Below are 72,089 nucleotides of genomic sequence, written 5' to 3'. Positions count from 1 at the left end.
TCATCCACTTACAGACCATCGACACATTGGCGGCCCAGTAGTAGTCGCTCAAACTCGGCAGTGCCAATCCCCCTCTGTCCCTACTGCGCTGCAGGAACCCCCTCTTTACCCTTGGGGTCTTTCCCACCCACACAAAGCTCATGATGCTCCTATCTATTTTTTTTGAAGAAGGCCTTTGTAATCAGGATGGGGAGGCACTGAAACACGAAAAGAAACCTCGGGAGGACCACCATTTTAACCGCCTGTACTCAGCCCGCCAATGACAGGGGCACCATATCCCACCTCTTAAACTCCTCCACCGTCTGCTCTACCAATCGCGTCAGGTTAAGTTTATGTAGGGTTCCCCAGTTCCTGGCCACCTGAATCCCCAGGTATCGAAAATTCCTTGCTACCCTCCTCAGCGGCAGAGCATCTATCCCCCTGCCCTGTTCCCCGGGGTGCATCACAAAAAGTTCGCTCTTTCCCATGTTTAATTTGTATCCCGAGAACTCTCCAAACTCCCTGAGTATCTGCATTACCTCTGGCATCCCCTCTACCGGGTCCGCCACATATAGCAGCAAATCGTCTGCATATAGTGACACTCGATGTTCCTCTCCACCTCTAAGCACCCCCCTCCACTTCTTAGAGTCCCTCAGCGCTATGGCCAATGGTTCAATTGCCAACGCGAACAGTAACGGGGACAGGGGGCACCCTTGTCTTGTACCCCTATGTAATCGAAAGTATCCCGATCTTTGCCTGTTTGTAACGACACTTGCCACCGGGGCCGCGTACAAGAGTCTAACCCATCTGATGAACCCCTCCCCGAACCCAAATCTCTTCAGCACCTCCCACAAATAGTCCCACTCCACCCTATCGAATGCCTTCTCTGCATCCATCGCCACCACTATCTCTGCCTCCCCCTCCGGTGGGGACATCATCATCACCCCCAGCAACCTTCGTACATTGGCATTCAGTTGTCTCCCCTTAACAAACCCTGTCTGGTCGTCATGTACCACCCCTGGGACACAGTCCTCTATCCTTGTCGCCATCACTTTGGCCAGGAGTTTGGCGTCTACGTTTAGGAGGGAGATGGGCTTAGAACATAGAACAATACAGCGCAGTACAGGCCCTTCGGCCCACGATGTTGCACCGAAACAAAAGCCATCTAACCTACACTATACCATTATCATCCATATGTTTATCCAATAAACTTTTAAATGCCCTCAATGTTGGCGAGTTCACTACTGTAGCAGGTAGGGCATTCCACGGCCTCACTACTCTTTGCGTAAAGAACCTACCCCTGACCTCTGTCCTATATCTATTACCCCTCAGTTTAAGGCTATGTCCCCTCGTGCTAGCCATTTCCATCCGCGGGAGAAGGCTCTCACTGTCCACCCTATCTATCCCTCTGATTCCACTGCAGCGGGTCTTTGTCTCGTTTCAGGATTAGCGATATCGTCGCCTCCGACATTGTCGGGGGTAATGTCCCCCTTTCCTTAGCCTCATTAAAGGTTCTCGCCAAAAACGGGGCCAACAGGTCCATATATTTCCTATAAAATTCCACCGGGAACTCATCTGGTCCCGGGGCCTTCCCTGCTTGCATGCTCCCAATTCCTTTGATCACCTCATCTACCTCAATCTGCGCCCCCAGACCTGCCACCTCCTGCCCCTCCACCCTCGGGAACTCTAGCTGGTCCAAAAAGTGTCTCATTCCCTCTTTCCCCTCCGGGGGTTGGGACTTGTACAGCCTCTCATAGAATGTCTTGAACACCTCGTTCACTTTCCCTGCTCTCTGCTCCATCTTTCCCGTTTCGTCCCTAACTCCTCCAATCTCTCTCGCCGCCGCCCTCTTCCAAAGTTGTTGGGCCAGCAGCCGGTTCGCCTTTTCCCCATATTCATATTGTATCCCCTGTGCCTTCCTCCACTGTGTCTCTGCCTTTCCCGTGGTCAGCAGGTCAAACTCTGTCTGTAATCTTCGTCTTTCCCTGTATAACCCTTCATCTGGGGCCTCCGCATACTTCCTAACCACCCTCAAAATTTCCCCTACTAACTCTCTCTTTCTTTATCCTCTTGTTTCCCCTTGTGGGCTCTGATGGAAATCAGCTCTCCTCTAACCACCGCCTTCAGTGCTTCCCATACTACTCCCACCTGGACCTCCCCATCGTCATTGACCTCCAGGTACCTTTCGATACATCCCCTCACCCTTCCGCATACCCCCTCGTCCGCCAGTAGTCCCATGTCTAATCGCCAGAGTGGGCGCTGGTCCCTTTCCTCTCCTAGTTCCAGCTCCACCCAATGCGGGGCGTGATCTGAAACGGCTATGGCCGAGTACTCCGTTCCTGCCACTTTCAGGATCAGTGCCCTTCCCAAAACAAAAAAGTCTATCCGGGAATATACCTTGTGGACGTGGGAGAAAAAGGAAAACTCTTTACCCATCGGTCTGGCGAATCTCCACGGATCTACTTCCCCCATTTGCTCCATGAATCCCTTAAGCACCTTGGCCGCTGCCGGCCTTTTCCCGGTCCTGGATCTGGACCGGTCCAGCCCTGGGTCAAGCACTGTGTTAAAGTCCCCCCCCCATTAACAAGTTTCCCACCTCCAGGTCCGGGAAACGTCCCAGCATTCGCCTCATGAATCCCGCATCATCCCAGTTCGGGGCATATACGTTCACCAGCACAACCGCCTCACCCTGCAATCTGCACTCACCATCACATACCTGCCCCCACTATCCGCCACTATGGTCTTAGCCTCGAACGATACACGTTTCCCCACCAGTATTGCCACCCCTCTGTTTTTCGCGTCCAACCCTGAGTGGAATACCTGTCCCACCCATCCTTTCCTTCGTCTAACCTGATCCGCCAACTTCAGGTGCGTCTCCTGGAGCATAACTACGTCCGCCTTCAGTCTCTAAGTGCGCAAACACCCTTGCCCTCTTAATCGGCCCATTTAAACCTCTCACATTCCACGTGATCAGCCGGGTTGGGGGGGTCACTTACCCCCCCCCCCCTTTTTTAAACCATCTCCTCACCCAGGTCTCACGCACCCGTCTGTCCCCCAGACGGCGCCCTCCCGTCCCGACCACCTCGTCTCGTATCAGCAGCTCTCAGCAGCAGCAACCCAGTTAATCCCCCCCCCCCCCCCTAGATCCCCCTCTAGCTTGATTACTCCCCCCATATTGCTTCCGGAAGTCAGCTAACTCTGGCTGACCTCGGCTTCCCCCGTTCATCCTTTGACCTCCCTGCGTGTGAGGCTCCCTTCCTTCCTGCGCCCTTTTTTCCCGCCATAGTTTCCATAGCGCGGGAAAATACCTGCACCTTCCTCTCGGCCCCGCCCCTAATGGCGCAGTTCCCTCATTCCCCTTCCCTGTCCCCTTTTCCACTGGCGCCCACATTTCTTCATGTCCCCCACATTGGGGGGAGAAAAATTCCCCGTCCAACATTATTATACATTAGCCCTCCCCTCTCCCCACTTTACATTTCTGTGCCACCACCTCGCTACCCCTCTCCGGGCAATTTCTCAAGTCTAGTCCAATTTCTCTTCCTGAATGAATGTCCATGCCTCCTCCGCCGTCTCGAAGTAGTGGTGTTTGCCCTGATGTGTGACGCACAATCTCGCCGGCTGCAGCATCCCAAATTTGACTTTCTTCCTATGGAGCACCACCTTGGCCCGGTTGAAACTCGCCCTCCTTCTCGCCAACTCCGCACTCCAGTCTTGATACACGCGTATCACCGCGTTCTCCCACTTGCTACTCCGTGTCTTCTTAGCCCAGTTCAGGACCATCTCCCTGTCCCTGTAGCGATGGAACTTCACCACTATTGCTCTTGGTGTTTCCCCTGCCTTTGGTCTTCTCACGAGGACCCGGTACGCTCCCTTCACTTCCAGGGGGCCCGTTGGGGCCTCAGCTCCCATTAGAGTATGGAGCATCGTACTCACATACGCCCCAGCATCAGCTCCCTCTGTTCCTTCGGGGAACAGAGCTGTTCTCCAGGGCTCCCAGCCTTTCTATGCACCTCTTGTGTAGTGCCTCGTGCATCTCCGTTTTTACCACCAGGCCCTGTATCTCGTCTTCGTTCTCGGCTGCCTTTGCCTTCACTCCACAGAGCTCCATCGCCTGGACCTTTTGTGTTTCCTTTAGTCCCTCGATTGCCAGTAACATCGGCGCCAGCACCTCTTTCTTGAGCTCCTCCACACATCGTCGGAGGAATTCCTGCTGTTCCGGGCCCCATACCATCTGGGCTCCCTCGGCCGCCATCTTGCTTCTCCCTTCTCTTCTCTGCCGCTGCTCCAAAGGATCCTCCGCAATCTGGCCACGACTGTTGCTCCTTTCTATCCACACCCGGGGGGACACCTTCCTTTGTCACCTCACACTGGGTTTGGCCGCAAAAAATTTCCGCTGGAGCTCCCGATAAGAGCCCAAATGTCCGTTGAAACGGGAGGTGCCGAAACGTGCGGCTTAGCTGGTCATCGCCGCAACCGGAAGTCGGCCCTTCCTAAAGTTAAGTATTGGCCAGTAGTGATAGGTTTCTATATAGATAGTAGGATTATTGTGTAAGTATTACTTGTTGTACATAATAAATGACCGTTGATTTCAATCTTACTAAGCGGTGTGCTGACTTATTAATCATAACTCGAGCTTGAACCACGTGGCGGTATCAGAAAGATACCTGGCGACTCGTGAGCAAAGGTGACATAATCAGAGCTAATAAACTAAGGCTAAAAAGAGCAACACTTGAACATTTGAACAGCTCATTCGGCCAGTCCATTGGAGGCCCGGTGGCACAGGGCAGGCGTGGAAATATCGTGGCTAGGCGTTCTCTTTCACATTTATAATAATAATAATCTTTTTTAGTGTCACAAGTAGGCTTACGTTAACACTGCAATGAAGTTACTGTGAAAATCCCCTAGTCACCACACCTGTTCAGGAACACGGAGGGAGAATTCAGAAAGTCTAAATAACCTAACAGCAAGTCTTTCGGGACTTGTGGGAGGAAACTGGAGCACCCGGAGGAAACCCATCCTGACAGGGAGAAAGTACAGACTCCGTACAGTGACCATGTTGGGATTCGAACCTGGGTCCCTGACGCTGTGAAGCAACAGTGCTAACCACTGTGCTACTGTACCGCCCTTTATCGTGGCCATCGCTCTTTTAAAGGTGTTGAGTCCTTCAGCGCAAACCAAAGGGAACTTGGTCAGCACTCCTTCTGGTCCACAGGGGTACATCTGGCACAGGGGTACATCTGCCACAAGCAATGCTAATCCAGATGCAGGTAACACAGCCAATCACGTCCCAATAGGCTGGGCCCAGTGTCACAGACTACCACCAATGGTAGGCATACGGACTGGCCTGTGTGCGCCACGGGAACATGGGTGGTGCCTTCGATTTCTAAGGGCTACCGGTATACGTGACTAGTCGGACCTCCATGTCACGAAGCTCCAGTGTCTGAAGATCCATCCGGATGGCCGGAAATGTGCAAAAACTAAACGGTATCCATTTAGCAGCAGCGTCACCCGGATAGGTGCCGCTCTGGTGCCAGTCACACAGTGCCACGGCAGGGGTAGCTCCTTGGCCCCCAAGTCCTCCAGGAAATGTGTGCGGCCTCTTGGGGGGGGGGGGAATGGCGATTGGTCCGTCACAGGGGGGACAAAGCCCTCAGGTGATCTCCCGGAGCCTAGTTCCTGGCCTTGGATCCGGGAACAACTACATGCAGCAACTTTTGAAGCTTGGGATTGTTCTCTGCAATCCGGGAACGCTGAGTCAGGAGAACCTCTACGGTCACTCCGGGGTGAGTCGCGGAGGTGGTTGTGGGGCCTGCAGCGGCTTCCACACTGGGACGGTCCCAGCACCTCACTTCCGGTGGGCATTGGTGTTGCTAACTTTTGGTTGGCTCTTAAATGTTGCTCGTTGTAACTTAATTTGCTCTCTTTCTACAACCTTTGCTCTAGAGTCGCCAGGTATCTTTATGATACCACCACGAGGTTCAAGTTCAAGTGCTGATCAATAACTCAATACACCAGTTAGTAAGATTCAAGTCAAAACACATTTATTATACACAGTCAATCACTACTCATGTATAAAACTCTACTTACTAGACTATCTCTAACACTAAAAGGCCTATACTTAGCTTTGGAACTGGCCCACCAGGTCAGGGGAACAAATGGCCTTTTGTTCAATTCTGAGTCTGCAGGCTTCAAAGCTGGTATAGACTGGTAGCTAGGAGCGCCTGTCTCGTAGCGTGCGTTGACTGGAGACTTACTTGGTTGGTGCAGCTACTAGGTGGGTCACGTTCAAGGGTTGTTTCGAGCTGCTGAGAGACCCTGCCAAGAAGGACAAATTGAACTTGGGGACTCTATTTTATAGTCCCCAGGGGCATCGTGCCATTGGGGCGGACCCCGTATCTGGTTCCAAGTGATTGGACTAAGTTCTGACTTGGATCGATTTCTCCAATACTGGAGCTGTTCCCTGATCACTGGGAGGTTCCTAAGTGTCCGTTGGCCTTCCTTTGACTTGGCTCCTGCTGGCGCCGAGGAGTCTCGCTTGGCCTTGTTTACTTCAACTGTTTCCAATTGTTTCTGGGGATCGCTCATTAATATGTAGATGGTTGTTAGTTTCAGTGCTGTCTAGGTTCCTGCAAGTTCTGATTACAGGAAACTTTGCACTTGCTTGTTTTTCCTGGCTTGACTGAATTTCCCTGCATTCTTAGCGGATCTCCATTTTAAAGTCGGGAAGTGGCCAACCCAGGTGGCTACACACCCTCCTTGTGATCCCTAACGCGAAGCGTGAAGGACCACATAACTGCGCCGTCTTCACTCCCTGACTCAGCGAGCACTCTTCCATGGCCTCTACACTGACCATAACTATGCAAGAAATGTTTAACTGACAATTCTAAGTGGCGCTATGTCACAACAGGGACATGCAGTACAACATGTATAAAAAAAACGGTACCTCTAACTATCTTCCATAAACGACACTCACTTAAACATCCAATCATACTAACGTCCTAACAATACAAAAATAGCAGCATTCACGTTTTCCTCTGGCTTGGTGGTCAAGCACAGAGTTGTACAATCTTTCAGTTGCAAATGAGACATAGTTCTTTATTCACAAATGACGCAAAACGAATGTCCTTTATTGTAAATCAATGGGTTCGGGGGCCTGGTGAAAACTGAAAATAGGGCATCTTATCCTGTATACCGGGGTGCGCGGTAGGCTCTCCTTCGCCATTTTCTCATGCGGATAGTCTGCACGATGCTGCAGAATATCGCCAATGCTAAAAGGAATTCAATTACATATGAAAGGGAGTACCACGTTAAAAACCTATCACACCATGATGGTGTGTTGTTACTTGTCACTGGGCGCTATGGGGGGGGGGGGGTTGGGGTCGGGGGGTTCGCGTTCGCGCGTAACCGAATACAAATTATAATGGTAACGAAAAACACGTATGATGTCTTCCTTGTTCTCTTCTTTCTTCTCTTCCTTTTCGTCTCTTCTCTCTTCCTGGAGCTTCTGGAATTCTGTGGATCAAGCATAGTTTCTGTTACTATCTTGTTTAATATCTTGTACGTTAGCATGTCTGTCTTTTAGTGCCAATTTCCCTTTATAATTGGTCACCATATGTAACTCCCTCATTTTTTTTAAAAAACTGAAAATTTGGACGAGACATCTAAGAAAATACTGCCGTACTGCGAGCCGTCTCGCAGCCTGTGTGATTTACCATCCCAGTGTTTGAGGATGTAAATAGCAGAGGGAAGCAACCTAAGGGTTGCCAAAACCAAACAAAAGAATTTTGAACGTAACGAGCCAAAATGGGGTGCGTATGGGCCGCGGTGGGTAAGATTTGGATGGAATCCCCGGGTAGGACGGTGATCAATGCCGTATGTGCTCTACCCGAGCGTAGCTGACCAGGGGGGGGGGGTCCTCAGGCAGGACGGGGACCAATGCCGTTTCTCCACTGCCTGAGCAACTGGCAAGAACAGGTAAGAATGTGGTCGTCGTGGGGGGCTGCCTCTCGAATTTCGGAGAGCAACTATGAGTCGGGTTCTGTCGACAGACTAGTTCCTCTGAACTATTGTCTGGGACAAATTTGTACCTTTAATAATTTTCTGTCGACAGACTAGTTCCTCTGAACTATTGTCTGGGACAAACTTGTTCCATTAACCATTTTCTGTCGACAGACTAGTTCCTCTGAACTATTGTCTGGGACAAACTTGTACCTTTAACCATTTTCTGCCGACAGACTAGTTCCTCTGAACTATTGTCTGGGACAACTTGTTCTATCAACAGCTATTGGGCGTCAAAGGAGTGGTGGCGTGGGGCCGTGAAACTTCCAAGTTTACAAACAACACTTAATGATAACATTAACAAACAAACATTCAACAAACATGGTGCAGGTTCCATCAGAAAGGACATCGTAAATCACATTTGGACTAGGGTGTAACTAGCATATGGAGGCAGTGTAGTGTGACCGAAGAAGAGAGGAAGGAGGAGCGAAACAAAAATGAAGTGGCCTTGCTGAGGTATCGCTGCCATGAGAAGTGGTGGGTCAGCGCTCACAGTTTGCATGGGACAGCTGGGACCTCGCAGCTGCTGTGGGTGGTGGTCTCTTTCATATCTGGGGGCTAGTCTAGCTGGTGGGGGTCTCCTGCAATCTCGAGTGAAGTGTCCTGACTGCCGACAGTTGTAACATGACCCCTGGGGCACGCAAGGTGGAGCAGGTTCTCTGGGGTATTGTTCCCTGGGTGGGGGGTTGGGGCCGTTGGTGTCGTTGCTGGTTCGGGGGGCATTTGTGGGGTGATTCCGTTGCTGTTTCAGGGGGGCTTGACATTCTCGTGCGTAATGTCCTAACTGTCCGCAATTATAACATTCTTGGGCTTTGGGCTGGGGTGGGCTGTTCCTGCCCTCATTTACTCATGCGGGGTTCTGGTGCGCTTTAACTGGGTTCATTTCTGCCTGCTCTTCATCGGGTGTTATAAATGCGGTTTTAACCTGCAATTGATTGCTCCCAAGCACGGGACAATCTCTTCAAAACCCATTTTTCATTGTGGGCCTCATCCGAGGGGTCATAATTTGCGCAAGCTTTTTGTCCTGCCTCTGTAGCATGGGAGATAAGGGTGCGGGTCCATTTGGCCATATTGTCAGGGGACAAATGGGCACGGTCTAAGTTTCCGAAAACGGCTGTAAAATGGATCCACAGGCATCCAGCAAACGCTGTGGGGTGTTCTGTTTTCTTCTGCCTGCACTTATTCAGGCCTTCTACTGGGTCACCTCTGTTATAACCGATCGCGTCTAGGATCGCCATGTGCATCTCTGCAAGGGTGCCTCCTCCTACATTCTGTGGGTCGGGAAGGGCTGCTAAAACAGAAGGGTCTAAGCTTAAAACTGTGAGCTTCACTTGCTCACGCTCATCCAGGCCGTACATGGTCGCCTGCTGCTTCACTCTAGCAAAGAAGTGGTGGGGGTCTGAGGTGGGGAGGAACGGTGTGATCTTGTCGCAGGCGTCCCGTAATTGGGTCATGGTTAAGGGGGTGGTGTAAAGGAATTCCGCGTCTCCGTCCGATGTGATTGTGCGGTGGGTAATTACTGGATTCATGGGTGCCTGATCTATCTGCTCTGTGGGGGGTTGGGGTGCTTTTCTTCTTTGGGGCTTTCCATGCGCACATGCTCCCTGTACATATCTATGCACGGTTTCGTTTAGTTCTTGCCAATCAGGGCCGTCTTCTTCATCTAATTGGGATCCAAAAGTGCTTTGAAACCCATTTTGCACTGAAAGCCAAGACTGCAGTTCCGCAATCTGCTTCCGGCATTTTGCATGATCCACTGAGCTTTGTCTGTGCTCCGTGGTGGCAGCATGGAGTGCTCTTAACGCTGCTTTTAGATCGCTGCACTGCCTTTGCAATGCCTCTCCCTGTTTCTCTGTCTCTTCTCTTACCAGGACTGCACGTTGCGTGTCATGATAGACCTTATCGTATTGGGTTTGGAAGCTGCTCAGATGCGCTAGACAAGACTGGTGTGCCCGCTTGGCATCATCCACCACTCCGTCCTTTGCTGCCAACTTCCTTCTCAAGTCTATATTCTCTCTCTCAATCTCACTAACATAGACCTTGCTCATTCAATGTCTCTCTTCTATCTCTTTGCGGAGCGTCCGAACGACCACCTCTGTGCCTCACAATTGTGCCAGACAGGACACGATTGCCATCGGCTTGCGAGCTTTCCTTAAGCTCTTCTTATGGATTTCGTTCAGGTTCTCCCACCAAGTATGTCCTATACTCCCGGGACTTGTTTCCTCATTTGAACAAAAGTCACTCCAAAGGGGCCATCCCTTCCCTTTGAGGTACCTTCTAATCTCAACTTCCCAAACGGAACACTGACCTACTCTGCTGCTGGTCGCTGCGACCACAAATTCTTGAGGGTTCATGAGGCGTTCCATTGCCTGCATTGCCATTTTCCCTATCTGAATGCTCTCTTTTAAAAATTTGGAACGAGGGGTATTACGGCGATCGCTATTTTCCGGAATACAAACTCCCGACAGTTTTTCGCAACAAAATCTATCAGTTTTACCTTATAGCCCTGTTAGTTACGCATGCATTAACACACTTCCAAATTATGAGGATTGATCAGAACTGCTTGAACACTTGTGAATGTTTCTGTTCCAAATTGGATTCTCATTCAAATTTTGGGTTCTCCCGGAGTGGTTAGGCCACTTCTAAGTCGGGTCCCATCAGAGTCGCCAGTAAATGTTGCTAACTTTTGGTTGGCTCTTAAATGTTGCTCGTTGTGTCTTTACTTAATTTGCTCTGTTTCTATAACCTTTGCTCTAGAGTCGCCAGGTATCTTTATGATACCACCACGAGGTTCAAGTTCAAGTGCTGATCAATAACTCAATACACCAGTTAGTACGTTTCAAATCAAAACACGTTTATTATTCAATCACTACTCATGTATAAAACTCTACTTACTAGACTGTCTCTAACACTAAAAGGCCTAGACTTAGCTTTGGAACTGGCCCACCAGGTCAGGGGAACAAATGGCCTTTCGTTCGATTCTGAGTCTGCAGGCTTCAAAGCTGGCATAGACTGGTAGCTAGGAGCGCCTATCTCGTAGCGTGCGTTGACTGGAGACTTACTTGGTTGGTGCAGCGACTAGGCAGGTCACGTTCAAGGGTTGTTTCGAGCTGCTGAGAGGCCCTGCCAAGAAGGACGAATTGAACTTGGGGACTCTATTTTATAGTCCCCAGGGGCTTTGCGCCATTGGGGGTGGACCCCGTACCTGGTTCCAAGTGATTGGACTAAGTTCTGATCACTTGGATCGATTTCTCCAATACTGGAGCTGTTCCCTGATCGCTGGGCGGTTCCTAAGTGTCCGTTGGCCTTCCTTTGTCTTGGCTCCTGCTGGCGCCGAGGAGTCTGGCTTGGCCTTGTTTACCTCAATTGTTTCCAATTGTTCCTGGGGATTGCTCATTAATATGTAGATGGTTGTTAGTTTCAGTGCTGTCTGGGTTCCTGCAAGTTCTGATTACAGGAAACTTTGCACCTGCTGTTTTTCCTGCGTTTGACTGAATTTCCCTGCATTCTTAGCGGATCTCCATTTTAAAGTCGGGAAGTGGCCAACCCAGGTGGCTACATTGGCCGGCGGTCTCAACAACGCCCAACGTTCTGGACCGCTAGGTCCTGGAGTTCTTGGAGTCCGCAGTCGGTGCTTGTTGACCACCCTGTCGAGGATCATGGGTGTCTCTATTAGCAGCTTCTGCTGCGTTTGCCGGTCCCAGACCCCGCAAACGAAACGGTCCCGCAGGGATTCAGACAGGGCAGCTCCGGAAGCAGTACCGTTGGAAGATAATCGGGGGCTGAGGATTAAGGTGACGGCCCACCAGGTCGATCAGCATGACGAATGGCAGTGTGTCTGGCCTGCCCGGGTAAGCCAAGTTCCTGATTGGTGCATAAGTTGGTCCACCAACAGCCGTTAATAAGGTCACAGTCTGTTGCTCATTATTGGTGATGGCGTTAGTGCGAAATCTCGGACCTGCATATACGTAAACATTTCCCCCTGCCCCAACCCATATTTTGCCCCCAGCTCCTTCAATCCTGCAAACCGCCCCCTTAGAAACAAATCCTTTAATGCCCTAACTCCCTTCTCCTCCCATCTCCGAAAACTCCCATCCCACTTCCCTGGCTCAAATCTGTGATTCCCCCAAATCGGCATTTCCCTTGACCCCGCCCCCAGCCTAAACTGGCGCAACTGCCTCCAGATTTTCAACGTCGCTACTACGACCAGACTCTCTGAGTATTTCCCCAGTGCCATCGGGAGTTGCGTTGTTGCCAACGCCCTCAGCCCCGACACAGCCTCTCCTCCATTCTAACCCACTTGGAATCCCCCCTCTAACCCAGCTCCTCACCTTCTCCGTGTTCGCCGCCCAGTAGTAAATTCGGAAGCCCCAACCCCCCCCGACTGCTGTACTCTCTGCAACAACACCTTCCTAATCCTAGCCACCTTCCCCCCCCCCCACCCCATATAAACAAGGTAATCATCTTTTTAACCTCCTTGAAAAATGCCTTTGGCAGGAAGTTCGGCAGGCACTGAAAAATAAACAAGAATTGCCTGTACCCAACCTGCCAGCGACAGAGGGAAATCTTCCCACCTTGTCAGATCTGCTTTCACCCTCCCCACCAGACTAGTAATGTTGTACCTATGGAGCCCCCGCCAATCCCATGCCACCTGCACCCCCAGATATCTAAAGTGAGTCCCTGCCTTACGGAATGGTAGCCCCCCCACCCATGGCCAAGACACCACAAAATATTTACTTTTATCTAAATTTAGTTTATATCCCGAAAAAGACCTAAGGACTCTAAGCAGCTCCAATATGCCCCCCCTCAACACACTCGGTTCCGATTCTTACAACAGCAAGTCGCCAGCATACAAAGGTACCCTATGCTCTATCCCCCCCCCCCCCCCCCCCGCACTATCCCTTTCCACACCTCCAAACTCCTCAATGCGATGGCCAACGGCTCAATCGCAAGCGCGAACAACAGGGGGGACATGGGACATCCCTCCCTGGTCCCATGGTGCAGAACAAAATAGCCCGAATTCATGTTATTCGTGCGGACACTCACCCTCGGCCCCCTGTACAGCAGCCTTAACCAATCTACAAATCGTGGTCCAATCCCAAACTGCTCCAGAACCGCCATCACACCCCCCCCATTCTACCCAGTCAAACGCTTTCTCGAAATGCTTAGAAAATCAGAAGTACAAAGGGACTTGGGAGTCCTTGTTCATGATTCACTTAAGGTTAATGTGCAGGTTCATGCGGCAGTTAGGAAGACAAATGCAATGTTAGCATTCATGTCAAGAGGGCTAGAATACAAGACCAGGGATGTACTTCTGAGGCTGTATAAGGCTCTGGTCAGACTGGAGTATTATGAGCAGTTTTGGGCCCCGTATCCAAGGAAAGATGTGCTTGGAAAGGGTCCAGAGGAGGTTCACAAGAATGATCCCAGGAATGAACAGCTTGTCGTATGAGGAACGGTTGAGGGCCCTGGGTCTGCACTTGTTGGAGTTTAGAAGGATGAGGGGGGATCTTATTGAAACTTACAGGATACTGTGAGGCCTGGATAGAGTGGACGTGGAGAGGATGTTTCCGCGTAGGAAAAACTAGAACCAGAGGACACCATCTCAGACTAAAGGGACGATTCTTTAAAACAGAGATCAGAAGGAATTCTTTCAACCAGAGGGTGATGAATCCGTGGAACTCTTTGCTGCAGAAGGCTGTGGAGGCCAAATCACTGAGTGTCTTTAAGACAGAGATAGATAGATTCTTGATTAATAAGGGGATCAGGGGTTATGGGGAGAAGGCAGGAGAATGGGGATGAAAAATATCAGCCATGATTGAATGGCGGAGCAGACTCGATCGGCCGAGTGGCCTAATTCTGCATCTACGTTTTATGGTCTTATGCCGTTGGCGCATCATCGGCAGGCCCTCCCGCGATGCTCCTCCCCTGATGGGCCAAGTTCCCGACCGCGTGGCACATGTGTATGGTTTCAGCGGTCAGGAACCCGGCGTGGCGGCTGCGGACTGTATCCAGTGCCACACTCAGCCGGGATCCTTGCCGGGGGAGGGGGGCGGGATGGGGGTGGTGGTGGCCTGTCGGGTCGCGAATGGCAGATCGGGGCCACGCACGGCCGGCGCCATATTGTACTGCGCGACCGCTGCAGGTTGTCACCGTGCACATGCGGGGCCCAGGTTCCGGCCATTCTCCGGCCGTTTTTGGCACGGGAGCCGGGGGTTTCACCCGGCACCGCTGTCAGCCCCTCACCGGTCCTGGAATTGGTGAGGGTTCGCCGCCGATTCTTTCATCGTAGAATTCCTGCGAATTCGCTGTTCCAGCCGGCACTTTGCCGCTGAAACGGAAAATCCAGTCCATTATTGCTCTATGGAGAGTGCAGAGGAAGTTTACAAGAATGTTGCCAGGGCTAGAAAAGTGGCTACCGAGGAGAGATTAGATAGGATGGAGTTATTTTCCTTGGAACAAAGAAGGCTGAGGGGTAACTTAATTGAGGTGCACATAATTATGTGGGGAAGAGAATAGGGTGGACAGGATCAAGTTGTTTCCTCTGGTGGGGAAATATAGAACCGCATAGATTCAACATAAGTGACAGAAGGTGTAGAGGGACATGAAGAAATACCTTTTTATGCAGAGGGTAGTGGCAGTTCGGAATTCGCTGCCCGAGATGGTGGTGGAGGCAGAGACCCTAAACTCTTATAAAAGGTACCTGGATCTGCACCTTTTCATAGAGTCATAGATGTTTACAGCATGGAAACAGGCCCTTCGGCCCAGCTTGTCCAGTTTCTATCCCTAAGCTAGTCCCACTTGCTTACATTTGGCCCGTTTCCCTCTATACCCACCCTGCCCATGTAACTGTCTCCTGTTTTTTAAAGAGAAAATTGTACCTGCCTCTACCACTGCCTCTTGGCAGCTCGTTCCAGATGCTCACCACCCTCTGTGTGAAGAAACTTCCCCTCTGGTTTCTTTTGTATCTCTCCCCTCTCACCTTAAACCTATGCTCTCTAGTTTTAGACTCCTCCGCCTTTGCGAAAAGATGTTGACTGTCTGCCTGATCTATGCCCCTCATTACTTTATAGACCTCTACAAGGTCACCCCTAAGCCTCCTATGCTCCAGGGAAAAAAGTCCCAGCCTATCCTTATAGCTCAGACCATCAAGTCCTGGTAGTATCCTCGTAAATCTCTTCTGCACTCTTTCTAGTTTAACAGTATCATTCCTGTTATATTACTATTTTGTAATATATATATATTACTCTTTTTGTCTCGCTGAGTTGTTGAAATATAGACGTAGTCTTCCAGTGATGACCAAATAATTTAATGAGTAATATTAAATAATTCTGTGAGTTCTTTTACTTCAATACTGAACTAGTAAACAAAGATATAATTATAGATTGAACTATTAAATAAGATAATGCTATATACTAAGATCTGTAACTTCTTCTCTCTCCAGCTGTTTTCCTTCTGTACTCTCCATACTCCTAACACACTCTCCTCTAGGAAAGAGCGGGGAAACCTTTTTATAGGTCTTGGTAGTGTGGCCATGTAGTGTTCATTTGCCTGTACTTGCTCAACATTACTCGATCATGTATTACTACATACAAAGATCACTACATCCCCCCCCTTTTAAAAACATTTTTCTTGTGCAGTGATTTATGCACAGTACAGCAAATACTTGAAACACTTTAAAGTTCATAGATTGAGTCTATTCGGTTGCGTCTACTTCTTGTGGATCTTCTTAATTTTACCATCTAATATCGTCAGTTCGGACTGTATACTCTGGTATTGTGGACAGTAACCTATTGGCCATCCATTCTGTGAGTGATGGATTACTCTGCTCAAAGTGTCATCTTTCTGTGTCTCATCATGTATCTGTTGAAGTTTGTGATCGGACGCAGGAAGTGATTCTCTAAACAGTTGTACATGAGCATCAATATCATTGATTGATTCTGGTCGTGTGATGTCTGTGTCAGTTGATCTTGACAGAGTGTCTGCTATGATTAACTCTTTACCGGGAGGGACTTCCGGTTGCGGTGATGCCGAGCTAGTCGCATGTTTCGGCGGCTCCAGCTCCGACGGACCTTCGGGCTCTTTTAAGAGCCCCAACGGGGAATTTGTTGTCGACCCAGCGGTGTGGGGTGTGGGAGAAGGGAGTCCCCCCCAAACGAAGGAGGAAAAAAACGGCGGCGGCGGCTGCAGCGCAAGGAATCGTCGACCAAAAGGTCAGAGGGAGAGAAGTTCAAAATGGCGGCGGAGAAAGTGCAGGCGACATGGGGGCCTGAGCAGGATGAAATCGTGAGACGGTGCGTGGAGCTGCTGAAGAGGGAGGTGCTGACCCCGATGCTACAGGCAATTGAGGGGCTCAAGGAGACATTAAAGACCCAGGAGACAGAGCGTCGCGTGGTGGGGCAGAAGGTGACAGATATTGAGGACGAGATTCTGGGCCTGGCGTTAAAGACTCAGACGCACGAGGCACTTCATAAAAAGTGCACTGAAAGGATCGAGGCCCTAGAAAACGGAGCGCGAAGGAAGAACCTTCGGATACTTGGTCTCCCTGAGGGTGTGGAAGGAGTGGACTGTGGAGCGTACGCAAGTACGATGCTGAGCTCACTGATGGGTGCTGAGGCCCCTACGGGCCCCATGGAGGTGGAGTGGGCCAATCGGATTCCGTCGAGAAGACCAAAAGCGGGAGAACCACCGAGGGCGATAATCGTGCGATTTTACCGCCTTAAGGACAGAGAAGAGGTCCTGAGATGGGCTAAAAAGGTGCGGAGTAGCAGATGGGAGAACGCTGTGGTACGGATATACCAGGATTGGAGTGCGGAGGTGGCGAGAAGGAGGGCGAGCTTCAACCGAGCCAAAGAGGTGTTGCATAAAAGGAAGGTGAAGTTTGGGATGCTGCAGCCGGCAAGACTATGGGTCACGTATCAGGAGAGACACCATTATTTCGAGACGGCGGAGGAAGCATGGTCCTTCATCAAAGAAGAGAAATTGGATCGGAACTGAGGGACTGATGCTGCAGGAAATGTTATTGTTATTGATTTTGTTAATGTTATGGGTGAAGTTAATTGAGAAGCAAACTGGGAAGGGGGGAGACATTGGGGAAATGTGGGCGCCGGTGATGGGGGAAAGACGGGACATAGTCGGAGAATGGGGAAGGGGAGGGGGAGGGGAAAGGGAGCTGCGCCATAAGAGGCGGGTCAGGTAAACGGATGTTCCCGCGCCAGAAAGAATAAGGCGGGAAGATAGGCGCAAGGGAGTTCCCCTACACGGGGGGGGGGGTCGAGGAGTGAGCAGGAGTAGCCGGGGTCAGTTGAAGTCAGCTGACTTACGGAAGTGACATGGGGGGAGCAATCATGCTAGATAGGGATCTAGCGGGGGGGGGGGGGGGGGGGGGGGGTGCACATAAAATGCACCTGTTTAGCATTTGAAGCAAAGAACATCGTAGCAGATAGCGGAGGTAGATATGTAATGGTGAGTGGCAGGCTGGAGGGAATGGAGGTCGTGTTGGTTAATGTGTATGCCCCAAACTGGGACGATGCGGGATTTATGAGACGGATGCTGGGGCGTGTGCCGGACCTGGAGGTAGGAAACCTGATTCTAGGAGGGGACTTTAATACGGTGCTGGACCCGGGGCTAGATAGATCCAGCTCAAGGACCGGAAGGAGGCCGGCAGCGGCCAAGGTACTTAAGGGGTTTATGGACCAAATGGGGGGAGTGGATCCATGGCGATTTCTTAGACCTAGGGCTAGGGAGTATTCCTTCTTCTCCCATGTCCATAAAGTGTACTCCCGGATAGATTTTTTTGTTTAAGGAAGGTCGTTGATCTCTAGGGTGGAAGAAGCTGAGTACTCAGCCATAGCGGTTTCGGATCATGCCCCACATTGGGTGGACCTGGAATTAGGAGAGGGCAGGGAGCAGAGAACACTCTGGCGATTAGATGTGGGACTGATGGCGGATGAGGGAGTGTGTGCAAGAGTGCGGGGGTGTATTGATAAATACCTGGAGGTCAATGACGACGGCGAGGTCCCTGTGGGAGTGGTTTGGGAAGCACTAAAAGCGGTGGTCAGAGGAGAGCTGATCTCTATTGGGGCCCACAGGGGGAAAACAGAGGCCAAGGAAAGGGAAAGATTACTGGGGGAGATTTTAAGGGTGGACAGGGAATTTGCAGAGGCCCCGGAGGAGGAATTGTACAGGGAGAGGAGACGACTCCAGACGGAGTTTGACCTTCTGACCACCAGAGAGGCGGAGGTGCTGTGGAGGAAGGCACAGGGGAGGAGGTATGAATATGGGGAAGGGGCTGGTCGCCTGTTGGCTCGTCAATTGCGAGGGAGGGCGGCGGCGAGGGAGATAGGAGGAATTAGAGACGAAAGGGGAGACACGGTGCGAAGGGCAGGAAAGATAAATGAGGTGTTCAAGACCTTTTATTTATTTTCAAAAAATATTTTATTGAAAATTTTTGGTCAACCATCACAGTACATTGTGTATCCTTTACACAATAATATAACAGTATAAATAACAATGACCTGTTTTATAAACAAAGAATAAATAATATATAACAAAAACGAAAACTAAAACTAAATGGCAACTGCCTTGTCTCAGATAAACACTCTCCAAAAATATGATTTAACAGTCCAATATACAATTATTTATAGCAACGACCTATACATATATATTAACAACCCTGAGAGTCCTTCTGGTTCCTCCCCCCCCACCCCCCCCCCCCCCCACCCCCCCCCCCCCCCCCCACCCCCTGGGCTGCTGCCTTCTTCTTTTCCATTCCCACTATCTTTCTGTGAGGTATTCGACGTACGGTTCCCACCGCCTGGTGAACCCTTGAGCCGATCCCCTTAGGACGAACTTAATCCGTTCCAGCTTTATAAACCCTGCCATGTCATTTATCCAGGTCTCCACCCCCGGGGGCTTGGCTTCCTTCCACATCAACAGTATCCTGCGCCGGGCTACTAGGGACGCAAAGGCCAAAACATCGGCCTCTCTCGCCTCCTGCACTCCCGGCTCTTGTGCAACCCCAAATATAGCCAACCCCCAGCTTGGTTCGACCTGGACCCCCACTACTTTCGAAAGCACCTTTGTCACCCCCACCCAGAACCCCTGTAGTGCCGGACATGACCAGAACATGTGGGTGTGATTCGCTGGGCTTCTCGAGCATCTCGCACACCTATCCTCTACCCCAAAAAATTTACTGAGCCGTGCTCCAGTCATATGCGCCCTGTGTAACACCTTAAATTGAATCAGGCTTAGCCTGGCACACGAGGACGATGAGTTTACCCTACTTAGGGCATCCGCCCACAGCCCCTCCTCAATCTCCTCCCCCAGCTCTTCTTCCCATTTCCCTTTCAGCTCATCTACCATAATCTCCCCCTCGTCCCTCATTTCCCTATATATATCTGACACCTTACCGTCCCCCACCCATGTCTTTGAGATTACTCTGTCCTGCACCTCCTGCGTCGGGAGCTGCGGGAATTCCCTCACCTGCTGCCTCGCAAAAGCCCTCAGTTGCATATACCGGAATGCATTCCCTTGGGGCAACCCATATTTCTCGGTCAGCGCTCCCAGACTTGCGAACTTCCCATCCACAAACAGATCTTTCAGTTGCGTTACTCCTGCTCTTTGCCATATTCCAAATCCCCCATCTATTCTCCCCGGGGAAACCTATGGTTATTTCTTATCGGGGACCCCACCAAGGCTCCAGTCTTTCCCCTATGCCGTCTCCACTGTCCCCAAATTTTCAAAGTCGCCACCACCACCAGGCTTGTGGTGTATTTATTCGGGGAAAACGGCAATGGGGCTGTCACCATAGCTTGTAGGCTAGTCCCCCTACAGGACGCCCTCTCCAATCTCTTCCACGCCGCTCCCTCCTCTTCTCCTATCCACTTACTCACCATTGAGATATTGGCGGCCCAGTAGTACTCACTTAGGCTCGGTAGTGCCAGCCCCCCCCTATCTCTACTACGCTGTAAGAATCCCTTCCTCATTCTCGGGGTCTTCCCGGCCCACACAAAACTCATGATACTCTTTTCGATCCTTTTGAAAAAAGCCTTCGTGATCACCACCGGGAGGCACTGAAACACAAAGAGGAATCTCGGGGGGACTACCATTTTAACCGCCTGCACCCTTCCTGCCAGTGACAGGGATACCATGTCCCATCTCTTGAAGTCCTCCTCCATTTGTTCCACCAATCGCGTTAAATTTAACCTATGCAATGTACCCCAATTCTTGGCTATCTGGATCCCCAAGTAACGAAAGTCCCTTGTTACCTTCCTCAGCGGAAAGTCCTCTATTTCTCTGCTCTGCTCCCCTGGATGCACCACAAACAACTCACTTTTCCCCATGTTCAGTTTATATCCTGAGAATTCTCCAAACTCCCGAAGTGTCCGCATTATCTCTGGCATCCCCTCCGCCGGGTCCGATACATATAACAACAAATCATCCGCATACAGAGATACCCGGTGTTCTTCTCCTCCTCTAAGTACTCCCCTCCACTTCTTGGAACCCCTCAATGCTATTGCCAGGGGCTCAATCGCCAGTGCAAACAATAATGGGGACAGAGGGCATCCCTGCCTTGTCCCTCTATGGAGCCGAAAGTATGCAGATCCCCGTCCATTCGTGACCACACTTGCCACTGGGGCCCTATACAACAGCTGCACCCATCCAACATACTCATCTCCAAAACCAAATCTCCTCAGCACCTCCCACAAATAATCCCACTCCACTCTATCAAATGCTTTCTAGGCATCCATCGCCACCACTATCTCCGCTTCCCCCTCTGGTGGGGGCATCATCATTACCCCTAGCAGCCTCCGTATATTCGTATTCAGCTGTCTCCCCTTCACAAACCCAGTTTGGTCTTCATGGACCACCCTCGGGACACAATCCTCTATCCTCATTGCCATTACCTTGGCCAGAATCTTCGCGTCTACATTTAGGAGGGAAATAGGTCTATAGGACCCGCATTGCAGCGGGTCCTTTTCCTTCTTTAGGAGAAGTGATATCGTTGCCTCAGACATAGTCGGGGGCAGTTGTCCCCTTTCCTTTGCCTCATTAAAGGTCCTCATCAGTAGCGGGGCGAGCAAGTCCACATATTTCCTGTAAAATTCAACTGGGAATCCATCCGGTCCCGGAGCCTTCCCCGCCTGCATGCTCCTAATTCCTTTCACTACTTCCTCTATTTCAATCTGTGCTCCCAGTCCCACCCTTTCCTGCTCCTCCACCTTGGGAAATTCCAGCCGGTCCAGAAAGCCCATCATTCTCTCCCTCCCATCCGGGGGTGCAGCTTCGTATAATTTTTAATAAAATGCCTTGAACACTCCATTCACTCTCTCCGCTCCCCGCTCCATCTCTCCTTCCTCATCCCTCACTCCCCCTATTTCCCTCGCTGCTCCCCTTTTCCTCAATTGGTGGGCCAGCAACCTGCTCGCCTTCTCCCCATATTCGTACTGTACACCCTGTGCCTTCCTCCACTGTGCCTCTGCAGTACCCGTTGTCAGCAAGTCAAATTCTACATGTAGCCTTTGCCTTTCCCTGTACAGTCCCTCCTCCGGTGCCTCCGCATATTGCCTGTCCACCCTCAGAAGTTCTTGCAGCAACCGCTCCCGTTCCCTACTCTCCTGCTTTCCTTTATGTGCCCTTATTGATATCAGCTCCCCTCTAACCATTGCCTTCAGCGCCTCCCAGACCACTCCCACCTGGACCTCCCCATTATCATTGAGCTCCAAGTACTTTTCAATGCACCCCCTCACCCTTAGACACACACCCTCATCTGCCATTAGTCCCATGTCCATTCTCCAGGGTGGGCGCCCTTCTGTTTACTCCCCTATCTCCAAGTCCACCCAATGTGGAGCGTGATCCGAAATGGCTATAGCCGTATACTCCGTTCCCCTCACCTTCGGGATCAACGCCCTTCCCAAAACAAAAAAGTCTATTCGCGAATAAACTTTGTGGACATAGGAGAAAAACGAAAACTCCTTACTCCTAGGTCTGCTAAATCTCCACGGGTCTACTCCTCCCATCTGCTCCATAAAATCTTTAAGCACCTTGGCTGCTGCCGGCCTCCTTCCAGTCCTGGACCTCGACCTGTCCAGCCCTGGTTCCAACACCGTATTGAAATCTCCCCCCATTACCAACTTTCCCACCTCTAGGTCCGGGATGCGTCCTAGCATGCGCCTCATAAAATTGGCATCATCCCAGTTCGGGGCATATACGCTTACCAAAACCACCGTCTCCCCCTGTAGTTTGCCACTCACCATCACGTATCTGCCCCCGCTATCCGCCACTATAGTCTTTGTCTCAAACATTACCCGCTTCCCCACTAATATAGCCACCCCCCTGTTTTTCGCATCTAGCCCCGAATGGAACACCTGCCCCACCCAACCTTTGTGTAGTCTCACCTGGTCTATCAGTTTCAAGTGCGTTTCCTGTAACATAACCACGTCTGCCTTAAGTTTCTTAAGGTGTGCGAGTACCCGTGCCCTCTTTATCGGCCCGTTCAGCCCTCTCACGTTCCACGAGATCAGCCGGGTTGGGGGGCTTTTTACCCCCCCCCCTTGTCGATTAGCCATCCCCTTTTTCCAGCTCCTCACCCGGTTCCCACGCAGCTGTGTCCCCCCCAGGCGGTGCCCCCCCGCCTATCCCACCCCATACCAGCTCCCCCCTCTCCCCAGCAGCAGCAGCCCAATAATTCCCCCCTCCCACCCCCCCGCTAGATCCCCCACTAGCATAGTTACACCCCCCATGTTGCTCCCAGAAGTCAGCAAACTCTGGCCGACCTTGGCTTCCCCCCGTGACCTCGGCTCGCACCGTGCGATGCACCCTCCTTCCTGCTTCCCTATTCCCGCCATGATTATCATAGCGCGGGAACCGAGCCCGCGCTTCCCCCTTGGCCCCGCCCCCAATGGCCAACGCCCCATCTCTTCCACCTCCTTTCCTCCCCACACCACCTCCTGTGGAAGAGAGAAAAGTTACCACATCGCAGGATTAATAACATAAAATTCCTCTTTCCCCCCTTTTTACCCCCCTCTTCGCACCCCATACTCGCCCCACCACTTTGTTTCAAACGTTCTTTTTTAATAACCCGCTCATTCCAATTTTTCTTCCACGATAAAAGTCCACGCCTCATCCGCCGTCTCAAAGTAGTGGTGCCTCCCTTGATATGTGACCCACAGTCTTGCCGGTTGCAGCATTCCGAATTTTATCTTCTTTTTGTGAAGCACCGCCTTGGCCCGATTAAAGCTCGCCCTCCTTCTCGCCACCTCCGCACTCCAGTCTTGGTATACGCGGATCACCGCGTTCTCCCACTTACTGCTCCGAGTTTTCTTTGCCCATCTAAGGACCACCTCTCTATCCTTAAAACGGAGGAATCTCACCACTATGGCTCTAGGAATTTCTCCTGCTCTCGGTCCTCGCGCAATCACTCGGTATTCTCCCTCCACCTCCAGCGGACCCGCCGGGGCCTCCGCTCCCATTAACGAGTGCAGCATTGTGCTCACATATGCCCCGACGTCCGCTCCCTCCGCACCTTCAGGAAGACCAGGAATCCTTAGGTTGTTCCTCCTCGCGTTGTTCTCCAGCGCCTCCAGCCTTTCCACACATCGTTTATGGTGTGCCTCGTGCATCTCCGTCTTCACCACCAGGCCCTGTATGTCGTCCTCATTCTCGGCAGCCTTTGCCTTCACGACCCGAAGCTCCCGCTCCTGGGTCTTTTGCTCCTCCTTTAGCCCTTCGATCGCCTGTAATATCGGGGCCAACAGCTCCTTCTTAATTTCCTTTTTGAGTTCTTCCACGCAGCGTTTCAAAAACTCGTGTTGTTCAGGGCCCCATATTAAACTGCCATCTTCCGACGCCATCTTGGTTTTTGCTTGCCTTCCTTGCCACTGCTCTAAAGGATCCACCGCAATCCGGCCACCTTCCTCTCCTTTTTTCATCCGTATCCAGGGGGGATTCCCTTCTGGTTCACCGCACAGTACTTTTAGCCGTTAAAATTGCCGTTGGGGCTCTTATTAAGAGCCCAAAAGTCCGTTCCACCGGGAGCTGCCGAAACGTGCGACTCAGCTGGTCATCGCCGCACCCAGAACGTTCAAGACCTTTTATGAGGAACTGTGTGGGTCTCGGCCCCCAGAGGGAGAGGAGGGGATGCGGCGGTTCCTGGACCAGTTGAGGTTCCCGGGAGTGGAGGGGCGGGAGGTGGTAGGCCTGGGGGCACCGATTGAGGTGGACGAGGTCATTGAGGGACTGGGAAGCACGCAAGCAGGGAAGGCCCCGGGGCCAGACGGGTTCCCGGTGGAATAGCACAGAAAATATGTGGACTTGTTGGCCCCGTTGATGGCGGGGACGTTCGGTGGGGCCAGGGAAGGGGGGACTCTGCCCCCGACGATGTCGGAGCCGACGATGTCGGAGCCGACGATATCGCTAATTTTGAGGAGGGACGGGGATCCGTTGCAGTGCGGGTCCTATAGACCTATTTCACTGTTGAACGTGGACGCCAAATTGCTGGCAAAGGTACTGGCATCGAGGATGGAGGGCTGCGTCCCGGGGGTGGTGCGCGAAGACCAGACAGGGTTCGTAAAAGGGAGGCAACCGAATGTTGGCGTGCGACGACTATTGGGGGTGATGATGGTGCCCCCGGTGGAGGGGGAGGCAGAGATGGCGGCGGCAGTGGACGCAGAGAGGGCATTTGATGGGGTGGAGTGGGAGTGTTTGTGGGAAGTGTTGAGGAGGTTTGGGTTTGGGAACGGGTTTATTAGCTGGGTTGGACTTCTTTGTGGGGCTCCAACGGCAAGCGTGGTTGCAGGTCGACATGGATCGGAGTATTTCCGAATGTATAGGGGAGCAGGAAGGGGATGCCCGCTGTCTCCATTGTTGTTCGCGTTGGCAATTGAACCTCTGGCCATGGCGTTGAGAGACTCCAGGAAATGGAGAGGGGTGATTAGAGGGGGAGAAGAACACCGAGTCTCGTTATACGCGGATGACCTATTGTTATACGTGTCGGACCCAGCGGGGGGGGGGGTGATAGAGGTTATGCGAATTTTGAGGGGGTTCGGGGAATTCTCGGGGTATCGGCTAAACATGGGGAAGAGTGAATTATTTGTGATACATCCAGGGGACCAGAGTAGAAAGATAGAAGGCTTGCCGCTAAGGAAAGTGGAAAGAAACTTCCGATACCTGGGGATTCAGATCGCTAGGAGCTGGGGAACCTTGCACAGACTTAATCTGACATGGCTGGTAGAACAAATGGAGGAGGACTTCAAGAGGTGGGACATGCAGCCTCTATCGCTGGCGGGCAGGGTGCAAGCAATTAAGATGATGGTCCTCCCGAGGTTCTTATTTGTATTTCAATGTCTCCCTATATTAATCACCAAGACCTTTTTTAATAAAATAGACAGGAGCATCACGAGCTTCGTGTGGGCAGGGAAAGTTCCGAGAGTAAGGAGGGGGTTCCTTCAGCGTAGTAGGGACAGAGGAGGATTGGCACTACCGAACTTGGGCGATTACTATTGGGCCGCCAATGTGGCAATGATACGTAGATGGATGATGGAGGGTGAGGGAGCGGCGTGGAAAAGACTGGAGAGAAAGTCCTGTAAAGGGACGAGTTTAGAAGTGCTGGTGACGGCGCCGCTACCGATCTCACCTAAAATGTTTACCACGAACCCGGTGGTGGCGGCAACACTGAATATCTGGGGACAGTGGAGGCAACAGAGAGGGGTGCGGGGAGCCCTGGTGGGGTCCCCTATCAGGAACAACCATAGGTTCGCCCCAGGAAGAATGGATGGAGGATTTCAGAGCTGGTACCAGTTGGGAATTAGGAGGGTGGGAGATTTATTTATAGATGGGACTTTTGCGAGCTTGGGAGCATTGGAGGAAAAGTATAAGTTGCCTCGGGGAAATTTCTTGAGATATATGCAGGTGAGGGCGTTTACTAGACAACAGGTGAGGGAATTTCCGTTGCTCCCGACACAGGGGATACAGGACAGGGTGCTTTCAGGGGTGTGGGTCGGAGAGGGCAAGGTGTCAGAGATTTATCGAGAGATGGGGAGGAGTCGGTGGGCGAACTAAAAGGAAAGTGGGAAGAAGAATTAGGGGAGGAGATAGAGGAGGGTATGTGGGCTGATGCCCTAAGCAGGGTGAATTCCTCTTCCTCATGCGCCAGGCTTCGCCTGATTCAATTTAAGGTGCTACATAGAGCACACATAACGGGAGCAAGATTGAGCAGGTTCTTTGGAGTGGAGGACAAATGTGGGAGGTGTGGCGGGAGCCCGGCAAACCACGCACATATGTTTTGGGCGTGCCCGGCACTGGAAGGGTATTGGAAGGGAGTGACGGGAGTGATTTCGCAGGTGGTGAAGGCCCGGGTCAAACCAGGCTGGGGGTTAGCTCTATTTGGAGTTGCGGAAGAGCCGGGAGTGCAGGAGGCGAAAGAGGCCGATGTTGTGGCCTTTGCGTCCCTAGTAGCCCGGCGCAGGATCCTACTCATGTGGAAGGTGGTGAAACCCCCCGGACTGGAGGCCTGGGTAAATGATATGGCGGGGTTCATTAAACTGGAGCAGATAAAGTTTGCCCTGAGAGGATCGGCTCAAGGGTTCACGAGGCGGTGGCAGCCATTTCTCGACTACCTAGGGGAACGTTAGAGGGAAGACAGATGACCAGCAGCAGCAGCCCAGGGGGAGGGGGGGGGGGGGAGGGGTTTAGTTTAGTTTCGGTCAATAGATAAGGGGGTTTTGTTACTTGTGTATTGTTAAAAATTTCTGTATTGTTACTGTTGCATTTGTTTTGTAAGAGGAAAAATTGTTTGGGAAACAATTTTTCAATAAAATATATATATTTTTTTAAAACTCTTTACCGGGAGTGTAGCCAAGGTTAAAATCATATCTTCGCAGTTTCATCATAAGCCTAGGTGTCATATGCAGTCTAGGTGTCATATCATTAAGATTCTTGTTGATAATGTTAACAAGAGGATGATGATCTGTCTCCACAGTAAATTTTGGTAAGCCGCATACATCATCATGAAAGTTTGTAATTCCTGTAACAAGTCCAAGACACTCCTTCTCAATCTGGGTATACCTGCACTCAGTTGATGTCATTGCTCTGGATGCATACGTATTTGGAACCCAGTTGTTGTGGTCGTCTTGCTGTAACAGAACTGCACCTATGCCATTCTGACTTGCATCAGTCAATATTTTTGTGGGTTTTGTCGTGTCAAAGAATGTCAAACTTGGAGCCTGAATCAGCTGTTGCTTAGATCTAACCATTCTTCATTGTGAGTCCATTTAAATTCAGTGTTTCTTTTGATGAGCTGGCGCAATGCAATAGTTCTGGATGAGAGATTCAATAGAACTTTTCCTAGGAAACTCACAAACCCAAGGAATCTCAGTACCGCTTTTTTATCTTTTGTTTTAATGGCTTGAATCTTATTATCGTCAGGTTTGGTACCATTTGTTGTTCTGTTGTCACCAAGAAATTTTAGTGATGATGTGGCAAACATACACTTCGATTGGCTTTAACCCATACTCATGTATTCTCTTGAAAACTTTCCTTAATCGTATCATGTGCTCTGCTGCAGCAGAACAGATGATTATGTCATCAACATAAACACGAACACCTTCAATCTTCTCTGTCATTTGCTCCATTATGCGATGAAATATTTCTGCAGAAATTATCCCAAATGGCATCCTATTGAAACAATACCTCCCAAAAGGTATTTTGAATGTGCAGAGGAGCTTGCTAGTCATCAAGCTGCATCTGCCAAAATCCTTGTGAGGCATCTAATTTTGTGAATATTTTGGCATTGCCCATTTCTGAGGTAACTTCTTCTCTTTTAGGTGTTGGGTAATGCTCTCGACGAATATTTTTGTTGAGGTCTTTAGGATCCATGCATATTCTTATGTCACCATATGGTTTATTTACACATACTAGGGAGCTCACCCAATCTGTTGGTTGTGTAACTTTCGAGATGATCCCTTGAGACTGAGTTCAGCTTTTAATTTCCCTCTCAGAATGCTGGTCTCATCTACCATAATCTCCCCCTCGTCCCTCATTTCCCTATATATATCTGACACCTTACCGTCCCCCACCCATGTCTTTGAGATTACTCTGTCCTGCACCTCCTGCGTCGGGAGCTGCGGGAATTCCCTCACCTGCTGCCTGCTTTTTGTGAAGCACCGCCTTGGCCCGATTAAAGCTCGCCCTCCTTCTCGCCACCTCCGCACTCCAGTCTTGGTATACGCGGATCACCGCGTTCTCCCACTTACTGCTCCGAGTTTTCTTTGCCCATCTAAGGACCACCTCTCTATCCTTAAAACGGAGGAATCTCATCACTATGGCTCTAGGAATTTCTCCTGCTCTCGGTCCTCGCGCAATCACTCGGTATGCTCCCTCCACCTCCAGCGGACCCGCCGGGGCCTCCGCTCCCATTAACGAGTGCAGCATTGTGCTCACATATGCCCCGACGTCCGCTCCCTCCGCACCTTCAGGAAGACCAGGAATCCTTAGGTTGTTCCTCCTCGCGTTGTTCTCCAGCGCCTCCAGCCTTTCCACACATCGTTTATGGTGTGCCTCGTGCATCTCCGTCTTCACCACCAGGCCCTGTATGTCGTCCTCATTCTCGGCAGCCTTTGCCTTCACGACCCGAAGCTCCCGCTCCTGGGTCTTTTGCTCCTCCTTTAGCCCTTCGATCGCCTGTAATATCGGGGCCAACAGCTCCTTCTTAATTTCCTTTTTGAGTTCTTCCACGCAGCGTTTCAAAAACTCGTGTTGTTCAGGGCCCCATATTAAACTGCCACCTTCCGACGCCATCTTGGTTTTTGCTTGCCTTCCTTGCCGCTGCTCTAAAGGATCCACCGCAATCCGGCCACCTTCCTCTCCTTTTTTCATCCGTATCCAGGGGGGATTCCCTTCTGGTTCACCGCACAGTACTTTTAGCCGTTAAAATTGCCGTTGGGGCTCTTATTAAGAGCCCAAAAGTCCGTTCCACCGGGAGCTGCCGAAACGTGCGACTCAGCTGGTCATCGCCGCACCCAGAACGTTCAAGACCTTTTATGAGGAACTGTGTGGGTCTCGGCCCCCAGAGGGAGAGGAGGGGATGCGGCGGTTCCTGGACCAGTTGAGGTTCCCGGGAGTGGAGGGGCGGGAGGTGGTAGGCCTGGGGGCACCGATTGAGGTGGACGAGGTCATTGAGGGACTGGGAAGCACGCAAGCAGGGAAGGCCCCGGGGCCAGACGGGTTCCCGGTGGAATAGCACAGAAAATATGTGGACTTGTTGGCCCCGTTGATGGCGGGGACGTTCGGTGGGGCCAGGGAAGGGGGGACTCTGCCCCCGACGATGTCGGAGCCGACGATGTCGGAGCCGACGATATCGCTAATTTTGAGGAGGGACGGGGATCCGTTGCAGTGCGGGTCCTATAGACCTATTTCACTGTTGAACGTGGACGCCAAATTGCTGGCAAAGGTACTGGCATCGAGGATGGAGGGCTGCGTCCCGGGGGTGGTGCGCGAAGACCAGACAGGGTTCGTAAAAGGGAGGCAACCGAATGTTGGCGTGCGACGACTATTGGGGGTGATGATGGTGCCCCCGGTGGAGGGGGAGGCAGAGATGGCGGCGGCAGTGGACGCAGAGAGGGCATTTGATGGGGTGGAGTGGGAGTGTTTGTGGGAAGTGTTGAGGAGGTTTGGGTTTGGGAACGGGTTTATTAGCTGGGTTGGACTTCTTTGTGGGGCTCCAACGGCAAGCGTGGTTGCAGGTCGACATGGATCGGAGTATTTCCGAATGTATAGGGGAGCAGGAAGGGGATGCCCGCTGTCTCCATTGTTGTTCGCGTTGGCAATTGAACCTCTGGCCATGGCGTTGAGAGACTCCAGGAAATGGAGAGGGGTGATTAGAGGGGGAGAAGAACACCGAGTCTCGTTATACGCGGATGACCTATTGTTATACGTGTCGGACCCAGCGGGGGGGGGGGTGATAGAGGTTATGCGAATTTTGAGGGGGTTCGGGGAATTCTCGGGGTATCGGCTAAACATGGGGAAGAGTGAATTATTTGTGATACATCCAGGGGACCAGAGTAGAAAGATAGAAGGCTTGCCGCTAAGGAAAGTGGAAAGAAACTTCCGATACCTGGGGATTCAGATCGCTAGGAGCTGGGGAACCTTGCACAGACTTAATCTGACATGGCTGGTAGAACAAATGGAGGAGGACTTCAAGAGGTGGGACATGCAGCCTCTATCGCTGGCGGGCAGGGTGCAAGCAATTAAGATGATGGTCCTCCCGAGGTTCTTATTTGTATTTCAATGTCTCCCTATATTAATCACCAAGACCTTTTTTAATAAAATAGACAGGAGCATCACGAGCTTCGTGTGGGCAGGGAAAGTTCCGAGAGTAAGGAGGGGGTTCCTTCAGCGTAGTAGGGACAGAGGAGGATTGGCACTACCGAACTTGGGCGATTACTATTGGGCCGCCAATGTGGCAATGATACGTAGATGGATGATGGAGGGTGAGGGAGCGGCGTGGAAAAGACTGGAGAGAAAGTCCTGTAAAGGGACGAGTTTAGAAGTGCTGGTGACGGCGCCGCTACCGATCTCACCTAAAATGTTTACCACGAACCCGGTGGTGGCGGCAACACTGAATATCTGGGGACAGTGGAGGCAACAGAGAGGGGTGCGGGGAGCCCTGGTGGGGTCCCCTATCAGGAACAACCATAGGTTCGCCCCAGGAAGAATGGATGGAGGATTTCAGAGCTGGTACCAGTTGGGAATTAGGAGGGTGGGAGATTTATTTATAGATGGGACTTTTGCGAGCTTGGGAGCATTGGAGGAAAAGTATAAGTTGCCTCGGGGAAATTTCTTGAGATATATGCAGGTGAGGGCGTTTACTAGACAACAGGTGAGGGAATTTCCGTTGCTCCCGACACAGGGGATACAGGACAGGGTGCTTTCAGGGGTGTGGGTCGGAGAGGGCAAGGTGTCAGAGATTTATCGAGAGATGGGGAGGAGTCGGTGGGCGAACTAAAAGGAAAGTGGGAAGAAGAATTAGGGGAGGAGATAGAGGAGGGTATGTGGGCTGATGCCCTAAGCAGGGTGAATTCCTCTTCCTCATGCGCCAGGCTTCGCCTGATTCAATTTAAGGTGCTACATAGAGCACACATAACGGGAGCAAGATTGAGCAGGTTCTTTGGAGTGGAGGACAAATGTGGGAGGTGTGGCGGGAGCCCGGCAAACCACGCACATATGTTTTGGGCGTGCCCGGCACTGGAAGGGTATTGGAAGGGAGTGACGGGAGTGATTTCGCAGGTGGTGAAGGCCCGGGTCAAACCAGGCTGGGGGTTAGCTCTATTTGGAGTTGCGGAAGAGCCGGGAGTGCAGGAGGCGAAAGAGGCCGATGTTGTGGCCTTTGCGTCCCTAGTAGCCCGGCGCAGGATCCTACTCATGTGGAAGGTGGTGAAACCCCCCGGACTGGAGGCCTGGGTAAATGATATGGCGGGGTTCATTAAACTGGAGCAGATAAAGTTTGCCCTGAGAGGATCGGCTCAAGGGTTCACGAGGCGGTGGCAGCCATTTCTCGACTACCTAGGGGAACGTTAGAGGGAAGACAGATGACCAGCAGCAGCAGCCCAGGGGGAGGGGGGGGGGGGGAGGGGTTTAGTTTAGTTTCGGTCAATAGATAAGGGGGTTTTGTTACTTGTGTATTGTTAAAAATTTCTGTATTGTTACTGTTGCATTTGTTTTGTAAGAGGAAAAATTGTTTGGGAAACAATTTTTCAATAAAATATATATATTTTTTTAAAACTCTTTACCGGGAGTGTAGCCAAGGTTAAAATCATATCTTCGCAGTTTCATCATAAGCCTAGGTGTCATATGCAGTCTAGGTGTCATATCATTAAGATTCTTGTTGATAATGTTAACAAGAGGATGATGATCTGTCTCCACAGTAAATTTTGGTAAGCCGCATACATCATCATGAAAGTTTGTAATTCCTGTAACAAGTCCAAGACACTCCTTCTCAATCTGGGTATACCTGCACTCAGTTGATGTCATTGCTCTGGATGCATACGTATTTGGAACCCAGTTGTTGTGGTCGTCTTGCTGTAACAGAACTGCACCTATGCCATTCTGACTTGCATCAGTCAATATTTTTGTGGGTTTTGTCGTGTCAAAGAATGTCAAACTTGGAGCCTGAATCAGCTGTTGCTTAGATCTAACCATTCTTCATTGTGAGTCCATTTAAATTCAGTGTTTCTTTTGATGAGCTGGCGCAATGCAATAGTTCTGGATGAGAGATTCAATAGAACTTTTCCTAGGAAACTCACAAACCCAAGGAATCTCAGTACCGCTTTTTTATCTTTTGTTTTAATGGCTTGAATCTTATTATCGTCAGGTTTGGTACCATTTGTTGTTCTGTTGTCACCAAGAAATTTTAGTGATGATGTGGCAAACATACACTTCGATTGGCTTTAACCCATACTCATGTATTCTCTTGAAAACTTTCCTTAATCGTATCATGTGCTCTGCTGCAGCAGAACAGATGATTATGTCATCAACATAAACACGAACACCTTCAATCTTCTCTGTCATTTGCTCCATTATGCGATGAAATATTTCTGCAGAAATTATCCCAAATGGCATCCTATTGAAACAATACCTCCCAAAAGGTATTTTGAATGTGCAGAGGAGCTTGCTAGTCATCAAGCTGCATCTGCCAAAATCCTTGTGAGGCATCTAATTTTGTGAATATTTTGGCATTGCCCATTTCTGAGGTAACTTCTTCTCTTTTAGGTGTTGGGTAATGCTCTCGACGAATATTTTTGTTGAGGTCTTTAGGATCCATGCATATTCTTATGTCACCATATGGTTTATTTACACATACTAGGGAGCTCACCCAATCTGTTGGTTGTGTAACTTTCGAGATGATCCCTTGAGACTGAGTTCAGCTTTTAATTTCCCTCTCAGAATGCTGGTCTCATCTACCATAATCTCCCCCTCGTCCCTCATTTCCCTATATATATCTGACACCTTACCGTCCCCCACCCATGTCTTTGAGATTACTCTGTCCTGCACCTCCTGCGTCGGGAGCTGCGGGAATTCCCTCACCTGCTGCCTGCTTTTTGTGAAGCACCGCCTTGGCCCGATTAAAGCTCGCCCTCCTTCTCGCCACCTCCGCACTCCAGTCTTGGTATACGCGGATCACCGCGTTCTCCCACTTACTGCTCCGAGTTTTCTTTGCCCATCTAAGGACCACCTCTCTATCCTTAAAACGGAGGAATCTCATCACTATGGCTCTAGGAATTTCTCCTGCTCTCGGTCCTCGCGCAATCACTCGGTATGCTCCCTCCACCTCCAGCGGACCCGCCGGGGCCTCCGCTCCCATTAACGAGTGCAGCATTGTGCTCACATATGCCCCGACGTCCGCTCCCTCCGCACCTTCAGGAAGACCAGGAATCCTTAGGTTGTTCCTCCTCGCGTTGTTCTCCAGCGCCTCCAGCCTTTCCACACATCGTTTATGGTGTGCCTCGTGCATCTCCGTCTTCACCACCAGGCCCTGTATGTCGTCCTCATTCTCGGCAGCCTTTGCCTTCACGACCCGAAGCTCCCGCTCCTGGGTCTTTTGCTCCTCCTTTAGCCCTTCGATCGCCTGTAATATCGGGGCCAACAGCTCCTTCTTAATTTCCTTTTTGAGTTCTTCCACGCAGCGTTTCAAAAACTCGTGTTGTTCAGGGCCCCATATTAAACTGCCACCTTCCGACGCCATCTTGGTTTTTGCTTGCCTTCCTTGCCGCTGCTCTAAAGGATCCACCGCAATCCGGCCACCTTCCTCTCCTTTTTTCATCCGTATCCAGGGGGGATTCCCTTCTGGTTCACCGCACAGTACTTTTAGCCGTTAAAATTGCCGTTGGGGCTCTTATTAAGAGCCCAAAAGTCCGTTCCACCGGGAGCTGCCGAAACGTGCGACTCAGCTGGTCATCGCCGCACCCGGAACGTTCAAGACCTTTTATGAGGAACTGTGTGGGTCTCGGCCCCCAGAGGGAGAGGAGGGGATGCGGCGGTTCCTGGACCAGTTGAGGTTCCCGGGAGTGGAGGGGCGGGAGGTGGTAGGCCTGGGGGCACCGATTGAGGTGGACGAGGTCATTGAGGGACTGGGAAGCACGCAAGCAGGGAAGGCCCCGGGGCCAGACGGGTTCCCGGTGGAATAGCACAGAAAATATGTGGACTTGTTGGCCCCGTTGATGGCGGGGACGTTCGGTGGGGCCAGGGAAGGGGGGACTCTGCCCCCGACGATGTCGGAGCCGACGATATCGCTAATTTTGAGGAGGGACGGGGATCCGTTGCAGTGCGGGTCCTATAGACCTATTTCACTGTTGAACGTGGACGCCAAATTGCTGGCAAAGGTACTGGCATCGAGGATGGAGGGCTGCGTCCCGGGGGTGGTGCGCGAAGACCAGACAGGGTTCGTAAAAGGGAGGCAACCGAATGTTGGCGTGCGACGACTATTGGGGGTGATGATGGTGCCCCCGGTGGAGGGGGAGGCAGAGATGGCGGCGGCAGTGGACGCAGAGAGGGCATTTGATGGGGTGGAGTGGGAGTGTTTGTGGGAAGTGTTGAGGAGGTTTGGGTTTGGGAACGGGTTTATTAGCTGGGTTGGACTTCTTTGTGGGGCTCCAACGGCAAGCGTGGTTGCAGGTCGACATGGATCGGAGTATTTCCGAATGTATAGGGGAGCAGGAAGGGGATGCCCGCTGTCTCCATTGTTGTTCGCGTTGGCAATTGAACCTCTGGCCATGGCGTTGAGAGACTCCAGGAAATGGAGAGGGGTGATTAGAGGGGGAGAAGAACACCGAGTCTCGTTATACGCGGATGACCTATTGTTATACGTGTCGGACCCAGCGGGGGGGGGGGTGATAGAGGTTATGCGAATTTTGAGGGGGTTCGGGGAATTCTCGGGGTATCGGCTAAACATGGGGAAGAGTGAATTATTTGTGATACATCCAGGGGACCAGAGTAGAAAGATAGAAGGCTTGCCGCTAAGGAAAGTGGAAAGAAACTTCCGATACCTGGGGATTCAGATCGCTAGGAGCTGGGGAACCTTGCACAGACTTAATCTGACATGGCTGGTAGAACAAATGGAGGAGGACTTCAAGAGGTGGGACATGCAGCCTCTATCGCTGGCGGGTAGGGTGCAAGCAATTAAGATGATGGTCCTCCCGAGGTTCTTATTTGTATTTCAATGTCTCCCTATATTAATCACCAAGACCTTTTTTAATAAAATAGACAGGAGCATCACGAGCTTCGTGTGGGCAGGGAAAGTTCCGAGAGTAAGGAGGGGGTTCCTTCAGCGTAGTAGGGACAGAGGAGGATTGGCACTACCGAACTTGGGCGATTACTATTGGGCCGCCAATGTGGCAATGATACGTAGATGGATGATGGAGGGTGAGGGAGCGGCGTGGAAAAGACTGGAGAGAAAGTCCTGTAAAGGGACGAGTTTAGAAGTGCTGGTGACGGCGCCGCTACCGATCTCACCTAAAATGTTTACCACGAACCCGGTGGTGGCGGCAACACTGAATATCTGGGGACAGTGGAGGCAACAGAGAGGGGTGCGGGGAGCCCTGGTGGGGTCCCCTATCAGGAACAACCATAGGTTCGCCCCAGGAAGAATGGATGGAGGATTTCAGAGCTGGTACCAGTTGGGAATTAGGAGGGTGGGAGATTTATTTATAGATGGGACTTTTGCGAGCTTGGGAGCATTGGAGGAAAAGTATAAGTTGCCTCGGGGAAATTTCTTGAGATATATGCAGGTGAGGGCGTTTACTAGACAACAGGTGAGGGAATTTCCGTTGCTCCCGACACAGGGGATACAGGACAGGGTGCTTTCAGGGGTGTGGGTCGGAGAGGGCAAGGTGTCAGAGATTTATCGAGAGATGGGGAGGAGTCGGTGGGCGAACTAAAAGGAAAGTGGGAAGAAGAATTAGGGGAGGAGATAGAGGAGGGTATGTGGGCTGATGCCCTAAGCAGGGTGAATTCCTCTTCCTCATGCGCCAGGCTTCGCCTGATTCAATTTAAGGTGCTACATAGAGCACACATAACGGGAGCAAGATTGAGCAGGTTCTTTGGAGTGGAGGACAAATGTGGGAGGTGTGGCGGGAGCCCGGCAAACCACGCACATATGTTTTGGGCGTGCCCGGCACTGGAAGGGTATTGGAAGGGAGTGACGGGAGTGATTTCGCAGGTGGTGAAGGCCCGGGTCAAACCAGGCTGGGGGTTAGCTCTATTTGGAGTTGCGGAAGAGCCGGGAGTGCAGGAGGCGAAAGAGGCCGACGTTGTGGCCTTTGCCTCCCTAGTAGCCCGGCGCAGGATCCTACTCATGTGGAAGGTGGTGAAACCCCCCGGACTGGAGGCCTGGGTAAATGATATGGCGGGGTTCATTAAACTGGAGCAGATAAAGTTTGCCCTGAGAGGATCGGCTCAAGGGTTCACCAGGCGGTGGCAGCCATTTCTCGACTACCTAGGGGAACGTTAGAGGGAAGACAGATGACCGGCAGCAGCAGCCCAGGGGGAGGGGGGGGGGAGGGGTTTAGTTTAGTTTCGGTCAATAGATAAGGGGGTTTTGTTACTTGTGTATTGTTAAAAATTTCTGTATTGTTACTGTTGCATTTGTTTTGTAAGAGGAAAAATTGTTTGGGAAACAATTTTTCAATAAAATATATATATTTTTTTAAAACTCTTTACCGGGAGTGTAGCCAAGGTTAAAATCATATCTTCGCAGTTTCATCATAAGCCTAGGTGTCATATGCAGTCTAGGTGTCATATCATTAAGATTCTTGTTGATAATGTTAACAAGAGGATGATGATCTGTCTCCACAGTAAATTTTGGTAAGCCGCATACATCATCATGAAAGTTTGTAATTCCTGTAACAAGTCCAAGACACTCCTTCTCAATCTGGGTATACCTGCACTCAGTTGATGTCATTGCTCTGGATGCATACGTATTTGGAACCCAGTTGTTGTGGTCGTCTTGCTGTAACAGAACTGCACCTATGCCATTCTGACTTGCATCAGTCAATATTTTTGTGGGTTTTGTCGTGTCAAAGAATGTCAAACTTGGAGCCTGAATCAGCTGTTGCTTAGATCTAACCATTCTTCATTGTGAGTCCATTTAAATTCAGTGTTTCTTTTGATGAGCTGGCGCAATGCAATAGTTCTGGATGAGAGATTCAATAGAACTTTTCCTAGGAAACTCACAAACCCAAGGAATCTCAGTACCGCTTTTTTATCTTTTGTTTTAATGGCTTGAATCTTATTATCGTCAGGTTTGGTACCATTTGTTGTTCTGTTGTCACCAAGAAATTTTAGTGATGATGTGGCAAACATACACTTCGATTGGCTTTAACCCATACTCATGTATTCTCTTGAAAACTTTCCTTAATCGTATCATGTGCTCTGCTGCAGCAGAACAGATGATTATGTCATCAACATAAACACGAACACCTTCAATCTTCTCTGTCATTTGCTCCATTATGCGATGAAATATTTCTGCAGAAATTATCCCAAATGGCATCCTATTGAAACAATACCTCCCAAAAGGTATTTTGAATGTGCAGAGGAGCTTGCTAGTCATCAAGCTGCATCTGCCAAAATCCTTGTGAGGCATCTAATTTTGTGAATATTTTGGCATTGCCCATTTCTGAGGTAACTTCTTCTCTTTTAGGTGTTGGGTAATGCTCTCGACGAATATTTTTGTTGAGGTCTTTAGGATCCATGCATATTCTTATGTCACCATATGGTTTATTTACACATACTAGGGAGCTCACCCAATCTGTTGGTTGTGTAACTTTCGAGATGATCCCTTGAGACTGAGTTCAGCTTTTAATTTCCCTCTCAGAATGCTGGTACTCATCTTGGTGAATGGATAACTGGCTTGGCATCTTTTTTAAGAAGAATTTTATATTGACGTGGCAATGTGCCCTAGTCATGAAAAACATCAGGGTATTCTTGCAATAGTTGCTGGATGTCATCTTCTATTGTAGATGTCTCAGTATTCAGGAAGATTCTCTGAATCAGCTGTAATTCTTTACATGCCTGAGCATCCAATAACGAAGATTGGCGATCATCCACTATTTCAAATCTTAATGTTCTTTGAATGTCCCTGTTGCTGGCAGTTAGATAACATGAACCATGCAAAATGATTTGATTTCCATTGTAATCTTTTAGTGGACATTCCGCAGGCACTATGGCGTAGTCAACTTTGATAGTAGACAAGTCCTTAGAGTTGAGTAAATTTGCTGAAGAGCCTGTATCTAGCTTAAATGTTATTGGACTATTGATGATACGTACTGGGAAATGGGAAATGTTCAGAATGGAGTACAGTCACAAGTGGAGTACCACAAGGATCTGTTCTGGGGCCGTTGCTGTTTGTCATTTTTATCAATGACCTAGAGGAAGGCGCAGAAGGGTGGGTGAGTAAATTTGCAGACGATACTAAAGTCGGTGGTGTTGTCGATAGTGTGGAAGGATGTAGCAGGTTACAGAGGGATATAGATAAGCTGCAGAGCTGGGCTGAGAGGTGGCAAATGGAGTTTAATGTAGAGAAGTGTGAGGTGATTCACTTTGGAAGGAATAACAGGAATGCGGAATATTTGGCTAATGGTAAAGTTCTTGAAAGTGTGGATGAGCAGAGGGATCTAGGTGTCCATGTACATAGATCCCTGAAAGTTGCCACCCAGGTTGATAGGGTTGTGAAGAAGGCCTATGAAGTGTTGGCCTTTATTGGTAGAGGGATTGAGTTCTGGAGTCGGGAGGTCATGTTGCAGCTGTACAGAACTCTGGTCCGGCCGCATTTGGAGTATTGCGTACAGTTCTGGTCACCGCATTATAGGAAGGACGTGGAGGCTTTGGAGCGGGTGCAGAGGAGATTTACCAGGATGTTGCCTGGTATGGAGGGAAAATCTTATGAGGAAAGGCTGACGGACTTGAGGTTGTTTTCGTTGGAGAGAAGAAGGTTAAGAGGAGACTTAATAGAGGCATACAAAATGATCAGGGGGTTGGATAGGGTGGACAGTGAGAGCCTTCTCCCGCGGATGGATATGGCTGGCACGAGGGGACATAACTTTAAACTGAGGGGTAATAGATATAGGACAGAGGTCAGAGGTAGGTTCTTTACGCAAAGAGTAGTGAGGCCGTGGAATGCCCTACCTGCTACAGTAGTGAACTCGCCAACATTGAGGGCATTTAAAAGTTTATTGGATAAACATATGGATGATAATGGCATAGTGTAGGTTAGATGGCTTTTGTTTCGGTGCAACATCGTGGGCTGAAGGGCCTGTACTGCGCTGTATTGTTCTATGTTCTATGTTCTATGTACTGTTGTCATCCATTCATTATGAACAATGTTGACTTGTTGACTCTTTGTTGCTTGAAGAGCTTTCTTAGTTGCCTGAAGATGTCTTTTTTGTTTGAAGATCTGTCTTCTTTGATGCTTCAATCTCTCCAACAAAGAATGTATTTTCCAAGGGGAAGATTTCATCACCTTGGGAAAAATCTTGGGGTGAATCGACTTTTTCATCTGTCTCTATTGTTCTTACGTTATAATTCTTTTTCTGTGTGAGTGGGAGATAATTTGCTGTAGACTGGCACTGAGAAGCATAATGATTCATTTTCGAACATCTCAAACAGAATGTTCGAAAAGCTGGGCAGTTCCCCTTTAAGTGGGCGTTACCACATCTGAAACACGTCATGACGTTGTTTCGTTGACTCATCAATGACGTTCGCGTATGCGCAGCCCTCTTTTGCGGAGTCTCGCATTTTTGTGCGAAGTGCGCATGTCCCGAGATGGAAAATACGTGCACAAGATAGCCGCCGTCCCGAACGTGCTTCTGTGCTGCCTGCGACACCATTTTTATTTTCTCAGCCTTGTGGTGGACTTTCACGCCTTTTTTTTTTTAAGATAAAATTCTAAGTATTGACTTTTACTTTGTTTGCTGGAGATATGGTTTTCAATACCTATTTTTAACGTAAGATCATTTTGGCGTCTTAGAGCTTCTCTTAAAGGTTCATCTGTTATACCATAGATGATTTGACCTCTCAATAGAGAGTCATGCAGATCAGCATAATTACAGGTCTGAGCTCAGAGTTGTAGATCAGTTATGGCTGTAGATTTCAATAGCTTGCTGGCCTGCTAGGGACAGAAGCATAGCGATTCATCTAGCTTCTGGAGCAGCATTTAAATCGTTAGCTTCAAGATAAAGCTAGAATTGTTGCTTAAATAGTTTCTAATTGAGATTAAGGTTATCGGTTGTCTTCAGATGTCTGGGAACCTGCACTTGGTTCATCAAGATCGATTTTTTGTTGAGGATTCTGTTGTTGAGATTACTTCACCAGTCAAATAGTCTGAATCAAACTTTACCTTCTTTGTTTGAATTTACTTACTGGTCTTTCTTAAAGATTACCGTGTTGTAATATATATTACTCTTTTTGTCTAGCCAAGTTGTTGAAATATAGACGTAGTCTTCCAGTGATGACCAAATAATTTAATGAGTAATATTGAATAATTATGCGAGTTCTGTTACTTCAATACTGAACTAGTAAACAAACAAATAATTATAGATTAAACTATTAAATAAGATAATGCCATATACTAAGATCTGTAACGTCTTCTCTCTCTAGCTGCTTCCCTTCTGTACCCTCCACACGCCTAACACACTCTCCTCTAGGAAAGAGCGGGAAAACCTTTTTATAGGTCTTGGTAGTGTGGCCATCTAGTGTTCATCTGCCTGTACTTGCTTAACATTACTTGATCATGTATTACTACATACAGAGATCACTACACTTCCTATAATAGGGTGACCAGAACTGAACACAGTATTCCATGTGTGGTCTTACTAATGTCTTGTACAACTTCAGCAAGACGTCCCAACTCCTGTATCCAATATACTGACTAATAAAACCTAGCATGCTGAATGCCTTCTTCACCACCCTGTCCACCTGCGACTCCACCTTGAAGGTGCTATGAACCTGTACCCTTATATCTCTTTGTTCTTTAACTCTCCCCAACTCCTAAAAAAATTAATTTAGAGTACCTAATTACTTTTCCTCCAATTAAGGTGCAATTTAGTGTGGCCAATCCACCTACCCTGCACATCTTTGTGTTTGTGAGAGTGAGACCTATGGGAGAATGTGCAAATTCCACCAGATCCACCACTGGGATCAAACCCGGGTCCTCAGAGCCATGAGGCAGCAGTGCTAACCACTGTGCCACCATGTGGACCTGCACCGTAAGTGCTCCAAGCTACAGGGCTATGGACTGGGTGGAGGGCGGTGGGATTAAAAAGGGCACCTGGATGAACTAGGGCTGGCATGGACAAGATAGGCTGAGTGGCCTCCTTCTGAGCTGTAATTTTTCTATGATTCTATGATATGGGCTCCACTTCAGATCAGAAGAAACAAAGAGACAAAGAATGCCAGAAAATACCTAAGCACGGAGCTTTAAATGGTAACGGATGATTACTTTGTTGAATTTGCAAGACTTAAAGAAACTGTGCCTTTAAAGAATCCAAAAATGACTCTCATTAGCCTATTTGGATTGGATTGGATTTGTTTATTGTCACGTGTACAGAGATACAGTGAAAAGTATTTTTCTGCGAGCAGCTCAACAGTTCATTAAGTACATGAGAAGAAAAGGGAATAAAAGAAAATACATAATAGGGCAACACAACATATACAATGTAACTACATAAGCACTGGCATCGGATGAAGCATACAGGGTGTAGTGTTAATCAGGTCAGTCCATAAGAGGGTCATTTAGGAGGGTCATTTATTCAAAGGCATAAGTGAGAGTTAGCCTGAATCACTGTGAGGGCAACAAAAATGGCATGAATAGGGTTTTAACAATCTACCAGAGGTGATCCGAGCAGCAAAAATGGGTAGCGCTTAATCATAAAGGAAGCAGATGACATGTGGAAGAAGCTGGGTTGCAAGTCCTCACTTTTTATGGGGTGGGGAGGGAAAGACAGGGGTGAAATCCAAGGATGAGCCATAACACATATAGGAAATTCAACGGCCAAAGTCAGCATAAATGAAAAACCAAATGGTGGAACCACTTGCCGTTAGTTGTTCAGAAAATCATAGAATGGTTACAGCACACAAGCCTTCTCATGTCTCTGCTAGCTCTTTGAAGGAGCAATTCACCGAGTAACACTCCCTCACTTTCTCCCAGTAACCTTGCACATTCTTCCTTTTCAGGTAATAATCCATTTTCCTCCTGAATACCTCCATTGAACCTCTACCACACTTTCAGGCAGTGCATTCCAACCTTTTTCACTCGCTGCATGAAAATCTTTTTGCTCACGTCGCCATTGCTTCATTTGCCAGTTACCGTAACTCTATATGTCCTGCTTCTGAAACTGCATGTTCACCTTAAGAGAATCTTGAACTAGGGCTCCTAAGTCCATTTGTGCTTCTGATTGCCGAAGCCTTTCCCCATTCAGAAAATAGTCTATGCCTCTATTCTTCCTACCAAAGAACATGACCTCACACTTTTCCACATTGTATTCCATCTGTCATTACTTTGCCCACTCTCTGAGCCTGTCCAAGTCCTTCTGCAGCCACCCTGCTTTCTCAATGCAAACTGTCCCTCTGCATATCTTCGTATCATCTGCAAACTTAGATGATGCCCTCAGTTCCTTCTTCCAGATCGTTAATATATATCGTGAATAGTTGTGGTCCCAACACTGACCCCTGGGGAACACACTCGTTACCGGCTGCCATCCTGAAAAAGACTCCTTTATTCCAACTCTGTCTTCTGCCAGGCAACCAATGCTCTATCCATGCCAGCACCTTGCCCCTAACACCATGGGCTCTTATCTTATTTAGCAGCTCCTGTATGTCACCTTGTCAAAGGCCTTCTGGAAATCTAAATAGGTCACGTCCACTGGCTCTCCTTTGTCTAACTTCCTCATTACCTCTTCAAAGAATTCAAACAGATTTGTCAGGCATGGCCTCCCCTTGATGAATCCATGCTGACTCAGCCCTATTTTTACCATGCACTTCCAAGTACTCTGCAATCTCATCCTTAAAAATTGACTCAAAAATCTTACCAACAACCAACTTACCAATTGCTTGGGATGGCCTCCAAAAGTGCCAGTAAGTCTGATCTATCTTGGTGGAGGCCGGTGCCAAACGGCGCTCACTCGAGGTCTCCAAATGCAGGGTCCCGCACCTTGGATCCCCCCTCATCCTTCTAAAATTTATTGAGTACAGATCCAGAGTTCTCAACCGCTCCTCATATGACAAGTCCTTCATTCCCGGGATCATTCTTGTGAACCTTCTCTGGACCCCTTCCAAGGCCAGCATATCCTTCCTTAGATACGGAGTCCAAAACTGCTCAGAAAATTCCAAATGGGGTCTGACCAGGACCTTATACAGCCTCAGCAGTATATCCCTGCTCTTGTATTCTAGCCCTCTCAAAATGAATGCTGACATTACATTTGCCTTCTTAACTGCCAACTGAACCTGCATGCCCATTATCTATGTCCCCTTCTGCAGTCAAATAATTCAAAAGCTGTTGAAGTATATTATAGTGCACACTTCCCTACTTTGGCAGTTTCAGTTACTACAGCAATAAAGGTGTCACCTACTCCACTAAGATTACGCAAGTGCCAAGAAAGATCAACAGTAAAAAGAAACGTTCTCTACTGCATCAGCAAGCAGTACCCCAATTCTTTACTTGGACCATTGAGAACATGGATCTCGTTAGAACCTTCTCAAGGGCAATCAAAGGATAGGCAACAAATGCTGACCTTGTCAGTGAAGTTCACATCCCAAGAATGTAAAAAAGAAAAATGAAGTTATTGAGCTAACAGATAGAGATACACTTAAGGGGAAGTTAGATAAGCACGAGAGAGAAAGGATCAAAAGGAAACGATAACAATGTTAAAAGAAAACCTCGGTGGAGGAGCTTAAGGGCAAGTGGGAGGACAAGCTAGGAGGCGAGATAGAGGTGGGTCTATGGGCGGATGCCCTAGGCAGGGTTAATACCGCCTCATCATGTGCCAGGCTTAGGCTGATACAATTTAAGGTAGTCCACCGGGCACACATGACAGCGGCTAGGATGAGCAGGTTTTTCGGGATAGAAGATAGGTGTGCGAGGTGCGCGGGAAGCCCAGCAAATCACGTGCACATGTTTTGGGCATGCCCGAAGCTTAGAGGGTTTTGGTAGGGTTTTGCTAAGGCAATGTCCACCATGCTAAAAACACGGGTGGTGCCGAGTCTGGAGGTAGCGATCTTTGGAGAGCCGGGAGTTCAGGGGCTGAAAGAGGCCGATGTACAAAGAACAAAGAAGAACAACAAAAAATTACAGCACAGGAACAGGCCCTTCGGTCCTCCAAACCTGCACCAATCCAGGTCCTCTATCTAAAACTGTCGCCTATTTTCTATGAATCTGTATCCCTCTGCTCCCTGCCCATTCATGTATCTGTCTAGATACATCTTAAATGACATTATCGTGCCCGCCTCTACCACGTTTGCCGGCAATGCGTTCCAGGCACCCACCCCCCTCTGCGTAAAGAACTTTCCACGTATATCTCCCTGAAACTTTCCCCCTCTCACCTTGAACTCGTGACCCCTAGTAATTTAGTCCCCCACTCTGGGAAAAAGCTTCTTGCTATCCACCCTGCCTATACCTCTCATGATTTTGTAGACCTCAATGAGGTCCCCCCCTCAACCTCTGTCTTTCTAATGAAAATAATCCTAATCTACTCAACCTCTCTTCGTAGCTAGCACCCTCCATACCAGGCAACATCCTGGTGTACGCAGTATTCCAAATGTGGCCGAACCAAAGTCTTATACAACTGTAACATGACCTGCCAACTCTTATACTCAATACTCCTTCCGATGAAGGAAAACATGCCGTATGCCTTCTTGATCACTCTATCGACCTGCGCAGCCACCTTCAAGGTACAATGGGCCTGAACACCCAGATCTCTCTGTACATCAATTTTCCCCAGAGCTTTTTCATTTACCGTATAGTTCGCTCTTGAATTGGATCTTCCAAAATGCATCACCTTGCATTTGCCCGGATTGAACTCCATCTGCCATTTCTCCCCCAACCCTCCAATCTATCTATATTCTGCTGTATTCTCTGACAGCCCCCTTCACTATCTGCTACTCCACCAATCTTAATGTCATCTGCAAACTTGCTAATCAGACCACCTATACCTTCCTCCAGATCATTTATGTATATCACAAACAACAGTGGTCCCAGCACGGATCCCTGTGGAACACCACTGGTCACAGTTCTCCATTTTGAGAAACTCCCTTCCGCTACTACTCTCGGTCTCCTGTTGCCCAGCCAGTCCTTTATCCATCTAGCTAGTACACCCTGGACCCCATGAGACTTCACTTTCGCCATCAGCTTACCATGGGGAACCTTATCAAATGCCTTACTGAAGTCCATGTATATGACATTGTTGTGGGAAAATCAACCACTTCATGAGTCAGACTTGCTGTGTCCAATCAGTGCAGTTTTATTGTTACACGAAGCTTCGGGAAAAAGCGTACGTACCCAGTGGTACGGTAGCCAGCCTTTCTCGTGGTTTGAATGGCAGTCATTCATTTTATACTTTGGGTTCACAATGGGCCCAGATACAAAATAATTATCACCTTATCTTTAAACATTTTATAGATTGTACATCGCTATTTGTAAGCGTTTTGCCATTTACACATGGTTATAGTTAAAGAGATTTCACAGGTTACAGGTAGCAGCAGGAAAGCAGTATCGATTGTCCCTTTGTTTTAGGAAATGGCCCAAGACATTCGCATTAGCATATCATTGTGTACACCTTGGCTGAAGTCAGCTTTATTCAAGTGGTGTCCCGCATTTATGAATTTCTTAATCTCCCTGCCTGGCTCCCTTTGTCCTGGATCTGTTCCTATCTGTCCCACTGGCACCCCGCTGGGCTCCAGGTTATGTCTGCTTTATTCTCTGTGTCTCCATCTTGTGCATCAGGCAGCCATCTTCTGTGCCAAGTGCCCTTCTGAACCATTTCCCACTTCAACATCTACAGCCCTTCCCTCATAAATCAACTTTGTCACTTCCTCAAAGAATTCTATTAAGTTGGTAAGACATGACCTTCCCTGCACAAAACCATGTTGCCCATCACTGATAAGCCCATTTTCTTCCAAATGTGAATAGATCCTATCCCTCAGTATCTGCTCCAGCAGCTTCCCTACCACTGACGTCAGGCTCACTGGTCCATAATTACTTGGATTATCCCTGCTACCCTTCTTAAACAAGGGGACAACATTAGCAATTCGCCAGTCCTCCAGTACCTTGCCCGTTGTACACGGGTATCATGCTGCAAAGATATCTGTTAAGGCCCCCAGCTATTTAGTCCCTCGCTTCCCTCAGTAACCTGGGATAGATCCCATCCAGACCTGGGGACGTATCCACCTTAATGCCTTTTAGAATACCCAACACATCCTCCCTCCTTATGCCGACTTGACCTAGGGTAATCAAACATCTATCCCTAACCTCAACATCCATCATGTCCCTCTCCTCGGTGAATACCGATGCAAAGTACTCGTTAAGAATCTCACCCATTTTCTCTGGCTCCACGCATAACTTTCCTCCTTTGTTCTTGAGTGGGCCAACCCTCTCTCTAGTTACCCTCTTGCTCCTTATATATGAATAAAAGGCTTTGGGATTTTCCTTAACCCTGTTTGCTAAAGATATTTCATGACACCTTTTAGCCCTCTTGATTCCTCGTTTCAGATTGGTCCTACATTCCCAATATTCTTCCAAAGCTTTGTCTGTCTTCAGCCGCCTAGACCTTATGTATGCTTCCTTTTTCCTCTTTGCTAGTCTCACAATTTCACTGTCATCCATGGTTCCCTAATCTTGCCATTTCTATCCCTCATTTTCACAGGGACATGTCTGTCCTGCACTCTAATCAACCTCTCTTTAAAAGCCTCCCACATATCAAATGTGGATTTACCTTCAACAGCTGCTCCCAATCCACATTCCCCAGCTCCTGCCGAATTTTGGTATAGTTGGCCTTCCCCCAATTTAGCACTCTTTCTTTAGGACCACTCTCGTCTTGTCCATGAGTATTCTAAAACTTACGGAATTGTGATCACTATTCCCAAAGTAATCCCCTACTGAAACTTCAACCACCTGGCCGGGCTCATTCCCCAACACCAGGTCCAGTATGGCCCCTTCCAGAGTTGGACTATTTACATACTGCTCTAGAAAACCCTCCTGGATGCTCCTTACAAATTCTGCTCCATCTAGACCTCTAACACTAAGTGTATCCCAGTCAATGTTGGGAAAATTAAAATCTCCCATCACCATCACCCTGTTGCTCCTACATCGTTCCATAATCTATTTACATATTTGTACCTCTATCTCACGCTCGCTGTTGGGAGGTCTGTAGTACAACCCCAACATTGTTACCACACCCTTCCTATTTCTGAGCTCTGCCCATATCGCCTCACTGCTCGAGTCCTCCGTCAGCACAGCTGTGATATCCTCTCTGACCATTAATGCAACTCCTCCACCCCTTTTACCTCCCTCTCTATCCTGCCTGAAGCATTGATATCCTAGGATATTTAGTTGCCAATCATGCCCTTCCCTCAACCAAGTCCCAGTAATAGCAATAACATCATACTCCCAGGTACTAATCCAAACCCTAAGTTCATCTGTCTTACCTACTACACTTCTTGCATTAAAACAAATGCACCTCAGACCACCAGTCCCTTTGCGTTCATCATCTGCTCCCTGCCTACTGTTCCCCTTAGTCACGCTGACTTCATGATCTAGTTCCTTACAGGCTTTAGTTATTACCTCCTTACAGTCCACTAACCTCCTCATTTGGTTCCCATCCCTCTGCCACATTAGTTTAAACACTCCCCAACAGCGTTAGCAAAAGCACCCCCAAGGACACTGGTTCCACTCCGGCCCAGGTGTAGACCGTCCAATTTGTAGTAGTCCCACCTCCCCCAGAACTGGTCCCAATGTCCCAAAAATCTGAACTCCTTCCTCCTGCACCATCTCTCAAACCGCGCATTCATCCTGATTATTCTTTCATTTCTACCCTGACCACCACGTGGCACTGGTAGCAATCCTGAGATTACTACCTCCGAGATCTGACTTTTTAAACTTGGCTCCTAACTCCCTAAATTCTGCTTATAGGACCTCATCCCATTTTTTTACCTATATCATTGGTGCCTGTCATGATATTCAAGTAAATATCATGGTGCAAACATACATACATACATACTGATGGACAGATCAACGGACCAATCAATACACACACAACACCACAGCCAATCACATGCAAGAGCATACACACTATAAAACGGGGAACACGACACTTCCCGCTCATTCCAGCAGGAGACAGCTCAGGGCACAGAGCTCACAGTAAGCCACTCAGACATCCACCATGTGCTGAGTGCCACTCCAAGATAGTGTTAGGAATAGGTCCTCAGATTCAAGGGTTATGATCGAACCTCAGTAACCAGTTTAATACTGTAAATATATGTTAGTAATAAAACTGAGTTGTACCATCCGCAACAGTCTTGGTTCGTCTGTGTAGTAGAGCACCCAACACATCAGTGCCTATATGCACCACAACAACTGGCTGTTCACCCTCCCCCTTCAGAATGTTCTGCAGCTGATGTGAGACATCCCTGACCCGTGCACCTGGGAGGCAACATACCATTCTGGAGTCTCGTTTTCGACCACAGAACCGCCGATCTACTCCCCTTACAATTGAATCCCCTATGACTATAGCCCTTCCACTCTTTTTCCCGCCCTTCTGTACAGCAGAGCCAGCCACGGTGCCATGAACCTGGCTACTGCTGCCTTCCCCTGGTGAGCCATCTCCCCCAACAGTATCCAAAACGGTATACCTGTTTTGGAGGGAGATGACCGCAGGGGACACCTGCACTGCCCTCCTGCTTTTTCTCTGCCTTTTGGTCACCCATTCCCTTTCTCCCTCAGCAATCCTAATCTGCGGTGTGACCAATTCGCTAAACGTGCTATCCACGGCCCCCTCAGCATCGCGGATGCTCCAAAGTGAGTCCATCCACAGCTCCAGAGCCGTCATGCGGTCTAACAAGAGCTGCAGCTGGACACACTTCCTGCACGTGAAGGAGTCAGCGACATCAGCCACGTCCCTGAGCTCCCACATTGAGCAAGAGGAGCATAACACGGGTCTGAGATCTCGAGTCATTTTTAATCTTAAGTTTAACTGAGTCCAACTATAATATCAAATAATAGATCAATGAAAAAGGAAGAAAAAAAAGAAAAAATATCACCAATCACACGACAAAAATAAATAGAAATAGAAAAACCTTACCTTATCAACACACCACAGTGGTTTTTTGGGGTTAGAGGAGGAGGGCAGGTGGGAGACACTACACGTGTAGTGTCTCAGGTTCAGCCGCTGCCCAAATATATCAGCTCACTCACCTTCCCAGAGCGCAATTCGACCGCTCCCACTCAGCTCCTCCCTCTCACCACTCCTGTAAGGTAAGTTTTTAAAAAGGGAAACTTACCTTCCCGCCAGCCCCCTGGTTACGTCTCTCGCGGCTACCGCTGAACAATTGAACGTCGTAGCCTTCGCCTCCCTGGTAGCCCGGAGACGGATCTTGTTAATGTGGAGGAACTTGAAGCCCCCGAGTGTAGAAACCTGGGTTAGTGATATGGCTGGGTTTCTCAGTCTTGAGAAAATAAAGTTCACCTTAAGAGGTTCAATGTTGGGGTTCTCCCGGAGGTGGCAGCCGTTCGGCGACTTTCTCGGGGAAAGTTAAAATGTCAGCAGAAGCGGTATTGGTGTTGTATGGTTGAGGTGTGTGAAGGTTGGACTGGGGGGGCGGGCGGGGGGGGAAATGTTTATTTTACCATATTGATGTCATTGTTTATGTTACTGTTATTAAAAAATTTCAAACACCTCAATAAAATATTATTAAAAATAAAAAATTATGTTAAAAGAAGTAAGGTGGGAGGAAGTTTTTGTGGAGCATACATTTAAAACATTTTTTTTTTTTAAGAGTAGCCAATTATTTTTCTTTTCCAATTAAGGGGCAATTTAGCGTGGCCAATCCACCTAACCAGCACATTTTTGGGTTGTGGGGGTGAAACACAGGCAGACATGGGGAGAATGTGCAAACTCCACACGGACAGTGACCCAGGGCCGGGATTTGAACCCGGGTCCTCAGCGCCGTAGTCCCAGTGCTAACCACTGCGCCACATGCCGCCCTTTGTGGAGCATAAATGACTGCCCAGCATAGGCGCGGGCCTGAATACTCCATTCCTGTATTACAAAATTCTGTGTTAATTCCAAGACCAAAACCATGAGTAGACTTGCATTGACGATATTTCTGCACAGCTCCAAGGAGTACTACTGTGAATGTAGATGCACACCAATTTAGTTTCTAAAATTGGGACTGCGAAAGTGATGGCGAAAAGGTGTCAGACACTATTTTACGATAGTAGAGGAACAGTTCAGGTACTCTACGGTAGCAAGAGGACAGTTCATTGTCATGTCTAAAAAATGTAAGTGATACAGAAATGACTGGCTCAATGGATTTAAATAATTTCTTGGCAAGGTAGTAAGCAGCTTCCCATTACAGAAAGTTTATATGCCCACACACAAAGAATCATTTGATTTTATCACCTCCCAGACAGTTGAATGTGTTTGTGGGGAAACCAAATCTGATGCGGCCTTTTCAATGTCTCAAACATATGAAACCACCCACAAACCCCATCTAAAAATAAGCATGTTGGGTTCCCTTGAAACTAAGCGAGCAATATATTAAATACGTGAACATTAAAAACGTCTCTAATTACTCAATTATGCAGATCCTAAAACGTCAAATATATCCAAATAATTCTTCATTCAGAAACATACTATATCCACTTTTCACCAAGGGGATTAATTAAGTGGAGAAAATAACAGCGTCCCAATATCCTTAACATTGACATGCAAAAAGACTGCTGCTTTGTCTCTACACATCTTTTTAATGCTTAAACAGGGCAATTATCTGCTCTGAAAAACAAACAAAGCTCATCAGCAAGTGAAGCAGGTGAACAGGACCATTTCCACTAATGTCAGTGATAAACGCTACAGACAGTGCAGTGTCATTAATCCCACCCAGCCATTCAGTAAAATTGCTTCTACTATTTGATCAGCCAGTTCATGCCAAATCCAAATTGCTCCCGAGGGGTGGGGGAAGATGGGAATGAGAGGAAAGGTCCCTTTTTTTCTCGGAGTGAAGCAACAACTTCTTGGAGTATGCTATCACACACCCATCATGAACAAAAGATCTACAGATTTATGCATTTCAACCTCTGAACATCTCTGTTTATCAATATAGTCCAACAAACAACACATTAACTATTTGACTGTCCCCCTCGTGTCAAGGCTTTTATGGCAGCCATTTGTAGGATCCTGGATATTCCAAGATAATTATCTTTCCCAGGCAGGCTCTTTTCCCTCCATCCATACATTAAAAACATTGATGTTCCTTTTCTTTAACATCAGTCTTTCAGAGTCTAATTTACCATTTCATTTCCTCTCTGGGCCTTTCATGCTTGTAGTATTTTCTGTATAGTATTGTCATGTGAGAGTACCTCTAAGAAGTGGGTGTTTAGAAAAAATATCTGTAGTGGATGTACCTTTAAGAAATGGGTGTTTATCAGTGATGTCAGAGTGTGAGTGGAGCTGGGCTGCCTGTCTGCTTTTACTTTCACTTTAGGCTTGCAGCTACAGGGTGTGTTTAGTTTTGTTTTAGATTTGGAAAAGCTGCAATCACAGCAAGATGTGTATGAATCTCTGCAAGCTTATGAAAAGGCCGCATCAGATTTAGTTTCCCCACAAACACGTTCAAATGTTCATTTGGTGATTTCAAAGTGGTAACTGCTCTCAGTATTGAAGTTAAACCTGATGTATTTCTGTAAAGAGAGTTCTTTTTGTCTTATGGATGCAAGGAAAGATTAAGAGTTACTTAGAGAGTACTGTATTCTTTGGGGGATTTATTGGTGTTGATAGTTATTAAGATGTTTACTGTGGGTTTATAAAGTGTTAACTGGTTTCATAAATAAACAGTGTTTTAATTTAAAAGTACTGTAAATTTCTGTTGCATCACACCTGCAGAATAGGGCCGTGTGCTCCCCATAACCACAATCTATTCAAAGTTGTGGGTCAGGTGAACGCCATGATACACTTTGGGGCTCTCTAAACCCTGGCCCATAACAGTATGCTGAAATTAGCAGGCTTGTCTCACAATTGTGTTTTTATATAAATGTTCTGCTAACCTTTACACCATAAGACATAGGAGTAGAAGGTCATTTGGCCCATCGAGCACCTTTGCTCAAGATGCTAAAGTGATGTTAGTGTACAGTTAGAACGGTAGTAGCAAACCAGTAGTAATTCATTGGCCCGTAACTTCCTCTCTGATACCGGACTTAAGGGCGATGGTCCGCAATGACGCGCAAGTGCGGATGCACGAACTGGAAGCCTGTGGTGTTTAAACTCCCTGTCCATTTTCTGTCTCTGTTTTCTTTTACCAGCTTGACTTCATGTGTTGAAGAGACAGATGAAAAATCCAGGGACAGAGTTAACTTGGTCGACTTGCCCTGCTGTTATGTAGGTTTTTACACTTATTTATTTGCCCTTTTTTCCCACGATCCAGGATCAATGGCAGGGGCAGCAGCCATTGGGAGCCATTTTTCTGGTAGGTTACTGGTTTATCTTATTAGTGTTTAGCGTTTATAAATATGTTTAAAATGTAAATAAAGTGAAAGGAAGATAGATATATACATTTTTTAAACTTTGGTTTGTCATGATGCTGCTAACTCCATTAAAAGGTACTTTACTGTATACTGGGGTAAGAAAGATTTCTTTTAAACTTTGGTTTGTCATGAGGATGTTATTCCATTATGGGAACTATAATGGATAGAATGGGTTTGGAGTGTATGTATTCTTCGATGATCACTCGCTAACGAGTACGATTGTCCACTTAAGATACTCCGTGTTACTGTTCATGGATTCTGTGGGTCCTTGCGTGGCTGATGAGCCCAGTCTTAGGGCCATTCTACAATCACTCACTTGGCAGGAGCTTCCAGAAGGTGGGATCGGACCTTGGACTCTAGGTCGCAAGTATTCCTTTCTTAGGCTCATTTTCAGGGCCTCCTCTTGCCGTTGGGTATTCTTGAAGAATTGGATAACACGTTGGCACACTGGTTAGCACTGCTGCCTCACAACACCAGGAACCCGTGCTCAATTTGTACCTTGGGTGGCTATGGGTGCGATCTTCCAAAAGAGAGTAAAGTCCCCTAGCTCACCAGAACTCCCCATTGTAGCGAGCTATCAGGACGCCATTTTTAAATGGCATCCCAATCTCCGAGGCCCACAAAAGAAACCCCAAACCCCTCCCCCAGCCCGAAGGCAAATGGGAGGGTCCCCGGCCCCACCTACACCCCCACAAGACCCACACCAGGCAACCCCAGCCCGATCATGCACATGCAAAAAATGCCAGCTTGGCACCTTGGCAGTGGTTTGGCCTTGCTACTTGCCCTTAGTGTCCAAAAAAGGTTGGGTGGGGTTACTGGGATAGGGTGGAGGTGTGGGCTTGGGTAGAGTGCTCTTTCCAAGGGCCTGTGCAGACTCGATGGGCCGAATGGCCTTCTTCTGCACTGTAAATTCTATGATTCTATGAAATCTTACGACCATAATTTAAATTAAAACATACAAACACTTTTAAGCATGCCGCATGTAAAGTTAGATAATAATACAGGCAGATTTAAATAGTTTCACAGATTTTAAACAAAAACTATGTTCACTAAAAATAATAATCACCTTTAATCATGATTTAAAAAAAAAACTTTGAAAGAACCAGTAACAGCAATGCCTGCATATAAGAAATAGAAAAAAAAACTGTTTATAAAGCTTTTACATACCTTAAAAACACCGGTCACATGTACTGCCGGTTCTCTTCAATATAAACCTGCAGTTTAAATGCCTGCTCTCAATGGGCGTTCCTGTAGTTGCTGCATCACAAGAGGGAGTGGCTACATCAAAACTGCGCCGTACTGGAGCCTGCGCACACTGTGGTGCTGGAGGCCAGAGGCTGGCGCTGGAGCAGGAAGGTTCATCGCGCTTGGGTGAAATTTTGCACTGGGATGGATCACACACCAGCTGTCCATCCTGCCCGATTTTCCATTCTTTCAACTATCATGGGCAGTCAATCAACTAACATTTGGGCGACAGCTAAGTCGCACGTTTCGGCCGCTCCCGGTGGAAAGGACTTTTGGGCTCTTAATAGGAGCCCCAACGGCAATTTTAACGGCTAAAAACACTGTGCGGTAAACCAGAAGGGAATCCCCCCTGGACACGGATGGAAAAAGTAGAGGAAAGTGGCCGGATTGCGGTGGATCCTCTAGAGCGGCGGCCAGGAAGGCAGGCACAAAGCAAGATGGCGTCGGAAGGAGGCAGTTTAATATGGGGCCCTGACCAACAAGAGTTCCTGCGGCGTTGCGTGGAAGAACTTAAAATGGAGATGAAGAAGGAGCTGTTGGCCCCGATATTACAGGATTGAAGGGCTAAAGGAGGAGCAAAAGACCCAGGAGCAGGAGCTTTGGGTCATGAAGGCAAAGGCTGCTGAGAATGAGGAAGACATACAGGGCCTGGTGGTGAAGACAGAGATGCACGAGGCACAACACAAAAGGTGTGTGGAAAGGCTGGAGGTGCTGGAGAATAATGCGAGGAGGAAGAATTTAAGGATTCTTGGTCTTCCCGAAGGTGCAGAAGGGGCGGACGTCGAGGCATATGTGAGCACGATGCTGCACTCGTTAATGGGATCGGAGGCCCCGACGGGCCCGTTGGAGGTGGAGGGAGCCTATCGAGTTATGGCGCGAAGACCGAGGGCTGGAGAAATTCCTCGAGCCATAGTGGTGAGATTTCTCCGATATAAGGACGGAGAGATGGTCCTCAGATGGGCAAAGAAAACTCGGAGCAGTAGGTGGGAGAACGCGGTGATCCGCGTATATCAAGATTGGAGTGCGGAGGTGGCGAGAAGGAGGGCAAGCTTTAATCGGGCCAAGGCGGTGCTGCACAAAAGGAAGGTTAAATTTGGAATGCTGCAGCCGGCAAGACTGTGGGTCACATATCAAGGGAAACACCACTACTTTGAAACGGCAGAAGAGGCGTGGACATTTAGTGTCGAGGAGAAACTGGAATAAGCGGGCTAGAAAAAGAACGTTTGGGACAAAGTGGTGGGGCGAATATGTGGGGTGAAGAGGGGGAAAAGATGATTCCCCAAGTTGTTAATCCTGCGACCCTGCAACTTTTCTCTCTTCCCCATGTCGTGGGGGAGGGGGGGGGGGGAGGGAGGATGAGGAGCTGGGGGCGTCGGCCATTGGGGGCGGGGCAAATGGGAAGCGCGGGCTTTGTTCCCGCGCTATGATAATCATGGCGGGAACAGGGAAGCAGGAAGGAGGGGGCCTCGCACAGTGGGAGCCGAGGTCACGGGGGGAAGCCGAGGTCGGCCAGAGTTTGCTGACTTCTGGGAGCAACATGGGGGTGCAATTACGCTAGTGAGGGATCTAGCGGGGGGGGGGGGGGGGGGGTGGGGGGGGGTTAACTGGGTTGCTGCTGCTGGGGAGAAGGGGGAGCTGGTATGGGGTGGGGTGGTCGGGGCGGGAGGGCGCCGTTTGGGGGAGATACGGCTACGTGGGAACCGGGTGAGGAGCTGGATTGAAAAAGGAGATGGCTAGTCGACAAGGGGGGGGGGTAAAGAGCCCCCCAACCCGGCTGATCACGTGGAATGTGAGAGGGCTGAACGGGCTGATAAAGAGGGCACGGGTACTCGCACACCTAAAGAAACTTAAGGCAGATGTGGTTATGCTGCAGGAGACGCATCTGAAACTAATAGACCAGGTCAGACTACGCAAAGGATGGGTGGGGCAGGTGTTTCATTCGGGGCTAGACGCAAAAAACAGGGGGGTGGCTATACCAGTGGGGAAGCGGGTAATGTTTGAGGCAAAGACCATAGTGGCGGATAGTGGGGGCAGATACGTGATGGTGAGTGGCAAATTGCAAGGGGAGGCGGTGGTCTTAGTGAACGTATATGCCCCGAACTGGGATGCTGCCAACTTTATGAGGCGTATGTTAGGACGTATCCCGGACCTAGAGGTGGGGAAGTTGGTAATGGGTGGAGATTTTAATACGGTGCTGGACAGATTGAGGTCCAGGACCGGAAGGAGGACGGCTGCAGCTAGGGTGCTTAAGGACTTTATGGTGCAGATGGGAGGAGTAGACCCCTGGAGATTTAGTAGACCTAGGAGTAAGGAGTTTTCGTTTTTCTCCTATGTCCACAAAGTTTATTCACGGATAGACTTTTTTGTCTTGGGAAGGGCACTGATCCCGAAGGTGACGGGGACGGAGTACACGGCTATAGCTATTTCGGATCACGCTCCACATTGGGTGGACCTGGAGATAGGGGAGGAAAAAGAACAGCGTCCACCCTGGAGAATGGACATGGGATTATTGGCAGATGAGGGGGTGTGTTTAAGGGTGAGGGGGTGTATTGAAAGGTACTTGGAACTCAATGATAATGGTGAGGTTCAGGTGGGAGTGGTCTGGGAGGCACTGAAGGCAGTGGTTAGAGGGGAGCTGATATCTATTAGGGCACATAAAGGAAAGCAGGAGGGTAGGGAAAGGGAGCGGTTGTTGAAAGAACTTCTGAGGGTGGACAGACAATATGCGGAGGCACCGGAGGAGGGACTGTACAGGGAAAGGCAAAGGCTACATGTAGAATTTGACTTGTTGACTACGGGTAATGCAGAGGCACAATGGAGGAAGGCACAGGGTGTACAGTACGAATATGGGGAGAAGGGGAGCAGGTTGCTGGCCCACCAACTGAGGAAAAGGGGAGCAGCGAGGGAGATAGGGGGGGGGGGTGAGAGATGAGGAGGGAGAGATGGAGCGGGGAGCGGAGAGAGTGAATGGAGTGTTCAAGGCATTTTATGAAAGATTATATGAAGCTCAGCCCCCGGATGGGAAGGAGAGAATGATGTGCTTTCTGGATCAGCTGGAATTTCCTAAGGTGGAGGAGCAGGAGAGGGCGGGACTGGGAGCACAGATTGAGACGGAGGAAGTAGTGAAAGGGATTGGGAGCATGCAGGCGGGGAAGGCCCCGGGACCAGATGGATTCCCAGTTGAATTCTATAGGAAATATATGGACTTGCTGGCCCCGCTACTGATGAGAACCTTTAATGAGGCGAGGGAAAGGGGGCAGCTGCCCCCGACTATGTCAGAGGCAACGATATCGCTCCTCCTAAAGAAGGAAAAAGACCCGCTGCAATGCGGGTCCTATAGGCCTATTTCCCTCCTGAATGTGGACGCTAAGATTCTGGGTAAGGTAATGGCAACGAGGATAGAGGATTGTGTCCGGGGGGTGGTTCATGAGGACCAAACTGGGTTTGTGAAAGGGAGACAGCTGAATACAAATATACGGAGGCTGCTAGGGGTAATGATGATGCCCCCACCAGAGGGGGAAGCGGAGATAGTGGTGGCGATGGATGCCGAGAAAGCATTTGATAGAGTGGAGTGGGATTATTTGTGGGAGGTGCTGAGGAGATTTGGCTTTGGAGATGGGTATATCAGATGGGTACAGTTGCTGTATAGGGCCCCGATGGCGAGCGTGGTCACGAATGGACGGGGGTCTGATTATTTTCGGCGCCATAGAGGGACGAGGCAGGGATGTCCTCTGTCCCCGTTATTGTTTGCACTGGCGATTGAGCCCCTGGCCATAGCATTGAGGGGTTCCAGGAAGTGGAGGGGAGTACTCAGGGCAGGAGAAGAACACCGGGTATCTCTGTATGCGGATGATTTGTTGCTATATGTGGCGGACCCGGCGGAGGGGATGCCAGAGATAATGCGGATACTTGGAGAGTTTGGGGATTTTTCAGGGTATAAACTGAACATGGGGAAAAGTGAGTTGTTTGTGGTGCATCCAGGGGAGCAGAGCAGAGAGATAGAGGATTTACCGTTGAGGAAGGTAACAAGGGACGTTCGGTACTTGGGGATCCAGATAGCCAAGAATTGGGGTACATTACACAGGCTTAATTTAACGCGATTGGTGGAACAGATGGAGGAGGACTTTAAGAGATGGGACATGGTGTCCCTGTCACTGGCAGGGAGGGTGCAGGCGGTTAAAATGGTGGTCCTCCCGAGATTCCTTTTTGTGTTTCAGTGCCTCCCGGTGGTGGTCACGAAGGGTTTTTTCAAAAGAATCGAGAAGAGTATTATGAGTTTTGTGTGGGCCGGGAAGACCCCGAGAGTGAGGAGGGGATTTTTGCAGCGTAGTAGGGACAGGGGGGGGGGGGGGGGGCTGGCACTACCGAGCCTAAGTGAGTACTACTGGGCCGCCAATATTTCAATGGTGTGTAAGTGGATGGGAGAAGAGGAGGGAGCGGCGTGGAAGAGATTGGAGAGGGCGTCCTGCAGTGGGACTAGCCTACAAGCTATGGTGACGGCACCGTTGCCGTTCTCACCGAAGAAATACACCACAAGCCCGGTGGTGGTGGCTACATTGAAAATTTGGGGGCAGTGGAGACGGCATAGGGGAAAGACGGGAGCCTCGGTGCGGTCCCTGATAAGAAATAACCATAGGTTTGTCCCGGGGAGAATGGATGGGGGATTTGGAGCATGGCAAAGAGCTGGGGTTGTGCAACTGAGAGATCTGTTCGTAGACGGGACGTTTGAGAGTCTGGGAGCGCTGACGGAAAAATATGGGTTGCCTCAAGGGAATGCATTTCGGTATATGCAACTGAGGGCTTTCGCGAGGCAACAGGTGAGGGAATTCACGCAGCTCCCGACGCAGGAGGTCCAGGATAGAGTGATCTCGGGGACATGGGTGGGGGATGGTAGGGTGTCGGATATATACAGGGAAATGAGGGACGAGGGGGAGATCATGGTGGATGAGCTGAAGGGGAAATGGGAAGAAGAGCTGGGGGAAGAGATTGAGGGGGGACTGTGGGCTGATGCCCTACGTAGGGTATACTCATCGTCCTCGTGTGCCAGGCTAAGCCTGATACAATTTAAGGTCTTACACATGGCGCATATGACTGGAGCACGGCTCAGTAAATTTTTCTGGGTGGAGGATAGGTGTGCGAGATGCTCGAGAAGCCCAGCGAATCACACCCACATGTTCTGGTCATGCCCGGCACTACAGGGGTTTTGGGTTGGGGTGGCGGAATCGGACGGACTCTCAGGGATGTTATTGTATATGTATAGGTATTTGTTATAGGTAATTGTATATTGGATTGTTGAATTGTATCTTTGGAGAGTATTTATTTTGGACAAGGCAGTTGCCATTTAGTTTGGTTTTTGTTTCTGTTCATATATTATTTATTTATTTGTTTAAAACTGGCCACTGTTATTTATATTGCTTTATTGTTGTTTAAAAGAAACACTACGTACTGTTATGTTTGGCCAAAAAATCTTGAATAAAATATATATATTTTTTAAAAATCAACTAACATTTGTTTATGCTTCAAAGTTGAAAGTCCAGCCCTTTCACTTATATGGGGGGTGGGAAAGGGATTTGTCATTGGATAACCATTAGAAAATTTCCCCATTATTCACAAGTAGGCTTACATTAACACTGCAATGAAGCTATTGTGAAAAGCCCCTAGTCGCCATACTCCGGCACCTGTTTGGGTACACTGAGGAAGAATTCAGAATGTCCAAATTACCAAACAGCACGTCTTTAGGTGGTACGGTGGCACAGTGATTAGTTAATGGTCACCTTCACATTTCTGAGAAAAGATTTGACACGTCGGATGGAATTGCACATTGATTCCTTCAAACTGCTACTCTCAACTGCAACTATGTGACATTTAATGTGTTTTTTATAACAAATACTATAGACGTTCTAACTTCCTTTGTGTCCGAATATCAGCTGTTGTTGAGGCACCCATATAAAAGCATAGCTTGTTGAGTTTAGATTATATTCTCTAGTGGTGAACATTTAAATGGGAGCATATATAAACTTAACATCTGCATTGTTGCTTCTATCCAAGATAAATTCTTTCAGATATCCATCCCGTGGCTCGGTGGCACAGTGGTTAGCACTGCTTCCTCACAGCGCCAGGGACCCGGGTTCAATTCCTGCCTCGGGTATCTGTCTGTGTGGAGTTTGCACGTTCTCCCCGTGTCTGCGTGGGTTTTCGCTGGGTGCTCCGGTTGGATCCCACAGTCCAAAGATGTGCCAGTTAGGTGAATTGGCTGTGCTAAATTGCCCCTTAGTAGGGTTACTAGGTTATGGGGAGAGGGTGGAGGCATGGGCTTAAGTAGGGTGCTCTTTCCAGGGTCTTGCTCTTTTGTGTATATGTGAGTGGGTAATCACAAAGTCCATATAGCAATAATAAGTTTGTGTGTTGACTGGAGTGCTCTGGCAGTGTCAATTCAGCCAGATCTCATCCGGCAGTTTATGTTCCTGGCCTATGTGCCCTGCAACCTGTTCAGAATTTATTTGCAGAAATGCAAAGTGTTCAGAAACATAGAGCTAAATATGGTGTAATTGGTATGCTTCTTTCCTTAACTTTATTCTCCTGGATTCTTGATGGCAGTATCGGAAACCACCTTGATCTTTGAACCTGGTTTTATGTAGCATATCTAATTGTTTTGGAGTACTGAACTTGATTATTGCTGAAAAAGACAGGTCAAAGCTTTTTATCTTGCACTTGGGACACTCAGCAAGAACACCAATATAAGGGGGAAATTCTCTTCTCATACTGTCTGAACTGTTTTCCTCTTACATTGATATTCTTGCAAAGTGCAAGACAAAAAAGCTTTGACGTGTATCTGTTTTTCAGCAATATGTAGTACATTTCTTCTGATTTCCATAATTTCAGTGTTTTGATGTAGATCAAGGAAAGCAGTGGACTTAGTATCAGCCCCTGGGGAACCCATTGTGTACCTTCCTCCAGCCATTCATCACTACTCTTCTTTTCTTGTTCCTCAGCAATTTGATAAATACAATTGATACAACACCGAACCATGCAAATTGCATCTGGCTAAATTAACCAGTTTTACTTGGTAACTCTGCTTTGGGTTATGAATGGGCAGCACGGTAGCACAATGGTTAGTACTGTTGCTTCACAACGCCAGGGTCTCAGGGTCAATTCCCGGCTTGGGTCACTGTCTGTGCGGAGTCTGCACATTCTCCCCGGGTCTGCATGAGTTTCCTCCCACAAGTCCCGAAATACGTGCTGTTCGGCAATTTTGCATCCATCAACAGCCCCCCATCTAACCTCCACTGTGGCTGTTGGGCCTCACAAACCTCCACAGGTCCACACCCCCCACGTGCTCCATGAACCTCCTCTCTCGCCATCGCCAACACCCTCGATGATGTGGGACTCGACCGGTCCAAAATCGGGTCCAGGATCATATTGAAACCCCCTCAATAATCCGTTGATGCGTGTCCAGGTCTGGGATCTTCCCTAACACCCACCTCACAAAGTCCATGTCGTACCAATTCGGGGCATAAACATTTACCAGGATTACCGGCATCCCCTCCAGCTTCCCATTGATCATCACATACCTCCCTACCGCCCCCATGTCCCTTACATGAACACAAAGCTCCTCTCCACAGTTCAAATGTGCTCACACTTTCCCAGTCCATAGTCCTTCATAAAGTCCATTGCCTCCTCTGGTGATTAAAAATACATTTCCTGCTTTTGGTGTGTCACCCACAAGCAGGCAGGGCACAAAACCCCGAACTTTATCCCTTCTTTAAGAATGCCGCCTTCATCTGGTTGTACCCGGCCCTCCACTTCACCAGCTCTGCACCCAGATCCTGGTAAATCCGCAGCTCACTCCCTTCCCAGGTGCATTTCTTGGTCTGCCACGTCCACTTCAGAATTATTTCCTTGATGCAGCTTCACCATCGCCCTTGGTGGTTCCCCCACCTGCGGCATCCTCCTCAGCGCTCTGTGTGTGCCCGATCCACCTTGAGGGGTTGGTCAAAGGCCCCCCTCCCCATCAACATCCAATTTTAAATATCTTTGTGAGCTAAATCCAGGACGTCCTTACCACAACCAGGGGAAGGTGGCCACGACTGGGAAATAGTCTTCAGGTACAGTGAAGGCAGAAAATGCTCATCACATATTTTGCGGCCTCTGCTCACTCAATACCCTCAGAATCCCAACAATTGTCAGATTCTGCCTCCTGGAATGGTTCTTAATTTCTCTCTTAGCCTATTCTGGCTATTCAGCACCACCCTCTGCTCCTGCTGCAGCGAGGCACCGATTCCTTAACCTTCTGGCCCTGAGCCTCCTGCCTCTGCTCCACTCGCTCAATCGCTGCCCTGAGCGGCTCCTCCACCATGGCCAAATCCCACAAAGCATCCTTCCTCTGCTGCTGGAATTTGTTATTCAAAATCTCCACCAGCTGCTCCGTTGACCATGGGCAGGCTGCACTTGTCCTCCGCCATCTTCACCTGTGGCGCTCCACGAAGACTTTCCTGCTCCAGCTGCTCTCTTCCTTGTGGCACGCCTGGTTCACTGATCCATACACTAATACCAGGCAACATTCTGGTAAATCTCTTCTGCACCCTCTCTAAAGCCTCCACATCCTTCTGGTAGTGTGGCGACCAGAACTGAACACTATACTCCAGTGTGGCCTAACTAAGGTTCTATACAGCTGCAACATGACTTGCCAATTCTTATACTCAATGCCCCGGCCAATGAAGGCAAGCATGCCGTATGCCTTCTTGACTACCTTCTCCACCTATGTTGACCCTTTCAGTGACCTGTGGACTTAGTTTCATTGGTTCTACTGATCCATACACCAGTCTCACCAGAGGAGTATTACCTTCCCCGGGAACTCGTACACCTTTCGCCCTCAAATACCGAAACATAGTACAGGTCCACAGTTCACTGAAAGGGGCAACACAGGTGGAGAAGGTAGTCAAGAAGGCATACGGCATGCTTGCCTTCATTGGCCGGGGCATTGAGTATAAGAATTGGCAAGTCATGTTGCAGCTGTATAGAACCTTAGTTAGGCCACACTTGGAGTATAGTGTTCAATTCTGGTCGCCACACTACCAGAAGGATGTGGAGGCTTTAGCCAGGGTGCAGAAGAGATTTACCAGAATGTTGCCTGGTATGGAGGGCATTAGCTATGAGGAGCGGTTGAATAAACTCAGTTTGTTCTCACTGGAACGAAGGAGGTTGAGGAGAGACCTGATAGAGGTATACAAAATTATGAAGGGCAGAGACAGAGTGGATAGTCAGAGACTTTTCCCCAGGGTAGAGGGGTCAATTACTAGGGGGGGCATAGGTTTAAGGTGAGAGGGGCAAGGTTTAGAGTAGATGTACGAGGCAAGTTTTTTACGCAGAGGGTAGTGGGTGCCTGGAACTCGCTACCGGAGGAGGTAGTGGAAGCAGGGACGATAGGGACATTTAAGGGGCATCTTGACAAATATATGAATAGGATGGGAATAGAAGGATACAGACCCAGGAAGTGTAGAAGATTATAGTTTAGTCGGGCAGCATGGTCGGCACGGGCTTGGAGGGCCGAAGGGCCTGTTCCTGTGCTGTACATTTCTTTGTTCTTTGTATTCTGGTGAGGAAAGACCGAAAAAATCCACCTTGGGCGGCAGCCACCAAATGTGCAACCACTCACTCCATGGCTGTCACCGGAAGTCCGGAACACCAGGTTTTTTTCAATGGAGCTGGTTAATACCGCCATTTAATTTTAAAATAATTAATGTGGCTGGGAGAGAAAACGTCATTGTGGATGCTTTATGAAATGAAAATGAAAATGAAATGAAATGAAAATCGCTTATTGTCACAAGCAGGCTTCAATGAAGTTACTGTGAAAAGCCCCTAGTCGCCACATTCCAGCGCCTGTTCGGGGAGGCTGGTACGGGAATTGAACCATGCTGCTGGCCTGCTTTAAAAGCCAGCGATTTAGCCCAGTGTGCTAAACCAGCCCCATTATCCTGAATGTAAGAGAGATTATTGGAAACATTGGGTGTAAATACTCTGGGGTATACTTTATATTGCTTTTGAAATCTTTGTAATAGTTGATAAGGTAGAACCAATAAGAAACGGTTGTGGAATAAAATCGTTTTTCAAATTAAGACATTTCATTTTTAAAAGGAGGAAGTGTTAAAAAGGGGGAAAATTAAGATGAAAAAAGAAAAAAAAACAAAGTAAAACCGTACAGGCACCCTACTATCAAAACCCAGCCCCTGATCCTTCACCCTCAAGTGAGACTCCCGCAGCATTGCCACATCTGCTTTCAAACTATCACTGGCAGGTCGAGTGCAGGCAATTAAGATGAATGTATTGCTGTGGTTTTTGTTCATTTCTCAATGCCTGCCGATCTTTTTACTAAAGGTATTTTTTAAGGAAGTAGAAAAGATGATTACCTTATTTATTTGGGGGGGGGGGGGGGAGGAAAGAGGTGGTCAGGATTAGGAAGGTGGAGGATGTTTGTGAACGCTGTGGGGGGCCCCCGCAAATCACGTTCATATGTTTTGGTCCTGCCCAAAACTGGAGAGATATTGGAGGGAGGTCTTTAGGGTAATCTCAAGGTTGGCACATATGATACTCGAATCAGGTCCCCTACAAGCCATTTTCGGGGTGTCAGATCGGCTGGGGTTGGAAGCAGGCGCGGTGGCAGATGTCTTAGTCTTTGCCTCGCTGATTGCCCAAAGGTGGGTCCTATTGGGTTGGAGGTCAGCTTCTCCGCTCTGTGCCTCGGCGTGGCGGGTGGACCTGCTGGAGTTCCTAACACTCGAGAAAGTAAAGTTCGAGTTGAGGGGGAGGATGGAAGGGTTCTACAACTCATGGGCCTTGTTCATGCATTTTCACGAATTGGATGACATCGAACATTAGGGTGGGTGGGGTTGGAAATTAATGATTGTTTTTCATTGGTGTTTTGTATTCAAAATGTTGGGAGCTGTTTGAGGGTGGGCGGGATAAGGGGACTGTTGGCTAGGGGATTGACATTGTATATATAAACCACACCGACCTCCTCAGAAGACAAACATGGGACACAGCCGACAGAATACCCTTCGGCGTCCAGTACTTTCCCGGAGCGGAGAAACTATGACATCTTCTTCACAGCCTTCAACACGTCATCGATGAAGATGAACATCTTGCCAAGGTCATCCCCACACGCCCACTACTTGCCTTCAAACAACCGCGCAACCTCAAACAAACCATTGTTTGCAGCAAACTACCCAGCCTTTAGAACAGTGACCACGACACCACACAACCCTGCCATGGCAATCTCTGCAAGACATGCCAGATCATCGACATGGATACCACCATTACACGCGAGAACACCACCCACCAGATACGCGGTACATACTTGTGCGACTCGGCCAACGTTGTCTACCTCATACGCTGCAGGAAAGGATGTCCCGAAGCATGGTACATTGGCGAGACCATGCAGATGCTGCGACAACGAATGAACGGACATCGCACGACAATCACCAGGCAGGAATGTTCCCTTCCAGTCGGGGACCACTTCAGCAGTCAAGGGCATTCAGCCTCTGATCTCCGGGTAAGCGTTCTCCAAGGCGGCCTTCAGGACGCGCGACAACGCAGAATCGCCGAGCAGAAACTTATAGCCAAGTTCCGCACACGAGTGCGGCCTCAACCGGGACCTGGGATTCATGTTGCATTACATTCACCCCCCACCATCTGGCCTGCGAAATCCTACCAACTGTCCTGGCTTGACACAATTCATACCTCTTTAACCTGGGGTTACCCCATCTCTGGATCTGTAAAGATTTAATCACCTGCTAATGCTCGTATTCCAAGCATTGTCTAGCATCTTTGAATCTGTCTATATATATGTTTCTGGAACATACCTCTTCATTCACCTGAGGAAGGAGCAGCGCTCCGAAAGCTAGTGACATCGAAACAATCCTGTTGGACTTTAGCCTGGTGTTGTAAGACTTCTTACTGTGCTCACCCCAGTCCAATGCCGGCATCTCCACATCATTGTATTTGTTATTATTGTTAATTATTTGTTGTAATTATGATGAAAATGTGAAAAAGGAGAATAAAAATATTTATTAAAAAAAAATTATGAAGGGGTTTGATAGGATAGACATAGAGAAAATTCTTCTACATGTGAGGAAAACTAGAACTCATAAATATGAGGTGCTAATCCATTCTGAAGCCAGATATTGAGGTAGGAAACAAGGTGTTAATATTTTATGGAACATTACAGTAATTTACAGAATGTAATATTCTATATGACTGTCTCCTCCCTAACCAACACCTCAAAAAAAGGATAAATTATTTTCCATATTCAGTGCATCACAATATAAAATATCACTTTTCTAGCACCTCTCAATAGTGTCTCTGTGCAAGCGTTGCTTTACATAAAGCAATTGTTGATTTGTGTCAAGCCATTTTATCTTAGGAGATTTATTTTCCTTCTCTTTTACAAGAGCAAAGTCAATCCTCAATGTTTTGAGAGACACTTTCTGTCAAATGTATGTTCCCCCCCAACGAAGAATGATTGCCCAAATAACATTCAATGGGCAAGCTATTCTCAGAGCCATTGTATAGAATTTCCCCATGCTATTTGGTAGGTAAAGCCCCCATATTTTTTTATTCTTCAACAGCCAGTATTTCCACAGCTAAAATACTTTTAACTACCCTTTTTAATTTCTTAGCTTCCCAGGCAAAGGGCAACATTTTCCATTTTCACCCAAGAATACACATACTCAAATACCCAAGTGGAAAATTGGGGTGGGAAGTGTCACTAAAAGGGACTAATTTAATGTCCTTTGGTTTCCCCATAGCTGGAACTGTAATATGCATTTCTCCAAATATAATTTTTAATGTTCCATTTGACCTTAAAACATGCTCAATTGCAGCACGGTACCACAGTGGTTAGCACAGTTGATTCACAATTCCAGGGTCCTAGATTCGAATCCCGGCTTGGGTCACTGTCTGTCGGAGTCTGCACGTTCTCACCGTGTCTGCATGGGTTTCTTCCGGGTGCTCCGGTTTCCTCCCACAGTCCAAAGACATGCAGGTTAGGTGGATTGGACATGCTAAAATTGCCCTTACTGTCCAAAAAAGGTTAGGAGGGGTTATTGGGTTATGGGGATAATGTGGAAGTGAGGGCTTAAGTGGGTCGGTGCAGATTCGATGGGCCGAATGACATCCTTCTGCACTGTATGTACTATATTCTATGGTAGGCTGCGTGTGGCCTACAGGCAGTGGCAGTGGAGCCTCAGGAAAGGAGCTGGCAAGGTGTATGCCTCAGGAAAGGAGTGGTGTGGTTCGGGCCCCAGGAAAGGGATGGGCTGGGGGGGTGGGAATAGAAATTTAGCCTCAGGAAAGGGGTAGGGGGGTGGTTCAGGCCTCAGAGATATGTGAATGCATGTGATGGTGTGGGAGTGTGAGGACGCCAGGGTGCGCGCGAGGGGATGCCAGGGTGCGCGCGAGGGGATGCCAGGGTGCGCGCGAGGGGATGCCAGGGTGCGCGCAAGGGGATGCCAGGGTGCGCGAGAGAGGATGCCAGGGTGCATGGGAGGATGCCAGGATGCGCGCGTGTGTAAGGATGTGAGTGTATGAGAGGATGCATGTGTCTGAGGATGTGAGAGAGGATACGAGGGTGTGAGGATATGAGGGTGTGTGTGAGGTTATTTGCGTTTGTGGGTGTGAGGGAGAGGATGTGTGAATGTGAGAGATGTGAGCATGTGTGAATGTGATAAGAGGCGTGTACGTGAATGTGAGACAAAGACTTGCACGCGTGCGAGAGAGAAGCGAGTCCCGTTATCAAAATCAGCATTCCAGCATCATAATCAGAGAACTTCTTAATTATTACCAGATTAATATATGCATAGATATGGCTAGAAAAGACTTGTTTACATTTGATTTCTGTGTTTGTACCTATTTCGCAGCAGAAAAGAAAAGGGGCACCATTATAAGAATGCTCGGGGTTCCCTGACGCTCTTAGTAGGTCACTAAGTTCTGCGGCTCAATATGTTTGGGAAACCCTGGCAAGTACATACTGGTACTTTTGGAATGCACAAATCTAGAGGTTAACAGCCAGCTTGCCACCAGCCTGCGCGGTTGTCTGTTGGTCTGTGTTTGTGTGCTGTGAGAAACGCAGGTGGAAGTTTGCCATACTGAAGAGAATACAATAACCAAGGCAGAGCCCCTGCAAAGATAGCCAGCTTTTGCAGGGACATCTAAAACGTTCTTTCTTTCTGTTGAACAGTCAGAAGTATCACAGCTGGAAAATAACTGAAATCTCTACCAAACTACAGGACACCCAAACCAAAGAATCAATTGTTGGCCAGCAGAAGCCAACTTTACGGAAAACAGTCATTAATGGCTGCAGCGTGCCATCATCTACACCTCGCAAATCAAGAATTGTTCCAAAAATCATTTTTTATATTTATTTACTATTAGACTCAATTCTCATCTGTAATCGGTGTGTCTGCAGATATATGTGTTTTACCATTTCTTCTTACCCTTTAGTAATTGATAAACTTCTATCTTAACTCAAGAAAGCCTGGTTGAACTGGTTCCTTTTTAAACATAACTATGGGATCTGGAAAGGTACTGGAAAAGGTATCAAAGAAAAAAGGAACCTTGTCAGATTAAACCTGGTTGCTGCCAGCAGAGGATGGATGGAATAAGGGCACAGAGCCAAGTCATCCCTTCTCACCTGGGTTTGTGACCCTTAGTGGATATCCCCTACCAATGGTAACCAATTTGTATGGTAACAAATTGAGGAGTCTCATCTGGTTCAATAGATTTTGGGGATCCTCACCTGGGGATGGTCATAACAATACCATTAACCGTCTATTCAAGCTTAACTGTTGTTCCTTCTTTAGATGCAAAATCATCTTTCTGTGACAAACTAGCATGATTTATCGGGATACAAGCAACACTTCTAGATAAGACTCTTGATTCATAATTACTCTCGGCCTATTCTGCTTAATGTCTAAACTTATGTTTTTAAAAACACTAGACAAGTTGAGGAACTTCCACTGAATCTCTCCATAGTAAATCATTGACATGCATCGAAAGTTTCCTTTGTTGCACCAGTAGAACATTGCTCGATCAACTTCCAGCACGACAAACCTTAACCACAAAATACCACACCTTCTATGTATGCATCAATCCATAAATGCAGTGTTCATGACCACAATGTTCATATTTTCACATATCTCTAAACTTTCAATAGTAGTTCCTTCCCATTAATTATTAGAAATTTTGCTGGTGCCCCCATTTTCCACAGGTTTATCACCCTTTTGTCCTTACCAAGTGTTAAAGACAGGATCTGGTTGCCATGTCTACAAGGTGTTAATTGAAAATGACTTTTCCCCACAACTTTAAATCTAGGACCACTACATCATTGAGGTCTTGTGCCAATAGAGGACTTAACAACATGACGTGGAGATGTCCTCCGATGGTTTTATATATATCATCACATTTTCACCAATTTCTTCAATAAGCCTTGTATACTCGTTAGCAACTACAGCTATGTCCTTTAGTATGATTTCTTATCTCTGAACAGGAGGGTGAGCAAACAATTTCTGTAATTTTATGACAACTTTCTTTCATCTGATGCTATTCAAACTTAGAACATAGAACATACAGTGCAGAAGGCCATACGGCCCATCGAGTCTGCACCAACCCACTTAAGCCTTCACTTCCACCCCATTCCCGTAACCCAATAACCCCTCCTAACCTTTTTTTTTGGTCACCAAGGGCAATTTATCATGGCCAATCCACCTAACCTGCACGTCTTTGGACTGTGGGAGAAACCAGAGCACCCGGAGGAAACCCACGCAGACACGGGGAGGATGTGCAGACTCCGCACAGACAGTGACCCAGCAGAGAATCGAACCTGGGACCCTGGCGCTGTGAAGCCAGTGCTAATCACTTGTGCTACCGTGCAGCCCCAACATTATTTAACATACTGATTGCAAATGTCAGGTTTTGCTAAGGGGATGCAATAATGTCTGTTTGGGTAAACTGCAGATCTATGGACTTTCCAAAAGCAATTGCTTTGTCATGTTCCTTATCCAGTTTCAAAACTGATTTTCCCCCAAGACTTACTCATCAGCACTGATGTCTTAAAAGAGACATCTGTATTAATAAGATAATTTACTCCAGCCATCCTACCTGAATTCACTCTTTCTAGTGACCTTAAATGTGTTGTAATTCCTGAACATGAAACAAATAGTATTTTATATTCCTTTCCGCTAAGTAAATTTTAACGAATCTGTTCCACAGACTGTTGAAAAATGAAATGAAAATCGCTTATTGTCACAAGTAGGCTTCAAATGAAGTTACTGTGAAAAGCCCCTAGTCGCCACATTCCAGCGCCTGTTCGGGGAGGCTGTTATGGGAATTGAACCGTGGTGCTGGCCTGCCTTGGTCTGCTTTCAAATCCAGCGATTTAGCCCTGTGCTAAACAGCCTCTCGGTGCAACCACCATCTAACATATGATTCTGTGTCTCATTGCCAGACTAAAACTTTTAGTGACTAGTCTAATTCCCTTTAGCTTCTGAATTTTCTGTGCCATGTGTCGCTTCGAAAACCCTGCTGTTCTGCTTTGGGCTGTTCATTGCAAAATGGTACTTTTAGTCACATGTGAAGTATCTGTTAATTGTTACCCGGGCATTCCTGGGGTTTATTTGTCTATTACTATTCCAATGCGGTTGTCTGCCAGATCTATTAAAATTCTACCATCCTATACCTCCTGCCTGCAACCCCTCTGTTGCACTGACACATGTGCCCCTTGTCTGAACAATATTGAAATGCCATAATCCACCTTTGTGACACCGCAGAATGTCCCATTTAGTCATCAAGGATGCTAGAAATGACTGCTTTCCCTGGAATATTTTCAAAGCAGTAAACATTTAATTCAAAAGGGTGTCTTTTTTTTGAGAACCAAATGCCAGATCATGCTGGGAGCCTATGCATGTGACACCTTAGCATAATCCAGCAATTTAAATGTGAGCAATAAATACGGAATCTCAATATTGAATTTCTGCTATTGTTTAATTAATCTTTATTATTGTCACAAATAGGCTTACATTAACACTGCAAGGCGCCTGTTCGGGTACACAGAGAGAGAATTCAGAATGTCCAATTCACCTAACAAGAATGGCTTTCAGGACTTGTGGGAGGAAACCGGAGCACTTGGAGGAAACCCACGCAGACACGAGAAGGGCGTGCAGACTCCACACAGACAGTAACCCAAGCGGGAATCGATCCTGGGACCCTGGCACTGTGAAGCAACAGTGCTAACCACTGTGCTACCAGTCTGTTAAATCCATAATATATTCTTTTATGAAATTAGCATTTGAAATCTATCAAAATCTGACCATGTCTTGCAGGCATCTAATAGGTCATCTTTCTTGTAAATTTAATTCATGAAGTTTAATAGAATATCCAAATCTTCAACTGTATCCAACTGATGGGCATCCAGCTCACAAAATACTTTGCATCTGATTTAACTTTTGTTCGCAAGTGATAATGCAAAGGCCATGCCTTGCTTTCTCCTCAGTAAGCATGTAACTTGATTTTCCCACTGGTTGTAAGTTTGGATTCAGAGAACATCAATGGGTAATAATGCACTGCAAATTTATACGTGCTTTCAGCCATTCTTCACAAAAGTAACTCAGATTACACAATCCTTTGACGGATTTTCCTTCTTCGCTAGTTTCCAACCTTCACCTTTGGGCAATCATTCGCTAGTACCATGTAAATTCATTCTGAATCTAGATGGTGAAATAGGAAACCAGACACCAATCTTTTACTTAATACCAGATATATTTGCAGAATGCAACATTGCAGGTGTCTGCCTCCTACCTAACTAACATTATGACCAGAAGTTTCTCTCAATAGATTTTCATGCTCAAGTCCACAGAGTGGGAATTGAACCACAATGTTTTGACTCAGAGACAAGAGTGCTACCCATTTAATCGTGGATAAGTGTGCCGAAGGTACGTAATCAATCCATGCCCTTCACCTGTGCATCGTTAACCTTAAAAATACAATT

The 72,089-nt window shown here is 48.3% G+C and overlaps 1 long non-coding RNA gene across 1 annotated transcript; it reads left to right on the top strand.

Moving 5' to 3' along the window:
* The first annotated feature begins 39,920 nt into the window (after positions 1 to 39,920).
* Positions 39,921 to 68,345, top strand: LOC140429440 (uncharacterized). Its single transcript, XR_011949089.1, has 3 exons — positions 39,921 to 40,028; positions 52,586 to 52,749; positions 68,286 to 68,345. It is a non-coding gene; the product is annotated as an uncharacterized lncRNA (long non-coding RNA).
* Positions 68,346 to 72,089: the final 3,744 nt, after the last annotated feature.

This window comes from Scyliorhinus torazame, chromosome 1, assembly GCF_047496885.1.
Source record: "Scyliorhinus torazame isolate Kashiwa2021f chromosome 1, sScyTor2.1, whole genome shotgun sequence".
Classification (NCBI taxonomy): Eukaryota; Metazoa; Chordata; class Chondrichthyes; order Carcharhiniformes; family Scyliorhinidae; genus Scyliorhinus; species Scyliorhinus torazame.
The sequence above is the reverse complement of the archived record's forward strand: the minus strand, read 5'-3'. Positions and strand labels throughout refer to the sequence as shown.